This window comes from Sinohyriopsis cumingii, chromosome 12 (assembly GCF_028554795.1).
Source record: "Sinohyriopsis cumingii isolate HCF-2022 chromosome 12, ASM2855479v2, whole genome shotgun sequence".
NCBI classification, from domain to species: domain Eukaryota; kingdom Metazoa; phylum Mollusca; class Bivalvia; order Unionida; family Unionidae; genus Sinohyriopsis; species Sinohyriopsis cumingii.
Genome location: NC_142972.1, coordinates 128,171,500 through 128,243,588, shown reverse-complemented (window position 1 = coordinate 128,243,588; position 72,089 = coordinate 128,171,500). Strand labels below are relative to the sequence as shown.

General features: G+C 39.8%; 1 protein-coding gene across 1 annotated transcript; it reads right to left on the bottom strand.

Moving 5' to 3' along the window:
* Positions 1 to 46,603: 46,603 nt before the first annotated feature.
* LOC149787436 (BTB/POZ domain-containing protein kctd15-like) lies at positions 46,604 to 65,543 on the bottom strand. The gene is made up of 3 exons (XM_089978379.1): positions 65,423 to 65,543; positions 60,196 to 60,450; positions 46,604 to 49,271 (listed from the first exon to the last, which is right to left on the bottom strand). Exons 2-3 carry the CDS (start codon positions 60,360 to 60,362, stop codon positions 48,656 to 48,658), a joined length of 783 nt encoding a protein of 260 aa, XP_089834505.1. The 5' UTR covers positions 60,363 to 60,450; positions 65,423 to 65,543; the 3' UTR covers positions 46,604 to 48,655.
* Between the last annotated feature and the right edge of the window lie 6,546 nt (positions 65,544 to 72,089).

The following is a 72,089-nucleotide window of genomic DNA, read 5'->3' as shown; positions in this document are numbered from 1 at the left end:
GATTCAATCGGACTCTTGCTGAACGGTTATTTGGGTATCAATACGCGAAGGAATTCATCCAAGAAAAACGATCTCGTGAATGGGTTAAAAGGTTGCCAGGCGTAATTGCAGCGTTAAATAACGAGATTACCCGAGCAATCAACATGAAGCCCAATTAAAAAAAAGTATATACCCGGAAGATCAAAAATAGATAGCGTTTCCAAGTCGATTCTCGGCGATGTCACTGTTAGATATCTGTATGAACCAGGAGAGCTTGAAGGCGGTAAAAAAAGAGCTACTGATCCTATTTGGAGTGTTACCACACATAACATATCAACGATAACACGATCAACTGGTAGACCACCGGTCTATAGACTGGATTCAACTGCTCCTCAGCGCGGATTTACTCGCGAGCAACTACAAGTGATACCTGACGATACTCAATTGCCCCCGCGTGGTCTTAACTAGCGCCGTTGCGTCTATTGCACTCAAGACAGGTCAACCTCACATTGTTTTTGACATGACCGAGACTGTTATCGATCCTGTCCACGGTAAATTGGCGAGCGTCTTTATCCGAATAACGCCAGCGCATTACACAATTGCAACTCGCGCAGTGATTATTTTGTTGTTGTCGTAACGCAATTATTAATTCGGCATCAATATCAAAACGCCGCTGTTTTTTTTTATCCTGTTGGCGGTAACCCGAGAGTTTTCTATCAATGACGCTAGCATCAATAATGTCATCGTTGTCACTGGCTTCGTCAATAACAATTCTTCGAAGCTGATTTATCCTCCGTACTCGGGACACTGCAAGATAGACTAGATTTGACCATTCGATGCGATTATCAACTATCCAAACAATTGTATCCGTGATAGTCAATCCTTGCGAGGAATGTATTGTCGTTGCGTATCCTAGCGTCCACGGGGGTTTATCAGCACGTAGCGCGTCCTCGACGACGCTGATATCAACGAGCACAATATCATTCAGCACAAGAATTTGTTTTTTTTATCCCTGACGCTGTCGGGCCCGGGATATCAACTTCAATGTTCTGCCGCCGTGTGTCCGCGGGTCTATAACACAACGGCACTGGACGCGTTGGAAACTTTTCCTTATGCAACGCAAACAACTTCCGCTGAAGTGTGTCTCTGACTATCTTTCTACTCGCTACAATCAAATCGTTTGGTCTCCATGTTTCCCAGAATTCATTTAACGGCGTTTCCGGAATCACCTCGCGGATTATTTCACATTGAACTCTATCCGGCTGTAATCTGATTAATTTTTTAACCTCGCGCAGTTGTTCATCAAGTGCTCGGTAATCAGTATCGGTTTCTTCATAATAGTCCACAAAACCCTTTAACCAATCATGTGGACCCTCGCCGACAAATGGTGGTGGTTGGCCATGATCTCCGCACATTATCACCGCTGTATTCGCGCGCAGCAACCACTCAAGAAACATTTGTAAAACATCTAACGAAACAGTACATATCTCATCCCAGATGATAACCTCAGGAATAAATTTTTCCCCCATTCGATCAGGAGTCCACTCACCGCCGCTGTATCGAAAAAAGCTGTGATAAGTAACGGCGTCGACATTTCGTTGTTTTATCTCTCGCGCTAGTCTATGAGTCGGTGTAAGCACGATTATACTTGCCCGCGTTCGAAATAATTCAATTGCCCGAGTCGTCTTTCCTGACCCGCCACAGCCGCTTAAATAAACTGTTTTATATCTACAAATTGGATCAGAACACGGTGGTGCATTAGACCATTCTGATAGATTATCACCGCGTAAGTAATTATTTTCAACGGTGACATCTGCTGACGGGGAATAATCGCGTCGTATTTCATTTTTAATTCTCCATATACCCCAACTCTCGTCCGGACTAGTAAACTCGGCTATGTTTCCCTTGTACTTTACGTCTGTGTAAAATGAATCAATCGCAACTCTAACCGCGGTGTCGGGAAATCTATTTATCATTGAGAATAAATTGATAGCGGCGTAACCCAGCATAGATGCCCTCAAATGTGGATATGCCGGGCTGTCTCCATCGCTGTAGGTAACAACTGTACCCAACTTTGTTCCATTGGACAAGAAAGCTGTTTTGCAGTTCACGTATCTATTTTTTGCCACTGCGTCCTTGATTACGAAATCATATTCTGCGTCATCTATAATCAGCCGTGAGCAATATCGTTTGTAGTCGCAGTTTTTTCCACCTTGTGTGAACTTACCAATTATTCTTCTACCGAGATCTTTTGCCTCGCAGTTTCGTTGGTTGAATATCTTTTTGGACCATTCGATGATATATTCCTCGTCGGCATCAATGTGTTTTCTGGACTCGTCAATTATGCTATCAAGACGTTCCGGTTCTGGTAACCACACATTGGTTTGTTTCCGATATGATATAATCGCGTCACTGACAATCAACGATACAAGCATGCTACAATCAATCATATACCGTAGCAGCGCTATTGGCAGCCACTTCTTTTCAGCCATGTGTCTACCGATCCAAATATAACTACAGCGATGAAGTCCTGCCGCGAATTTAAATGATACTATGCGAGCGAATCCGGTTAAATCAAAATCAGGCAGTGGTCCATTAATAGCAACACGAGTCATTTCATGTCTGGGGTGTCCAAATCGTTTAAAGTACTCAGCGGCGGATCCATACCCGAGAAAACTCGCTGGATAACAGGCAACCATATCAACGGAAATCATAGCGTCGCGGTTGTATTCAGTGTTCCATAGTCCACCGTGATAGTATTCCAAACAACTGGATTGTACATCCGGTAGAAATTCCTTGCGCGTTGGTCTCCACGCATTTTTCCTTGCTGCAACATGAGCCGCAACCGATGGAATCGTAAAACAATTTGTTAGCAGTTGTTCATCATGCTCTTCAAATTCCATGGCGGTTTTTTTCATCTTGTTGTGAAACGCTTCAGTGCGATATAATTCACCGTTTGGTCTTACAAACTGATCAAAGGTATCCATGTCGTTTTCAGTGCTGCGAAGTAACCACACTGACACAGGGTCGTTTTTACACAAACAAGCAATAGCATCAAATAGTTTCCTCTCCGCGAGAAAACCGCCCTCTTCCAGGAATTCCCCCGGGATATACTTTACTGTTCTATCCCGTGAAATATTGTGACCGCGGGCGTCCACGCGTGTTCGTTATGATCAATAATTTTGATTGGGGCTCCATTTGATTTATACTTTGATTCATATAATACTTCACCGGTTATTGTTGTAACGGTTATTGGAAATCTCAGCGACGTTTCTAATTTCGCTATGTCGCTGATGGTTGCTCCTCGCTCGCGCACTGTCTCCTCCCATTGGTTTATTTTGCTACGTCGTAAATCGGTCAGTTTATTTCCTCGACACGCATTTGTAAAATGCTCTATTACTCGTTCTGCTACACAATTTATCCCCGTTGACTGTTTCATCGGCGCTAGTTTTCCGATATCAGGTTTCTTATTTAACGGGTATATTCCATAGACAACTGCTGTTTCAGGATACGCTCGTTCATAGTATGGTCTGTCAATTCCGGTTAACAGCCCCGGCTTGGAGTCGCGGCTAACAATGACTGATTTCTTGTCGCTGAGAACCGGTTCAAATTTATCACGTATGATCCAATTACCTGATTCCACACGGACAATGAATTTTACTCTGAAGAAATACTTTTTACCGTCAAGTTGTGATATTATCGTTGCTGCGCGGTTGTCGTTCATGGTAGCATTAACAACACCATCAATTCGAAATGTTGACCAACTATGAGATGCACCATCACGCTTGAATTCATTGATACAGTCGCGTATTTTATTCAACAGGGTTCTATCGTTTATTAACGCTTTTGGTGCGTCCTTGAGGACTCTATCGAGATTGAACTTAATATTTTTCCAGGGCTTAATTGCTGCTAATCTTTCGAACTCCTCCATATAATTAAAACAAGTATTTAAATGAAAGAATATAGTATAATGAATCACTGCAAATGGTTGATGATTGCGTCGACAACCCCGTGCAATAAATCATGTAGAGGTGAATTCTGCGGGCATCATTTACAAAGCGTTCGTAATGGTTCTCTTGGCCCCCTACCGTGCTTGGTTTGCCACGTTGGTGTAAGAGGAAAATCACAGTTGTGTATCAATTGTGGCGGCAAACGATACAGAGAGTTAAAACGTTATTACGACAAGCGAATAAAAAACGCCGTCATTGACCCCACCGCTGACTCAGTCATCAAAACTCCTCAGGACTACATTGCAAGGTTTATAATTAAACCAAATAATGAATTAGACAAGTAGTATTATTATACAACTGAACCAAGAATTTCAGCCGCATCCCGTGCTTGTTAATTACGAGGCATCTCGCGACGGCGTTGTTAGAAACTGTAGACTGAAGAAGCCGGTTGGTACCGTAAATAATCAGGGGTATTTGATATTTGGTGCCGGGAAAAAAAACTATCTTGTTCACAGGGTGGTATATGAAACGTTTAACGGATTGATCAACGACGGTCTCGTTATTGATCACATTGATGGATGCCCTCAAAATAACAGACTGTGTAATTTAAGAGCTGTTACACCGAGTCAAAATTCCAAATTTGGAAAAACAGGGAAACACGCAAAAAAAGCAAAAAGCGTCAAATCGTTTGATACAATAACGCACGAAGAAAAAATATTTCAGTCGATGAATGAAGCCGGTAGGTACTTCGATATTTGTAGTAAATCAGTTCGAGATGTTGCAGAGAATATAACTAAAACAGCGATCTCAAAAAAGACGGGTCACAGAATTCGATTTTCGTATATAAATAAATCCTTGTCACCGTGACGAAGTCGCCATGACGAAATACTTCATACTAGATAACACACCTCGGGATTGATACGCAGGGTTCATTTTGTAAAATAATTTTTTTAAAATTTAGAAATAAGATGTTTTATAAGAATATGAATATCGAAGACATCAATAATATATTAACAGAGATTTTAAAATTAAAAAATCAAGGAATTGTATTATCTGATAAGCTTGATAACCAAAAAATATTGTCCGATTATGAAATTATTAATGAGCAATCAAAGAAAGGTCGATATACCTTGCCACGCGAGTATTCTTTTATAAAGCGATTACAATATACGATCAATGAAAACCTGTATGGCAATGACGTAAATGCATTTATGGGACTATTTACTGCCGTTGAGACAGTACGAAAAAAACTCGGACAGGCTTTTGAACGACGCCGGGAGATTTCTAGTAAGATCAAAAACATTAGAAGGATTATAGACGAAAACTCCCTGGAGCCCCCGATGGGACATATCCCCCCCCCCCCCGCCACACTCGGCGGGAAATTAGAAACTACGGAGCAATTGCAATAATGGTAGGCGAATCACTTACTACTCGGCTGGCCAGAGAGCGGCTAGCGGCGCTTAAAAAGTTCATACCGTTACGAGACAGGGTCCGAAAACAACTTCAAACGCGGCAACAACTACAAACTGATTTTGCTGTTGGAAGTGAACAACTCTTTGCTCCGGTAGCTAAAGCGACCAAAGATGTTACGGCGGCAACTGTGCCCGTCCTCGGTGCGCTTGAAAAGATAGCGGCTCAGACCGAACAAACAAAAAAGTCTTTAGAAACACTTCCCGTGGATATAGTAACCACCTCACGGCAACAACAACGAAAAGAACGAGTATTAAAAGAACTACAACAGCGCCAACCACGACCTATTGCACCGCCCCCCGATCCACAAGAACCTTATGTTACAATCGCCGACGAAGAAGAACTAGGCGCCACCGCAAGAGAACCAGAAGAAGAAATACCGGAAGAAATACCGGAAGAAATAGAGATAAAGGAGAATATACCCCGTAATGTACTTAAAAAGAGCACAATAGATAAAATTAGAAATCTCGGCTACGAAGAATTAGTTAATTTTACTGTTACAAATTTTGCTAAGGGCGCACGAGATGAGCATATCAATAGCGGCTACGAGAAAAATATAAGGTCGTTAAAGGACTGGACAAGAATAGTGTATTTGGCAAGTAAACATAAAAATGTATTACCACCGCGTGATAATAATTATATAATATTCCACAATAAAGTAAAAAATGAAGGACCAAAGCACGGAAAAGGATACTCTGTTGGTAAAGACGTTACTTGTCCTGGTAGTGTTCTCAGTGATATATCACGGCTGGAAGTACTAATCGGAGGAAAACGAGCCGGAAATAACTCTCCGGAAATAATCAATGAGGCCGCTGATATTTGCAGACGGTTATTTGCCGGTGGTATCATGGACATTAATGTATATCGAACGCTCATAGACGAACTCGTGGACCACGGTCATTACAGCGATTGATCAATCACTGGTGATCAATCACTAATTGGAAAACACTGGTGTTTTTTATAATAAAGATGATTATACACTACAACCATGATAAACCAGTCAGCGTCTACGTGGTAAACTCACGATTGCCCGTATACCGCGAGTGGTACGGAGACGGTCTCGGTAGCACCATTGCGGGGTTATTTACAAGAATGGCTCCAAAAGTGGCGCCGTTAGCCAAACAATTAGGAATGAAGGCCATTGATGTTATTCGTGATAGGGGTATTAGTGCTATTGGAGATGTTGCCGGAAAGGCGTTTTCTGCCGCACGAGATAAACTAATGTCGTTGGTGAGAAAAAGAAAACAGAAACCACCGGTGATGCCATCAACGACAGTGATGCCTGCAAATGTCAGTAAAGTAATAAATAACGCCGTGGAAGAAAAACTAGAGTCGTTGGTGGCTCAGTCATCCACCGATGCAACAACCAACGCGCTCATGAACGCGATAGCGGGAAGTGGCTTAAAGAACTTACGACGAAAACGACGTTGATGAATTAAACATCAACATGATAAATAATAAAATGTTTGCGCAAACCGCTGATCCCGCGTTTGATATGGACGCCCCAGTGCGCAGGGATGATTCTGTCCGTGATTATCAATTTTATTCCTATCAACCACCACAAGCCAACCTACGATCGCGAATTGAACTTCAAGTCCAAGATACCAGTAAATACTTTTTGCCGTGTGAAGCGTTTATCGAAATTGAGGGAGAACTTGTAACAAATGTTGCCGATAATGCACCATACGCAAATGACGGTCGTGTTCGAGGTGGCTTTGTCAACAACGGCATCATGGCGTTATTTGAGAGTGCTAGATATCTCATTGATGGGCGAGAAATTGAATCAATAGAAAACGATGTTGATGTTGCAACAACGATAATCGGGCTAGCAAGATATTCTGATGATTATACAAGATCGGCGGGCCCATCTATGATGTTCGCAAAGGATACCACTAATAACGCTGATCATATTCAGTACATTAACGTGCTGATGAAAGATACTTCAGTTGCTGACCAGGCTGAAGCAGCCAATCCAGACCGCAAAGCAAAACCAGGCGCTGATTTCACTGTTATAAAAAGTACTAACGATAATTTTAATCTAGGGTTTGCAACACGAGTAGCAACATTACAAGGACAACGCCGACAGTTTTCATGCGCGATTCCACTCCATCACATATTCGGATTTTGTAGAAATGTCAGAAAAGTTATCTATGGGGCTAAGCATACAATTGCGCTAACGCGAAGGGGCGATGATAACAATGCAATATGGCGTGCTGCTGGTGTCGCTGCCGGTAAAGTCGTTTTAACTAAAATAGCATTGTGGATGCCGGTGTTGACTCCATCAGTTACCACGGAAGCACGATTGTTATCATTTATGGAACAGGGAGGAAAATCGTTGTTGAGTTGGCTAGCGGTAACAACTGATGCTAAAGAGGATAATGTCGCTGATACATTTACATGGCACCTGGCATCAAAACAAGGCGTTTCAGCCCCGCGTCATATATTTGTTGCGTTACAGAATAGGGATCGATTGAATAATCAAGAACACAGTCATATGATATTTGATCGATTAGGAGTCAGGGAGGTTTCGCTGAGAATAAACGGACAACAGGAACCATCAGAGGATATACAGCTTAATTACGACAACAACCATGTCGCACGTGTGTACCATCGATTGCTGTCATTTATGGCGCGTGATCAAAACGTCGACACCGGTTTGCAAATATCACAACTTGATTTTAAAAGCCTGTATCCGATTTATTACTTTTCGTTGGAACATCTTGATTTAACGAGACAGTCCGTCGTTGACATACACTTCCGAGCTCGTATAGCCCCGGGTGGTGTTAATTATAGAGCGGTTGCTGTCATTCTCAGCGATAAATCAATGCTGTTGGAAGGTGTTGGTGGACGAATGAGAATCGTTGATGCACCAGTGGAAAACATGTAATTGAAAACATAAACGCGTTTACAATAAAAATGTCGTATAGTGTTGTCGGTGTAGAGTTGACCGATGGTCAAGTCAAGAAATTACGATCAAAGTCGGCTAAACAATGTGGAACCACAATAACGTTAAAGCCGTCACAGATGGCAGGTGGTAATCATAAGATATCGTTGACGGCGCGTCAAATAAAACATTTCAATGATGCGATGAAGAATAAAAAGGGTGTTCAAATAGATTTTTCGGCCGCAGCGATTAAAAACATGGAAAAGACCGGTGGGATATTTCCGTTGTTAGCTGCGATTCCAGCGTTGATTGCCGCGGCGGCCCCAGCAGTGGCGAAGGCGGCTGCGTTAGGAGCCGTTGGTACCGCGGCGGGGATGGCATTGAAGAAGGCAACCGGGAAAGGCTATAAAAAAAACGACCCGTAGCCGGAAAGGGTCTAAGACTACCGGGAACCCCGTATTCATGGTACTCGGGGAAGGGTCTAAGACTACCGGGAACCGTTTAATGACTCCTATGTCTAATTTTGATTTAATAGATGCCGCAAACGCGTTAGCGATAAAAAAACTTCAGAGGTGTTTTTATGAGGGATCAATTACCGACAAAACCAAGGAATATTGAAACCGGTATAATTAACCTCGATAAATCCTCCGGAGCGGGGACTCATTGGGTTGCATACGCAATTGATACGCGTGCGATCGTCTATTTTGATTCATACGGGTTAGCCCCGCCAAACGAGTTCATGCGGTATATCCGGGCGTGTTCAACCCCGGTTTTTTATTCCACGCTGCCAACACAACAATTAAGTGACCCACCGATATGCGGCCGTGAGGTATTGAACGTACTCGCGGCGATTTCATCATCGCGGAAACCACCTCATGTGGTTGTAAACGAATACACTAGTGGGGTCGTAGAGGCCCGGCGGGTTAATTAAAAACACTGTGTTTTTTTACAATAATAATGATTGATATCTGGGGACGACCGGTTTCGGCGCTGAAAGAATCCACGGAAACGCTCGCCACCGATGACATAAAAAAACTAATCGAGGATGAAATCGCTGATACGTTAAATCTAACCAGTGTTGACCCGGGCGAAATAGTTGTATTTCAAGACCGCCAGGGTAAACTGAAATCCAGTAATGTGTCGCTGAATGACGTTTTAATACGACAGCGTGATGCCGCCGAGAACACTATCGTGTTGTATACCCATGACGGACGACTTAAATCAGGTGAATCCATCTTGACGATAAATGGAAAAATAAGTACACTTGGCGACAATTATATAACCATGTCGAATTCGTTAAAAAATTTCTATGATAGATTTAACGCGCAAGCAAATCAGTTCGAGGGGATACAAAAGTCTGTCACCGATATACAACTCACTACTGCTAGTTTTTTTGGAACCCCGACGGTAACCGAACCGAATCTTGTAGGGATAAAAAGTACTATTTCGGAGTTTACAACGCTGTCAGGCCAATTTTACATGTTACGAAAAAATTTTAACAGGGCTGATAACACCATTGATAAATTCTTTGGTAAAAAAAATACCAAACCGGATGAAATTACAATAACTATAAATGATATCACTGCGTATAGACAGGAAATAGAAACAATCAAACCTGATGTTGAAACGATCAAAGCGGGGTTATACGTGCATATACAGGAAATAGGAACAATCAAAACTAATGTTGCAGCGAACAAAAAGAGTGTAGACGCGCATACACAGGAAATAGAAACAATCAAAACTGATGTTGAAACGATCAAAAAGAGTGTAGACGCGCATACACAGGAAATAGAAACAATCAAAAATGATGTTAAAGAGAACAAAATTGCTGTAGACGCGTATGAAGTGTACATAGAAATAATCAACGTTAATGTTGCAGCGAACAAAAGGAGTGTAGACGCGCATACACAGGAAATAGAAACAATCAAAACTGATGTTACAGCGATTAAAGACAGACTACCGGAGGTGACAAAAATAAAAATCCCTCATGAAAACACCATCAACTCAGTATACACAATTCGGCATGGATCATTCACTTGGACTCCTACACAGAATATAGTAAATATCACCGCAACTGTTAAGGGTATTTATCGATTAACACTGGTTTCAATAATGCAGTTTAATATATTATCGTCGAGTTCATCCGGGTTTAACAATACAATATCAACAATTATAAACAAAGACGCAACTGAACCGTTTACAATTAAAGCCGTTGATAAAAATTTAACCGGGGCAAACATTACATGGTATGTGGAATTTGTAGCGGATCTAAGTAATTAAAAACACTAGCTCTTTTAAAATAAAAATGACCACCAAGGTAATTGAATCAGAGGTATCACCGACGTCACATCAATATCAATTCAATACCGTAAAAGAATTCTCCGCGAATTTGAAAACGCTTTCCGAACAATACCGTGTAAAAATAAAAAAATACCGTCGAAAAATAACCACCATCGACGCGGTCGTGAACTCGGTGTCAGGTATAGTAGCCGGTACCGGTGTTATTTTATCCACGGTGACCATGATGGCCCCGATCGCTGTTCCAATCGCTATCTCCGCGGCGACAACAATTGCTGGAGTCGCCAACGCAATCACTAGAAAGATATCATCGTGTTCTCAGAAAAAACTCAACGAGTATACAGTAAAACATCAAATAGTATCCGACGCGTACTCGAAATTATCCGGGTTGATCTCGTTGGCGATAGATAATTCGTTTATATCCGATGTTGAATTCTCCACGATGGTCCAGTTGTATGACTCCGCGATGTCAAAAATCGAGGATTTTCAACTGGAAGCTGGAAACCACGTCGCTGAAACCACTTCAATGGGCTTAAAACATTCTCCTGAAAACAAGCAGGTTGTTAATATTCGGTGTTGAAATTAAACACTAGAAACGACAAATAATAATAATGTCGCTGAACCCCGAAGGGTTTCAATTACTTCAACGGATCGCGGAGAACACCACTCCGGTACAAACAAATATGATATCGATAACATCAACGAAGCCAGAATTTAGTGTAAACTTCCCTTCTCCGATTCCAGTGAAGGAAATAGCGCTGGCAAAATTGCGAGTATATCACAGTTGGCCTAATATCCGAGCGGAAGCATTTAACGGACAACAACCTAATAACTCGCTGGTTTTTGCATGGACAAATAAACCCGATGGGACCCCAGACTGGAATGAGGTTACAGTACCAACTGGGTCATACCAAGTAGAACAAATCAATAAAGAATTTCAACGCAGGATAAAATCGATCACAGGAAAAGAATCAAAAATCGCTATTACGGTTCATGAACCGACGTTATCGTCGACGATTGAAATAAGCACACCGGGGTATATGGTTGATATTTATAACAGTTCAATAAGAACCATACTAGGTTGGCCTGAGAATCCACCTAATGAAATCCCCGCGGACTTGCACACGAATGTGCAATCGTATCATGAAATTATTACCAGTTATCTGGATGATTTGTCTATTATGAAAAGCACGTTATTACCCAGCGAGTTTATGTTTCAAGACAGGAATACCATGCAATGGTATTTTCCGTATAAGGAAACTCCTGAATCGCTCGTCATACTCACAGTTAATTTAAATGATATCGATAATGCTTTTACCGAAATTAATCGTAATTACCAATTGCAACTAGAACAACTACGGAAAACAAAAGCACAAAAACACGTTGAGGTGTTAAATCAACTTATATCAGACATGGAATATATCAATGAACGAATCGTTAAAATAATATCCGATAGCAGCGATGATAATAAACAAAAATTCCTAACCGAGTATAATATCACAGAAGCCGATTTACCCGATTTCAAGTTTCCAGGATACAACGCGCCAGAACTAAGAAAGTCTCTTAATGATTTTCTCGGTCCATCAACTATTCTCAAACACGATAACGGAGATGGTGGTAGGCATATTGCTCCATACAACGTAAATATCGCATCGGTGATAGCAATCAATCTAGTGTGTGATGTTATCGAAGGGAGTTACCAGGTAGATACCAAGCAATCAAATCAAGCTCAACAGGGGTATATCCTTTATTCATTTTCACCAACAGCCCCTCCCGGATTCTTAATCGTTGAGAGCCCAATTAATCCGGTCTATATGCGATGCCATAATCGGTTTTTAACGAGAATTAATTTTAGACTTACCGATCAGTCAAATAACCTAATTGATCTACAAGAGGAGGAGTTAGTGATCACTCTGTTTGTAAGATCATTGTAAATAGCCCCTTAGCAGCAGGGGGGGAAATGACATCGACGCGGTCGTCGCTGTGTTTACCGGACGCTGACGACGCTGGGATCGGCTCGCAGAAAGTGTATTAAACCAGATGACGTCACCGTCGTGTAGGATGGACCGTCGTCGTTTTTTTTTTTACCGGGCGCTGACGACACCGGATCCGCTGAGTGCAGAAAGTATTAATTAAGCAAAATAACGATTGGACAAAATGTCGGATTCGCCCCCCCCCCCCTGCTGCTACGGGAGTCAGAGACGATGCCGTCGTCTTCTTTAGGAATGCCTTCCACAAACACGATGGAATCGCCTTGACTTTCTCGCAAGAGGCTGTACGCCGATTGCCACTCTTTGTAACACCACACGATCCGCTGAGGGGGTCGATCGATCAAATGATGTTTATGTTCGATCAAACGTTTGACGAATTCGGTTTTGCCTGAACCGCTAGGTCCAGCAATGAGCATGTTAAAGGGATGGCGAAGATACAAAGCCTCCCAACTGGCACGATCTAAGTGTTCGTCGATGACTTTGACAGTAGAGGAAGAGGGAGCAGAGACAGCAGAGGTAGCCATAGTGTCTGGAATGTCATTTGTGATATGAAAACAAACAAGACAAGAGTTTATATACTTTTTTTCAGAACACGTTTATTGAATGTTTCAAACATGAATACGAAAGACAAAAAAAATACATAAAAGCCAAAGACTTAAGTACAAGGATAAAAGGCACATGATAACCGTTAACGTGGAATAGACACAAGTGTCTGTACAACATGTTTTGGGTAATGTTCTAACCAGTTCTATAGTAGGGGGTAAGGTCACACAAGTGTCCTCCCGAAAGGGTCTTTCAGGCCTGTCCACGACAGTTTTGTCCTGGGTGACGGGTTCTTCTGGCACCGTCACTAACACAGGTTGAAAAGTCGCAAGGCTCACAATCGCATTCCACTTCAGAAGCCCCATACTTGAATTGTGCCTGTCTAAACTTGTTTTGTGTTTCTCTGAAAGTATTCATCTTGTTCGCTCGGTCTTGGTAGTCACAATGAACTATCGATCTTGCCTAGGGTTCCTTTTTATATACAGACCAATACCGACGTGTCCATACGGTAAGGTGAAATGATTGGGAAGTCGCACTCGCTTCTGGTACACGATTTGATAGACTTTTTCCAAGGGTCGACTGACGATGTGGTGAGTGGGTAAACGTACAATTTTGTTCGGTTGATAGGTGGTCACTTTAAAGTTTGCATCCTCTCCCGATTGCAAGGCTTCTTTCAATACCCCAAAGTTCACCACACGACTGGAACGATAATTCAGAGTCAATCCTTTCACTTTACACGTAGTGTGCAATTCTCCTTGTGGGTCCCGGTATTCGTAGCCGTAATGTTTGGGACCACCACTGACGAAACTTAGAATCTTGTCGTCGGGATGTTCGTCTGTCCAGGCTCCTAAACGGTCTTCTTCGATGTCAGGGTGCTGTTGACTCGGGTGATGGATGTAAATGCAACTGTCCGTGTCAAAGTACAGGACACGTTCCCCTAACAGTTCTAAAGCTTCGTACAATTTTAAGCGAGCATGAGCTGTCACGTAAGCCGCAATGATGACATTTCCAAAAGGGTCGTCTTGTACAAAGTCCAGATCTTCTTCGTAATTGACCAAGATCAAATCGTCTCGAACGACGTCCACGTGTTTCATGTATTTGGTTTTGTCGTGAATCATCTGAAAGTAGCGGGAACGTTCTGTAAAATATTCCGTCTTGGGTAAACACGGTCGTTGTGCCATTTTACCCCACAAGCAATTTAACATCACTTTGGCAAACGACCGCCTGCCTTCGTTTTTCTCGATGTGGTCTAAAGAGATGCCTTCTTGTTCATAGTATTTCTCTTTGAGTGTCTTTTCGTCTTCGGAAGTGTGACACCAGGAAGGATAGCTGCTGGCTTCTTGCTTCAGTTTCAAAAAGGCATCCACGTAGTCTGCGAAAATGCCTTTCTGAGTAGGGTCACCCTTGTGGTATTGTTGTGTCTTGGGAAAGTGGCAAATTTCGTACACTTCTAACAGTTGGTATCCCATGTCCAGAGCTTTGAACAATTCTACGCTGACCCAGGTTCCCGTCAAGGCACGTTCTTCCTGGGTGTGCTGACAAGGTTGGTCTTGGTTGCACGTTTCGGCACAAGTACGGCACAATGGAAACATCAGTTTGCCTTGACAATGGTGAGGTAAGACGGGATGGTATAGGTTCGTGGGAGGCAAATCTTTACACTTGATCAAGCCTTCGTATTGTCGAATGTTTTTCAGGTCGATGTGTTCCGTGAACAATTGTGGATGCTCTGCAGGAAAGGAACAATATTTGCACACGTAAGGATACAGCGAACACACGTCCAAGTATTTGATTTCTTCTCCTTTCTCTTCGTCGGCTTGGTACAGCAAACAGGTGGCATTGGTCCTTCCTCCGTACAAACTATCCCTCGGGTTTAGGAGGTCCATCAGCTTGTAACTTTCCACGGCACGTTTAAACTCGGGATCGGTTTTCATACGGTGATCGTACTCGTGTTCCCACATTTCCACCACTTGGTATCCTTCCTGTTCTAACTTAAGGTGTCGCTGACAAGTGTCCTGGTAAAGTCTTCCATGGTTCGTTGTAAAAACTGATTTTTAGTGCTACGATCAGGGTAACAGACGGGACATTTGTGAAATAAGCAACCGTTAAACTCGTACACGATCTTGGGGTGTTCTAAGTCCCAGCCATCGACCGAATACGTTCCGATGGTCTTTTCGCCTCCTCCGTTGCGGGCATGCTGAATCCATTTGTCTTCCTTGTCGCACAAGTAATGTAACCAACGTAGGGCTTTGACCGAGTATTGACGTTTGACATAGTGGGTCGTTTGAGGACTGATGACAGCCACGGTGTTTTCAGGCATGAATCGTTGTCGATACACTAAGGAACACGCTTTGGCAATGGTGCAAGCTTCTTTCAAAGGATCGACCCCTCCGTGTTCCATGAACAGTTCTCGAAATTTTCCACAGCAACGTCGTAAAATGTCCACGTCGGAACGACAATACTTTAACATTTCTTCCTGAAAGTCGAAGGGGTCCGAGGCATGAGCCTGGTACCAAGCGTAGAAATCTTCTCGTTGTTCGGTACGCATGTTGTCGGGGTCGTAATAGTGAGCCTCAGGCAAATGGGATAGAACGGCATGTTGATTGGCTTCCGTATTGAAAAAGTGAGGAAAATAACCTTTAGCCATTTCTGTCATTCCAAACGTTTTAGGCATTCGACTCAAAGGCATGGCCAAGTAACTCATCGAATCTTTAAACTGCACTTGTCCCACTTGCATGAAAATGATTTTGGCTCCGTTCAAAGTCACTTTAGGACGTTCGGTGCCATGTTCCGTATAGTATCTGAGAAGAAACTGTCCATCGTATCCGGAGAAATTGTGAGCCATCACTGTGGCATGACGATGACAATCTCCGTAACGTTCGATGTCCTCTTGGCTCCATGTCTTGTCGATTTGATCTAAGACCCATTGGGCAAAATCGGCTAACTTGTTCGGTCCTCGATAGATTTTTTCACGCCCTCCGGGAATCTTGCTGCAGTGAGGGCAATGACTGAAGATAGGTTCTTGAATGCACTTCTCGCACGCTCGATGAGCCACGCAGAAATTAGGAATGTGAATGCCAGTCTCTTGCATGCATTCGAAATCGAAAAAGATGAAATTGCCTTTCTTCTTGTGACCGTCCTCTTTCTCTGGTGGGGGTTGGTATTTTTGCACGTAGCATTCGTGTTCCAAGTCGACGATGTGGTGACAAATGTGACATTTTTTCTTTCTTGAACATACGTGTGCCTTGGCATTATTGGTACGTAGGCCTTGTCGACACGTAGGGCACAGTCTCAGCAGTTGACAAGCACATTTCTGCTGTGAACCTTGCGTCTTCAGATGTTGTTGGTAACAGGCAGGGCTGACAAACGTGCGCAGACAAGCAGGACAATGTACTCTTTCTTGTCCTTCGCTCAGACAGGGTGGAGAGGCCAAACATCCTGGGCATTTCCATCCGCAATGTTTGTGTTGCTCTCGATTGTTATAGCCATAGTCACATTTCTCACAGTAATAACTGTATCCCAGGAATCCAGTGATAGTGGTAATGGTATCGAAATGGTCATCGTGATAATAGACATGAATGTATTTTCCGTCCTTAAAGTCTTTCCCTCGAAACAACAGAGGTCCGCGCATTTCTTGAGGGTGCACTTTCAAGGTGTAGAGTGGAGCTAGGACATCTTGCAATTTTTGCATCTCAGGAATGCCACAGGGTGTGTCTTTGGACAGTCCGGCTTGTTGTAACAGGAGTTCTGCTTCGTTTCGTTGTTTGGCTCGGTCGGATCGTTGAATAGTTTTCCAGGCTCTTTTGCATTCTACCGTGTCGTTCTTGTTGGCATAGGTTCGTCCCACAACGATGGCTCGGGCTAAACACATCTGGTCTTGAGAATTGTGAATTTGGACGAGACTCTTTTTGGTGTTGCGAAGGTCGTTCACCAATAACACGTTATTGCGTTGTCCAGTCCCTTGAGGAGGAGAGACGTGGGCCATTTTCAGTGTGGCTTTACCATCGGTGATGTCAAACTGGTCATTAGATTGTTGTACGTGTTGAATCTTGTCCATGACTTTGGAAGGGGTTTGTTCTGCGGGTCTGCTAAACTCGATCCAAACAGGGGATTTCAAGCTGTCGTGATCTATGGATAGTGTCAAGCGATCGTCTTCTTTGGGTTGACATTGTCGCTTGAGTGCGGTGAGCAAAGAATCCCACATCTCGGTGATAAACCCTTCTGCTTTCTCCAATGGTACGTCGGACTTGAAATCTTTAAACTTCACTGTGTAGGTGTAAGCCGTGGTTCTAAATTTTCTAGAGGAGCGCTTTTCCGTCTCTCGAATGGAATAGTACTTTTCAGGGTTGACTAAGGTTGGTGAACTTTGTTTAGAGGGTTCGGATTCTGGTTCACTCATGTCCTCTTCAAAATCACTGGCATGAATTTGTGCCAAGACTTCAGCTCTGGTACGAGGCGATAGATCACGTTTCTGCCTCTTACTTTCTTCTTCTTCTTTCTTCTCGAATGCATAGGATCGTTTCATCTTGAGTGCAAAACGTCAAATGACTAAAGTTTAAACACCATAGACTAATTTATAGTCATGGCAAACCAGCGTATAAAAAAGGGTGTGTGTCTTGTCCTTTCACTATTCATTTCACTCTCAAACCGAGCACAACGATGGAAGAGACTACCCAGATGGAACGTTTCATCAGAGCTTTGCGAGGGGTCATTAGAAAATTCTCTTCAGACCAGCCGACGGACTACTCTCCTTCCTTTCGAGATAAAAGTCAAGATACTTGCTATATCTGTCAGAAGAAAGGGCATTGGTCTTCAGAGTGTCCAGACCGTCAAAAAAGAACAAAAACCGGGGCTAGAAAAGACAAAAGTCAAGATACCTGTTATTATTGTCAAGAAAAAGGACATTGGTCTCCAGATTGCCCAAAAAAGAAACAAGAGGAGTCAGAAGAAAAGAGGGATTCTTCAGAAGAAGAGAGAGATTCTTCAGAGGAAGAAAGCAGCCAGGTGAAGAAAAAGAAACAGGAGAAGAAAAGAAGAAGGGAAGAAAGTGAGGAGGAAGAGGAGGAAAAGACTGTGACGGTGAAGAAATTGAAAAAAAAGAGAGAGTAAAAAAAAGAAACAGAAGAAGTGAATGTAATTTATAAAGTGTTCTGTTGTGAATTGTGAATTGGATTGTAACTATGGAGAAAAGAATACATTAATTATATAAGGTAAGTGTCTTTGAGTTTTGATTTTAAAATAAGAAACTACACTCACGCACTCATACACAGACATGTACTATAAGGGTAAAATGGGTTTTTTTTGTTGATTTTTGAGTTATTGGCAAATTGAAAGGCTATCTCTTTTCGAGAGAAGTGGGTGGCCCTGAAAAGGGCCTTTTTTGGTGTAGGGGTGAGTTTAAGCAATCAACTTTAACTACCTTAAGCCTTTGCCACGTCCGAGGCTACTTCTGATGATGATGATTGGGTTGAAATCACTAAGGATGGTACGATAGGCTTAGTCACAGGGTTGGCGTGTTTAGCTCGGGAAGGTCGTGTTCTCTTCGGTCGTAATAAAGAAGTCTGATACATTTGTTTCAGACTTCTTAACTCCGCTAAAATGTCCAACAGTACTGTAGCCGTTTGATTTTCACCCTCTTGTTTCTTTGCTGCTACTTCTTCTTGTTGTTTTTTTCTTACCTCTTCTTGTTGCTGTTGCTGTTGCTGTAGGAGAAAAGCTTGTTCTGCTTCCTTTTGTCGTTGCATAAATTTCTCCAATTCTTCTTTCTGTCTCTGTCTAAAATTCTCCACTTGCGGTAGTGAAGAATGAGACGAAGGTTCCGGAACAAATTCTTGCGAGGTAAGAAAATCCACAAAATCCCAATGTACCTCTTCTGAAAGTAAGTCCGGGTTCCCTTGGGCGGTCTCCACTGCTGGTGCACCCCAATGGATCGTTTTCTGAGTTTCCGTCATGTTGAATCACTGTCGCATAGATTGACTGCACACAAGCGCTAACGAATCTATATAGACCACATGACGTCACAGACTGCTCTCTTCGGATTGGATGCGGACTGACTGAATTTTGTAACGCGTGTTCGGATTGGTGAATGAACTCAATCCGTTTCAATCCTTCCTCTATCTATAAATAAGCGCAGTTCACTGCATTGATTCACCTGTTCTCGTCGCCTCACGATGTGGACCACAGTTGAATCATCCACCCTTGTGTCTTCAATGATGTTTAGGACGGATATGCTCATGTATGTCCGGTCCAAGTGGACTGTTGTTGATAGGACAGATACTAGTCTATGGATGAGAAGAGTTTACATAGAAAGACAAGGATGCCTCAAGAGGGTACTTGTGTATGGACCTGCAGTTAGAAGGAGTTTAAGAAGAAGAAGATGTGACAGATGCCGTCTATGTTAATATTAATATTAACATAACCCCAAAGGCCCTTTTCAGGGCCACCCACATTTCTCGAAAAGAGATAGCCTTTCGATTGCCTACCCCTTTATAAAAAAATTTTTAAAAAAATAATAAAAAAATCCCATGTTCAATTCCCCTTGTCCCTAAAGTAGTTTTTTTTTTTCTTCTAACATTTTAAATTCCCCTTTGTCCCTAGACAAACCCAAACTCTATTCGCATGTTCAGTTCCCCTTGTCCCTAGACAGACCCAAACTCTATTCCCCATGTTCAATTGCCTTTGTCCCTAGAATCGATATTTTTTTTTTCATTGTTCGAATGCCTTTGTCGCTAAAATCAATATTTCCTTTTTTTCCTTTCTCCAATGTTAAATTCCATTGTCGCTAATCTTACCCAGGGTTTTTTTGCCCATGTTAAATTTCCATTGTCGCTAATCTTACCCAGGGTGGTTAATGTTAAATTTCCATTGTCGCTAATCTTACCCAGGGGGTGTTTTTAATGCTAATTCCCATTGTCGCTAATCTCACCCCTTTCACTACTCACACGAATTAATTTCGCAATGAATTATACAAATGATTACAATCAAAAGTCAATCATTCAATGCAATCACGTTAAGAACAGGATGTAAAATATACCGAAGACTTACTGGATGTAAATTATTTTGGATTTTAAATACAACTTTTAAGTTTATTCACGCTAATTTTTCAATATGAGAAGAAAAAACATTATCGCATAAATAATAAAAACACGACTACAATGACTGATTTTCAGTATATTTCGCAATTTCCACTATAAAAGAACGCTGTTTATTGCATAGTGTGTGTGTGTGTGTGTGTGTGTGTGTGTGTGAGAGAGAGAGAGAGAGAGAGAGAGAGAGAGAGAGATTTGGCTTTTTAATGTTGAGGCAATTTGTTGTGATGTTTAGCACTGGATCGTCATGCCGCAGACATGTGGCATCATATCCCAGCCAGTCACATTATCCTGACTTGGGGCCGACCCAGTCCAAACACTAACTTCTAGATGCTGTGCGCCAAGTGAGGCAGCTGCTAGTACCGTTTCTGTCTTTGGTATGAACTCGAGACTTCCTACATTCGAGGACGCTCTAATCATTTAGGCCAACGGAGCGGTCACTGCATAGTGGAGTGTTTATTACAAAGAAATTTAAACCTTAAAAAACGAAACGCAAATGATGAAAACACTCGAGACCTTAACATTAATACGATTCGTTATTGATTTTGTTATCGTAACAATCACGTTTTGGACTACTTATTGTAAACAACATGAAAGAAGAAGAAGATTACTTTGCCAAAATATACTTGTCCGACAAAATAACCAAATATATGACCAATGCCTCAATGAATCTTTCCTAAAATCCTTTTTCCAAAAATTTAATTTCTTTCATACTTTTTAAGAAAAGGAGGAATGAAAATAAATATGATACTAGAAAGGGTTTTCTTATTTTTATTTTGTGTTTATTTTTGTGGGTTATGTTTTGTTTATGGTGATATATCAAGGATGTAATAATGAATTTTCATGGTTGAAAATAGGTAATATCTAATGTCTTCTTTTTGACAGATAATTTCTCCAAATTCAAAATTCCTCTATTAAGTTAATTTTAAACAAATTATGTTAAATAAATTCGAGAATTACTTGAAACTAAAGGGACAAACTGATTATTGGTAAATTTTCTTGCAGTACGACTTTTCAGAAATGCGGTAAATAATATTTAGTAAACATTAGTCTCATAGGTAAACTGTTATTTTGGTTTACATGTACTAATATTGTTATGCTACTTTTAACTTTCGAGTTTAAGAGTAGAGGGTACAAAGTCGAAGCTTTCCGCATAAATAAAGTTTACTGATAGTATTTAAAAAAAATATGGTAATGTTTGCAGTGCCGCCCTTCTTTCTTCGGCCTTTTCACTGTCAGGCACATCTATAATAAGACGAATGAATGAATGAATGAATGAATGAATGAATGAATGAATTATTTAATATATTTATGTTTAGCGCCACCTCGGTGACCATATCATGCCAAATAAGAGTAAAATTCAAACCATATAAACAATACCGTAATGGCGAACGCGTATAGTGACACATTGTGGCAAGAGGGAAGTAAATATGGCAGTAATCCTACAGAGAAGATCTCTGCAGTGAATAGCCAAAGAAAGTCCTGAAGAAAAATTTAGAGGGAAAACATTATCCGGCTGTCTCCTGCGCTCCTTTCCTTGCTACACAGTAATGAATGTGGTCAACATTCTGCGCACGAGACTTGCCGAGACGTCACATGAGAGTTCAGTTCAAAACAAAGAAGGAAAGAAAAATGTCGTCTGATGAACTCCCTTACTATCGTGATTGAGATAGGTTTGCACAATGTCAACACTATGTAAGGTTTACAATATTTTTGTTGTGTACAAAATTGTGATCTTGGATGAAACCTGACAAATCTATAAAAATCATCCGCAGGACAAAAATAAATCCGTCAAATCTACATAAAATTCGATGCATCTGATTGGTTGAGAGCCAGTAATGAAAGTTCTCTTTGTATGAACCCACGAAGATTATTTATAATGCGAATGAGGAAAAAGCAACCCACGAACCATGCAAGTTTATAAAAACGAAGTGAAATGAAATCGAGGTGGCACTGCTAGTATTGACAAACATTACAAATAGTCGATAATGGCAAGAAATGATGCTAATACACACATTTAAGGTCAAGAAAAGTATAAATTTATATCAGTCAGAAAGAATGTTGTAAGAACAGTTTAGTTATGTACAAGCCTACCGTCTTCTTGACGTCATGTACATTATATAGAGGATATTTGCTTGAAACGAGTGAATAACGGATATATTTCATCGAGTGGATGAAAAACTCAGTATTTTCACAAGTGGCGAAGTCACGAGTGAAAATACTAGAGTTTTTCACCCACGAGATGAAATGTATCCGTTATTCACTCATTTCAAGCAAATATTATTTTTATTTTATGCTCACATACGTTGGTTACCTAAAGTTTGTGACACAGTGAATTAGCAGATTTCTTTCGGTAATGTCAGCTGTTTACCGTACATGTTATGCTGTGCTATGTGTATCTGCGCACAACATTAGTTCCACATCAGATTGATAAAAATTAACTGATATTTCCAGAATAACAAACTACAAGTTTCAAGGATAACAGACAGGGGTTATTTATAAGAAAACAACCACTACATAAGTCATCAATGTATAATTTTTATATATTATTAAAACAGAAAATCAAAGGGAAGTAAGTATGTTCTGACCCAAAAAAGTAGTTCCTGTAGTGGAAAAATAACAATGTTTTCACTACAGTGAAATATCAATATTATTTTAATTAGAAAATCAAGTAATTCACTGCTTAGCATGAATAAAACGTCATAATCTCTATGACATCAACTCTTCCCCATGGTGTAAGATTAAAACACATTCACTTGATGCAACAACAAAAAAAAAGCAGCATGGGAGAAGTTTTTGCCACCTTTCTAGGCTAGAATGATATTTACAATACTCTATGGAGATACAGCCATTGAAGGTCGAGTCTATGGAGCGAAAATAATTTTAACAAATTAATTTTTCTCTTTCTTCGCTAGCCCTGGTTCCGATATATTAACCCTATCTACAACTTGTCGGATCGAGCATATATTTCCGTGCTTCGGGTCTGTGAATTTCACTGGATGCGGCTGCAAGCCACCGCATCCAATCAAAATTATCAAATTGTAACTCTGTGCCTACATGACCGAGAAAATGGGAGCACATAACTTGAATGGATTCATTAATAAGGACATTTCAACTGCCGGTCAGTATTTATACAAATACCTTTCACTCCATTGCTTCTCTCTAGTACGTAGTCATACTTTTGATGTTAAACTCACAAAGTATCCTTCTGAAGTCAATTGCCTCAACCATTTTCGGCCGATACACAATGCTCCGCAGTTACACGCTGTTGGTCAGTTGGCATTACATACTAAGGGAGGCAACTCACGAAATTCAATAGATATCGCTAGGACAAAGCACTAAACTATCTGCTCCATCTGCCAAGGTGTTGATTAGGGTCAACATATCAAAACCTTGGTTACCGAAGATGTGTTTTCTGGATACCCTAACATTTCCAATTACGAAAACGCACTTCAGTAAAAGTCATACAGGTCATGTATTCCCATCTACTCATCTTAAATTAAATATAAATTGCTGTTTTAAAATATAATGCTAATTTTGTTTAACCAAAGTCTATTCAATCGTGATGTACGTTTAATGACATAAATAAACTTAAAGACGAAAATTATTGATTGCTATGAACTATTACGACTGGTGACTTTGGTTAACAAAATTAGCATAATATAAAACAGTCCAGTCTAATTGTCACAAGATAGTAGTGCAAACATGCTGTATGACTTTTACTGATGTGTATTTCGTATTGGAATGTGACATCACAGCGGTTCGACATTCAATCCAAGATTGTATGAATCACACCTTGAGATGGAGCAGTTAGTCGTATGTCCACGCTATTTAAACTGAATTTGCTTTATGCACTTCTCGTCATGTAATCCATGTCCCAAAGGGTAAATGGAGCATTGTGTATGAGGATCTAAATAAAGTGAATTATTGCCATTTAAAGGTATATAAAGTCAAATTCTAAAAAATTACACCCATTACTAAAATAATCGATGTTGAAACACTAAATGACTTGTATACATTTTTTAGATGTCTTGTTTGGCTTGGAATCAGACCGGGCTGTTTTGAAAACGCACAAAATGTAAAAAAATAAATGATATTATTTACAATCACAATGACTGTACATTTTAGAAATATTGAAAAAGAAAGAAAAATAGAATGAAATGTGACTATATGATGAAGCCATTTTAGATAAGCTCAACTGAAGAAAAAAATTGCATCTGTTTCTAGATCCATTTTTATAAAAAGCGGATACGCCTCGAGACCTTAATTATTTTGCTTTCATTATATCGTACGTGCCTGGTTATACGTCCACAAAATTCATAAACGTGTCTCTAATATCACCACCTCTACTCGTCAAATATTATGTATACATATTTTTGATCTATGCTACGTTTATTCTTCGAAAGGAACTGACCGTTACATAATTTTTAAAGTTAAAAAATACGATGCAAACAATAAATCTACCATCAGCTTTTGAAACGCACGACTTTTTGCCTCCATATTTACCAGTTTGTCCTCGCGGCAACTTTTTCTCTAATTTAACGCGCCAGATATGACTGTAGCAATCTCGCTTTGGAGGCAAGCGTCCTCTAGCTGAGCAGGTGAAATCACTTTGCTGTAACTGGCCTCTGGCTAAGAAAGCTGAGTCCGACTATCCATTTAACAAATGGATATATAGACGGAAAAAGGGCGTGTTTACGGTCCAACTGCATCGTAGTCATATCGAAATATACATTCAATAACTGATAAATTGATGTCCAACTTTGCCATGGGCACCCAAACTACAAACAGGTGCGGAAAAAAGATGAAAACTGAAAAATGTCAACTGAATCATGGAGTAAGAACCCAGAGAAAACCCTCTATGAATCACCGACTCGCGGAATGCTACTTGCAAGCTTTCTCGCGTTCGCCCGCCGAGATTCGAACCCACGCTGACAGATATGAGATGTCATTGATTTATAAAGGAGGGTGGCGTAGACCACTCAGCCACCCAAAGCCCCAGTAAAGCTACATTATAGTAATTTTAAAGGCTGGCCAAATCAAATAAATGTCTACACCATTCAGAGTAATTGTGAACTGAGATTTTATTTCATACCTGAAATTGGAATGGAACTCAGGTCCCTTTTATTTAATGAAAAATGTGTTAAAATATTCCGACTTTACTGCACGCCATTTCATGCTTAAATCAATATAGACAAATTTCACTGTGCGCCGTTATTATATTAATGCTAATACAGAAACTTTCATCGCACGAAATTTCATGGTTAGTCCAACATCAACTTTCATTGCACGCCATTTCACATTCAGGCCAATAGAGACAGCTCGTACTCCATTTCCCGCTTATTCCAACATAAACAACTTTTATCGCAGTCCATTTCATATTTAGCCCAATATAGACAATATTGGATTGATATTTACGTTCGATTGAAATACACACCTGTGCTCGTATTGGTGGTATCATCCTGGAGAGGGAGGTAAGTAGTAAGGTGGGGCACATTACGTACAATGGAAATTAGCATTACAGAGACCCCTGGGTAAGATTACGTACAATGGAAATTTAACATGGCGAAAAATCGTGGGTCAGATTACGTACAAGGGGAATTAACATGGGGAATAAATCGTGGGTCACTTTACGTACAAGGGGAATTTAACATGGGGAATAGAGTTTGGGCTTGTTTAGGGACAAGGGGGATTGAATATGGGAATTTTTTTTTTAAAAAAAATTTAAAAAAGGGGTAGGCAATTGAAAAGTCATTCTCTTTTCGAGAAATATGGCTGGCCCTGAAAAGGGCCTTTGGGTTTTTCTTCTTCTTCTTCTTCTAACTTCTTAACTTCTTCCACCATCCTCTTATTTTGTCCATCATTCCTTTCTTCTTCTTCTTTTCTGTTTCCGGCATCCAGTCCGGGTGGCCCATGGCCCGGAACTTCTCTTGGATTTTCATCCAGTTTGCGTTTAGTTTTTCTAGTTCTTCCTTTTTTTTCTATTTTCTTCTTCTTTTCTTTCCTTTGACCACTTTTCTTTGATCTTCTTGACCTCTTCGGTCAGGACATTCCTCATTACTTCTTCCGCTTTCTTGAGCTTGTCTAACCCCCACTTCGCAAAAGACCAATCTGTCCATTCTACAATGTCTTCTAGAAAACACCTTGCACTCGTCACATGAACTATCGCTTCTTTTAACTTACCCACTTTCACATACGGTGGGTTAATTAAACCTCTGATTCTCTTCTCCTCATCCTCTATCATTTCTTTTACAATATTTACGGATAAGTGGAGGCTGGTTACTTGTCTTGAGACGAAGTCTTTTGTCACTGCATACCTCCATTCCTGTTCAACCCTTTCTGCTACACTCCACCATCCAATACCAACTTCCCATAAGATCGTTATATAAAGCTGAAGCTGCTGGCATCTTCTTGTTTGCTTATTCCGTAGAATGGGCTCCAATGGCCAACACTGTTAGTTTTATAGTGAAAGCGCGGACGTGATGGAAAACATCCCCCTAAAACATAAAAGTGATCTTACCTAGATCATGACCAAACATCGCGCGGACGTGAAGGAAAACATCCCCCTACTTTCTCATTTCATATAATAGAACCCTAACTGTACTCTCCACATACGCTAAGAAACAATAAAGAAACCCATAATCTACTATTCACACCAACTTACTTGAACAGTTACTAACACAAACACACAAACACATGCACTCGCACTATAAAAAAGAGTTAGTGTTTATATTCACACTACTCTACCTACACACATTGGCAAATGGATCGTTATTTCTTTTCTAGAGTATTGTTGTAGCCCTGAAAAGGGCTGTTTTTTTTTGTTTGGAACTTCATGGACACCTGGTTAATGGTGGCACCTTCCAGGCCTGGCGCCGCATACACATCTTGTCCCCCAGTTGCTTTTTACTTTTTGGGGGGAGAGAGCAGAGGCAGGATATGTGGCTTCAGAATCCCAATTTTCGCTCTCTGGGATTCTGAAATTTCTTCTTCTCTCCTTTTCCTCCTCTTCTTTGTATCTTCTCTCCTCCTCTTCTTTGTATCTTCTCTCCTCCTCTTCTTTGTTTCTTCTTTCCTCCTCCTCTCTCATCCTTCCCTCTTCCACAATGGCCTCCGCGGCCAGTTCGTTCAACAGGCGCCTGACATATTCCAGATGCACATGAAGTTCCAACAGTTTCGCCAGTCTCGTGTTCATTCTGGTGTTGATCAATCAACAATGGTAGCTGGACTGCCGAACGAGTTTCAATTTATACTGAAAGTGCGGACGTGAAGGAAAACATCCCCCTAAAAACATAGAATTGATCTTACCTAGATCATGACCAGAAAAAAACAACGCGCGGACCTAAAAGAAACACTCACTCACTTTTTTTATACTGCTCATCACTATTCTAAAAAAAATTTTTCATTAATCACTTCAATAGACTATTCACATACGCAAAGCAATAAAATCAAACCCTCCAAATCTACTCTCCCCACACCTCAAACAGCCAAAAAAAACAAACATAATCTTAATCTACTATCCACACCAACGTACGTGAGCACTTACAAACACACAATCTTATACACAAACACATACCCTCACATTTTTTGAAAAAGAGTTAGTGTTTATATTCACACTACTCTACCTACACACATTGGCAAATGGATCGTTATTTCTTTTCTAGAGTATTGGGTAGCCCTGAAAAGGGCTGTTTTTTGTTTGCTATGGCAATCTTTTTTAGTTTCTAATAATGCGATGTCCTCTGAGGATAGACTTTCTGGCAATAGGTCTGCTTCTTCGGAAAGAGAAGAAGAACTCTTTGGTGTCGATACGGCAATCGACAAAGCCTCTGTCAGGTTCAGGTTGTTGCTGCTGCTGCTGTTGTTGTTGTTGCTGCTGTTGCTGCTGTCTCTGAAGTCTGTACTTCTCTGTCCATTCTTCTTTCTCCCTGTTCACTTCTTCTCTGAAGAGCTCTTCTATCAGGTCTTCAGTGACTTTTAACATTCTCACATTCTCTATTTCTTCTGGCTTCGGTATCAGACTGTGTCTGACCCTATGCAAATTCACGTAGGCTTCGTTGAGCTTAGCTAGTTTGGAGCACATCTTCGTAGGAGGATGAGTCGACAATGGATGGTTAGACTGGAAACAACCCCGGTTCTTAAAGTCAAAGCGCGGACGTGAAGGAAAACATCCCTCACACGGTTTTCGAGTCGCAACGTTCAATGAGTGTCATGAGAGGGATAGTAAGAAGTGAAAGAGCATCAATCCAACATTCTTATACCTAAACAAAAGACAAAGGCATTTTTTTTCAAAACACAACATTTTTTATTCAAAAATCACTTAACACTAACCAACAACAACTCTAACATATTTTAAACAATAATCCAACATTATAACATCAAACATTTTTCTTCAAATACAGTCTACTTTAAACAGGGCTGACAACGTTGTGAATGAAATTGTGATTTCCACTGTTGGAAATCATTAGGCCATTGATGGACACTACGTTTCCTAGCTTGAGACAAATGATAAGCATAATGGTCACAGAACCATCGATCTACTTTCACATCGTTTCTAGAAGAATGACGAGGATCAAAATGAGTCACTAAATGTTCTCAGGAATAGCCCAGGCTGCGATGATGCAGAAAATACACACAGTACTGTCCACACACCAAGGAATCTGTGCCTTGTAATTTCACATTATTGAATCGGTTGGTCTGAGCATTTCTTCTCATGAAGTCAATGATATCGTCTTCCAAAGGGGGCAATCCGTACGAATCGAAATATTCCACACATCCTTCTTGAGGAAAGTAAACGGCTACCCAGTGGGTTCCTGGGAGATGACTGTCGTCCGTGTTGATCACGTAAGCTTGATGGTCTTTAGCTTTGCGATGAGGGAGTTCATCTTTAGCACAGACAACAGGATTCCAAGAAGCCGTATACGAACTGTGGTTCAAAAGGTAATAAAGTTCCCAGGTATCCATTGATTTGTGTGTTTTTTCTTCACAGGTAATAATATGTCATCAATTCGATCCTGACTTTTTGCTTGAAAATGTCTGACAAATAACCGTTTCTTCGTTTCGTCTCCTCACTCTGATTCAGGAGAGCTTCGATACGATGGATCTCTTGAATGGTTAATGGTGGACAAGAATGTTCACGCAAGTCTTTATACCACTGGTGCCACACGTCTTCGTCCGAGATGAGACTCCAAGCTTCGTCCAGATACTCGTCCAATTTTTCTTCTTGACTTAACATCAGGCATTTATCGTGTTGAATTTGACTGGGATGATCGTTTTGACATCCATAGCAATTTTTCTTGATCAATTCCGTCATTTTTTCGACCAAGTGTTTGGCAAAACAGGAGACTAAATGGGCTTCTTGTTCTGGCCATCTTGACTTCATCATGATCACTTCTTCTTCTTTCACAGTCTCCTCACATTCCGTGTCTAAAGTTTCTCCACTAGGTAAAGAGGGATAACAGTCTTCCATGGCTTCTAGTAATCTAGAATGACTTCTCTCAAACTGTTGATTTCTATCGTATTATCGAATTCTGCATACAGGATGACGTTCACCGTTACATCAGGCTCTCGGTTTGCAAACTGAATTTCCACACGAATCTGGCCCGATTTTATAGGGTGGAAATGTCCCTCGTCGCTGCCTTGGTCTGGAGTGAAATCAAAAGCCCACAAAGCATAGCCTCCTGCATAATCCTCGTACGTAATGCCGTGACTGGTATTGGTTCCTAACTGGCCAGTGGCTTCGTACAGGGACAAGTACGATCTCAAGTAATTCTTCTTGTCAAAGTTAGGTTCGAATGGTCGGGTACACAAGGTCTTGCCATCGCGACTGACTTCGATCTTGGACACGCAAAAGTGTTGAAAGTAGAAAGGATTTTTTTTGAAGGCTCCGTTGAAGGCTTCATTCTCGACGATACCAACGATCAAACGTTTGGGTAGCTGTCCTTGGAACAGATGATCTTCGATCATGGATCGCTGTCCCTTGGGAATGGTGAAGGTTTTCACTTCCACGCCTCGGATCGGATACTTGGCGGTCGTTCTGCTCAACGTTTGACTGATGTCATTTATCACTTTGGGTAACACTTCCACACGACGCACGTAGAGTTTGGCCTCCTCGATTTTGCTTTTAGGATTGCCAGCAGCAGTATCAGCCAACAAATGGAAAGCGGCACTGCTGCGATTCAGTCTCAAGCGGACATTGACCCCGTTCAGCAAATACTTTTCTTGCAACCACATGTCCAAATGCAAACGATCCATCAGTTCTAAACTCTGTCCACCTAGGATTTTGCTTCGTCTTTCCACAAAGCCGTCATTGTCTTTATCTGTTTCCTCAAACGCCTTTGCTTCGTCAGGTTCCCATAGCACACAAGCATTGAGTTGAGTATTCTTGGCATCTATTCCGTACGTCAAGAGATTTTCCAGGTAGGCACGATAAGGGTAAGTATCCATGCTGCTGCTGACCAGTTTGTTATTCAAGTACAAGTCCACTGAGCTGAACAAGGAATGCATGAAATTGTTGATGGGAACTATATTTCTCAGTGTCTTCTACTTCACCATCATCCTTATCTAGAACTTTGACTTTCAGGTACAAGTAACTGCTGTTCAGATCGATGTAATCTTCGGGCTGTCCCTTGATTTCAAACTCGATGGGAGCAGAATCGGTCAATGAGGAGACGGGGTGAAATTCCACCCATTGGGATTCTTGCATGGTCATCATGGTGGGTGGCATGGCAAACAGATCCAGTTCCGTCTTGGAACAGGCGCAAGATTCTCGGTGCATCATTTTGTTCTGTTCTTTCTCAATAATTGAAAACGTCTAAGTCTCGAACGGTTCTTCTTTTCTTGATCTTTCTCGCTTGAAGTCTGGTGAAAGGGTGTTTTCTTCGTCGTCTCTTTCTGCCTTGTCCTTGCTGAATGCCTGACTCGGTAGCGTGCAGAGCATTTATAGGTGTGTCTCGTCGGCCCAAAATGTCTTTGCCCGTTTGCAGCAAGACATTTTTGCCTGCCCTCATGAAGGCTTCTTTAGGGTTTTGTTTGTCGATGATGACATTTTGGAGAAATTCTTTGCCTTGTGTCAGTGCCGCATCTTTTAAGGCGTGCAATCCGCGTGTCACCATCGGTTTCAACACCGGGGCCACCGAACGAAAGGCCGATTTTAACATATCTCCTAAACCGTGTCCTCGCTGTCGTGCAACCCTTCGGTACACTGGATACATGACTTACGAATCGCGAGAGAACCGTTTTCGAAAATGGAGTTTCACCGTGACTTTTCCTTTGGTGAATGGAATATTTTGTCCCAAATCTCCTTTTATAGTAATGTTGATCGTGTCCAAATACGACTTGCTGACAGGCAAATAGTGAGGATGGACAAATTCGCGGTGGACGTGGTAAGTGTTTCCACCTTCCTCGTCAGCATTCGTGGCAGAATCCACTTTGAAAGGAATGACACGCGGTAACGGCACAGAGGTATGTCCCACCACGTTGTACTCCACCACATCGGAATACACGAACATCAAATTCAGTCCTTGATTCAGTTCTACCGGGGTACGAAATAACTTGCCAAAAGACTCGTTGTCATAAACGATGGGTAATTCGTTTTTCTTCATCATGGTCATTCTCATGTTCATGTCTCCGCCCAACATATCAAACAATTCAGGACAAAATAAGAAAGACAGGATTTTACCCCCCTCAGGAAATTTTATCAGGAAGCGACGAGCTGTTTTGTGGTATTCCAGGGTGAGGACACCTTTTTTGGCATCCTCCAAAGCTCTAAGAAACACGCCATTAAACCTGGTGGCTATGGTGTTCACCAAATGTTGACCACTGAAATAATAGCCTGGGGGAATGAACAAGTGATAGGTGGTGTACTTTTGATTTTGTAAACGGGTTTTCTTGTCATATTTGCCCTGGGTATCCAACCACTGTTGCACTCGCTCGTCATAAACTTCCACATCAAATTTATTTTGATTGGGAAGGACATTGAGGACTTGGGTCGGGTGAATCATTTCCACTAAAGCCACTTCCCAATGGGCTTCGTGATCTAAGGGGATGGCCTGAGGTAATTTGGCCGTGTAACAGCACAACGTGTTGTTGGGAAACACCTCCATGGAACTGTCACTGGGTAAGGTTAAGTAAAATTGGTTTTGGTGACTCATAATTCCAGAGTTCTGTGGCTGTCCGAGGGGTTACTGGACGTCAGAGGCGTGTCTCCGCCCAAAATGGGGTTCTGGTTGTGGTTGTTGTTATTGGAGTGGTGACTGACACTGGCACTGGACACAAGGTTTCCGTGGTTCCCGTTCGAGGAGAATTTCAGGGAGGGATTGGGAAGTAGGTAACCGATGCAACTGCTCAATAATTATTTGTCCACAATTATTTGTCTCCTTGTTGCAAACTCAAATTGGCAATGGCTGCCCCGATGACACAATACACCACGAAGATTTGGCAGAAAAAGACGATTCGCGTTTTAGGCACACGTTCTCCACACCACACCCACAAGGGTTGTTTTTGTAAATCTTGCACAGAAGAACTAGGTGAAGGAGGAGTGGTCGACGTAGCTGCGTCTGTGTCAAAGGGCATGATGGTCACTTCTTTTTATAGTCGATGACTTGCGAAGCGTCGATCCAAGAATCAAAACTGGGTGGATATCCTTTCCAACGTACTTTCACTTCTTTGACACGTCGTTTGCCCACTTTACGGGTTCTGCGTTCGAGAATGCTTTCGATGTCGTACACGTCGTCTTCTTTTTTGGTGACACGTTGTAACTCGGGCAAATAAAACGTTCATTTGAGCACTTCTCCGTTCATGTCTTCCAATTTATAAACGGCAGGATGACGGCCATGCACTCGTCCAGTGACGCGAAACAATTCGGTCGTCCAGTTAGGTAAGTAACCTTTGTCGAAAGTGCGTTTGGTTTTGCCAATGCGCACCCAATCTCCTACGGCCAATTCTCCACTTTTCTTGGGAAAAGCCCTCGTTGGGGATGTACCGAACAGGCGCTCAAACACCAACACTTCGTTCTCGGGAGTCACTTCTTGCGGGGCACGTCCGATGCTTCGATGGTAAGATTGGTTGTACGCTTGCACCAGGTGCGGTAAGATGTCGATGTACTTCAGAGTGTGGTGATGCGTGAAATATTTCCACATGCGTTCTTTCAATGTGCGTTGAAAACGTTCCACGATGCTGGCTTTGGTTTCGGGATTCTCGGTGGTAAAAAAGGAATGTCACGTTTCTTTAATTCTTTTTGGAAAGCTTGGTTCAGAAATTCGGTGCCTTTGTCCGTTTGCCATCGAAGAGGGTGACGACCGCTTTGTTTCAACACCCGTTGCAGCGCTCACACTAACTCGCTACTGGATTTGGAAGTCAAGGGCACGACCCAGGCAAATTTGGAAAAGACGTCGATGACACAAAACAAATATTTGTAGCCACGATTGTAGCTGGCCAAATGAGAGACATCGGCTAAATCGGCTTGCCATTGATGATCGATGCCTTCCACTCGGGTGCGACTTCTGGCAAACTTGCGTCGAATGGGTTTGTGTAAAGTGTAGGTAGCTTGTTCTTGTAACCATCGTTGCACCTGAGGTAAACGGAGACTTTTCAATCGAGTTTTGGCAGCACGATACAATTTTTGAACTCCTGCGTAACCTGCAGGATGCGAGGGATCGTAGTAAATGCTGGCTAAGACTTTTTCCATTTTTTTATTTTTGTGTTGGTTGGTGTGTTAATAAGGCACCCACTCTTGGAAGAGGCTACTCTTTTTCTCTTGGGGTACTTTCTTGGATTGCAATGCTTTGCGTGTGCGACCGGCAATAGGTGTTGAAGAGGAGGAGGATGTCTGAGCGGGGGATATCGGTTCTTGCTTCACTTCTGTCTTAACTTTCTTTTTCTCTTGTGATGAAGAAGGGGTAGCCATCATCTCTTTAATCCATCCAATTCTGGAGGTAGGTGGTGTTGTTAACTTGCGTACTTTTTCTGGTGGAGTTTGAAACCCTTCTTCTCCTTCTTCTTCTTTTCCTTTTTCTGTCTTGGTCACTGGTACTGGTGATACTGGTACTGGTACTGGTACTGGTGATAGTGCTGGACTTTTCATCAAGGTCTTAAAATCTTTCAGAGTGGGTAGAGCTGTTTCGTCTAAAGCTTTCTGGTGAAAGAGTTGCAGTCGTTGCAAGAGTTGACCGTACTTTTGTGATTTTTCTGTTTCGGACAAATCTTGGCGATCCATCAAGGACTGCAATTCGTGTTGTAACTGGGACATCTCGCTCAAATGGGGATTGGGAGGTAAATGCGGGGTGCGTTGTTCTTGCCACCGATGGTATTCCATCCATCGTTTGTAAGGCACTAAAGCTAGTTTTCGTCCTTCCATGGGGTTGTCAGGGGTCGATTCTGAGATCTTGGGACTTCCGAGGACCTTTTTATCTTGCTCCCACCAGTCCTCCCAACATGGTTCCCAAGACTCCTTTCAGTATGGGGCCTAACAAGAGAGGCAAAATGCCTCCACGTTGGACCAACATCTTCTTTTGACGAATGGGAATTTTCTTTCGAACCATTTGGCGAAGAACGTGTCGATGTTTGCTTAAGCATTGTTTCTGGTGTTTGGACAAAGAGATCGTGCCTTTCAAAACGTTCAAACAACATTCGCACACGGTATCGATGACCTCTTTGGAGGCCGATTGAATGAGTTTTTTTCGTAGAGGTGGAGAAGCTTTGGACAGGACAGATAACATGTCCCCATGTTTGACTAAACGTGGTGGTAGTCCTTTTCTTTTCTTTCCTTGGGGTTTTCTGGAGGGTGACATCTTTGGGTCTTCAGGAACACTGAAAAAAACACTGATACCCCGACTTGGTCACAGGTCTTTTTTATACTGGAACGCGTCGCCACGGATTGTCTTTACGTCGTATCAGTTTGAGGACAGGCATGACACGTCGTGCTGGGGTACGCAACGGACTAAATCGAGCCAGTTCTTGCTTGGACAAATCCAGTAAACTTTGTAACATGCCCGATCTTTCATGGACTTTGATTTTGGGAGAAGGTACTTTGTGAGCAGCAGCCACTGCCACTAAATTGGAGGGTCCTGCCACTGGGGAAGTTCTTTTTGGGGTCATCAACGGAGAAGTTCTTGGTGTGATCAACGTCTCCAAGTACTCTTCAGTTCTTGGTGTCTTTAATGGAGAAGTAAATGAACGTGAGGCTGCCGAAGACACAGTCACTGCCGTGGCAGGTCGTGGTTTGCGAGTGTAAGGTTGCGTCCTGGCCGAAGTGCCTCTCTTGCGACTAGTTTTCTTCTGTGGGCTTTTCTTTTTCTGGGGGCTTCTTTGCTTTTTCCGGGGTGGTGTCTGGTCAGAGGAGGGTCCCGCCAGTGGAGAAGTTCTTCTTCTCTTTGGGGACCTGGTCTTTTTCTTTTTCTTCTTGGGGCTTCGTTGGACTTTTGGCTTGGGGATAACTTTGGGGGCATTAAGATCCCATCTTAAGAGTGAGCGAATGATGACTCCTCCTAGAGTACCACTCCCTCCAGGTTTCAAAATGATTTGTTTTTTGGTTTGAGTGTCGATGCGGGGATCGGCCAGTTGGACCAAAGCGACTTTGTTTCGATCGAAAAAGCGTTTGGTTTGATGAGGAATCTGAATGATTCCTTGGAGGATTTGACGTGCCGTCACCGTGAACCATCGTAAGACTTCTTTGAGACTAGCTTCTAAGACACGAGCTCGTGTTTGTGGATTTTTTTCTCGACTGATGCCATACAAGGCACGAATCAATTTGACGGGAAGATGCGACTGAAGGGACGTCATGTTCGCAGTGATAGTGAGACAGACGAAAAAGGGTCTGAGGTTTTGATAGATTTTTTTATGTGGAGTGAAATGAAGTCGAGGACGGAGACGTGTACAGGACAGGCCCTCCCTCTTGGCACCAGTGGTGAAACAAGTGGGTACGAAATCGCAAATCCTCGGGAGTCGTAGGTTTCAAATCGACGAGTAAATAGGCGTGTGGCGTTTGAGTGGCATCGTCGTACGCCTGAGTCAGCCAAGGCGTTCCTAACTGTTTGGCTAAGACTTGCACTTTCGATTTATCTCGAGGGCTTTTAAACAAGACCACGTAATGCGCATTGAGACTGATGGTGCGATGGGCTTTACTTTGTTGAAACAAATTTTGGGTGATGTAAACGACACTGGCATTACGGTGATGCCCTCTGCGCGTGAACCACAGTTTAATTTCTTCTTCGTCTTCTCCTAACATGTCGTCGAAAATGACCAAATGGGTTTGACGGGAGTCAGAGACGATGCCGTCGTCTTCTTAAGGAATGCCTTCCACAAACACGATGGAATCGCCTTGACTTTCTCGCAAGAGGCTGTACGCCGATTGCCACTCTTTGTAACACCACACGATCCGCTGAGGTGGTCGATCGATCAAATGTTTATGTTCGATCAAACGTTTGACGAATTCGGTTTTGCCGGAACCGTTAGGTCCAGCAATGAGCATGTTAAAGGGATGGCGAAGATACAAAGCCTCCCAACTGGCACGATCTAAGTGTTCGTCGATGACTTTGACAGTAGAGGAAGAGGGAGCAGAGACAGCAGAGGTAGCCATTGTGTGAGGAATGTCACTTGTGACACGAAAACAAACAAGACAAGAGTTTATATACTTTCTTCAGAACACGTTTATTGAATGTTTTTTCAAACATGAATACGAAAGACAAAAATACATAAAAGCCAAAGGCTTAAGTACAAGAATAAAAGGCACATGATAACCATTAACGTGGAATAAAAACAAGTGTCTGTACAACCACATGTTTTGGGTAATGTTCTAACCAGTTCTATAGTAGGGGGTAAGGTCACACAAGTGTCCTCCCGAAAGGGTCTTTCAGGCCTGTCCACGACAGTCCTGTCCTGTGTGACGGGTTCTTCTGGCACCGTCACTAACACGGGTTGAAAAGTAACTTTTTTCCTTGAACAACTCTCGTACATACTGGGCCACTTCTTGGGTCCAAGCCTCAAAATCCCATTCTTTCCAGGCACGGACATCTGTCCAATGGGGATGTAAGTCACAAGCTACACACACATCGTCATACACGTCTTGGGTAGCTAAAAGTTGACGAATCTTTTTTTCCCGTAGAGGTCGAGAAGTATCCAGATGAAAACGCAAGGCTTTGAGCAAAAGCAGTTTTTCGTGACCATTTAAGGCCATTGAGGTGGTAAGTACTGATCGTAAAGAGTCCACAAAGAATCGGCTGGTAAACGAAATCCCAGAAAACAAGTCACTAAGACACACACCACTTGTCGTCCCAAATTGAATGGATACAGTTCTTGTAATAATCGATGGTAATGATCCACGGTTTGAATATGGTCGTTGAGTTCCTTCCACGGAATCTGTTCAATCACTTGTGACATAATCTGTGGCATGGCAACTTGATTTTATAGTCTCTTTGTTTCGGAAGCAATAAAGGTAATTTCTAACTAGACATGTTCGTTCTCCAGTAGGGAATTTAAATGTTACATACTGTAACCGAAACGTCAGAGTTTGTCTAGATGTTTCGCCTTTCTCTAAGCAGATTCCATGTAACAAATGTTGGTAATCCTTTAACTCATCTTCCTCAATACGTTGCAGTAAGTGAATCTCGAAGTAACCAATATTAGGAACGTTTAGTTCATCATCATTCACAAACTGAAAGTGTTCAACAAGGTCTGACCACTGAAAAAATTTCTGACGAATCAGTCCTCTTATACCATTCAGGTACCAGTGGTTAAAGATCTGGTGACGTAACGGATGCAATTGTTCTTTACGTTTCACTTGTATTTTGACCAGTTCTCGGTAAATCCTTTCTCTCAACTCCTCAGGCAAGCCCAAAATGTTCTCTTGTAAACTATCCATAAGAATATACACTGTTTTTGGAATCCTTGGGTGGTGGCCAATAGCCTCGTTTACCTTTGTGCCTGATGTAATATCCACTCATAATCAGTCTTCTTATACTTTGGAACAGAGCAAAATTTAAAAAACGGTTGAATCACTTTGAGTTTGCGTTTCACTTGTATTTTAATCAGTTCTCGGTAAATGCGTTCTCTCAACTCCACAGGCAAGGCACGAATGTTCTCTAGCAAAGTATCCATGAATAGGTCATACTAAATCCTCTTTGGTCTGTCACAAGAAATGTACTCTTCGCACAAACATGGTTTTACTTCAGTGTCGAATTTAAATCGTTTAGTTACTAATCTACACATTACAATTCGATCAGAAGTTTCCTCTTTCACTAAGTTGACATTTTATTCAAGATGTTGGTAATTCGTTAACTCTTCCTCTGGAATTCGATGCAGTAAGTTTACAATGATGTAGTAGATAGAATCGTCCATAACAAACCATTCCTTTTTAAAACCAGGGGGTCGTTGATCAATGTCTGTCCAATGGAACACTTTCAATTGAATCAATCCTTGTATAGCCTTTAGGTACCAGTGGTTCAAACACCGGTGACGTAACGGATGCAATTGTTCTTTACGTTTCACTTGTATTTTGACCAGCTCTCGGTAAATGCGTTCTCTCAATTCCACAGGCAAAGCACGAATGTTCTCTTGTAAAGTATCCATGAACAGATTATGGTAAGTTACTTCAATGTCTCGGTCCCACTAAGGGTAAGTAATGACAATTCGGTGACCAGTGAGCATGTTCTACGTAGGCCGAATCTTGCGGTTCCCAGTAATGAAGTGACACACCGCAACTGAAGCACTTGACTTTATCTCCTTCACCCAAGTAGAAAAATCCGGCTCTGGCTAATTCTTCGGGGGTCGGTCCTCCCAGATACTTAGTCCATTCTCCTTTGAACGATTGAAGACGATTTTCAAAGTCGCAGTATTCTGACAAACGCACAAGAAACGAATATTCGTCTTTCACAGGTTCGTTTCGATGAGGGTTGAGTGACATGGGCAGGAGATTGCTCAGGGCTGGATGACATCCGTAGGGGGGTATACGTGAAGGTGAACATTCCCCTTTAAAACGAAACCCAGTAAAATGTCCAAGAGGACAAGCGGCATCACTTTCGCATCCCTCAGGTTTGACACGCACAGCATCCCTTTCCATGATAGGGGTAGTGACACTAAAGTTCCCATGATGCTTTACGGCATCGCTAAGGTCACAACGTACAGCATCGTACCCATCGCAAGGCTCACAATCGCATTCCACTTCCGAAGCCCCACACTTGAATTGTGCCTTTCTAAACAACTTGTTCTGTGTTTCTCTGAAAGTATTCATCTTGTTCGCTCGGTCTTGGTAGTCACAATGAACTATCGATCTTGCCTAGGGTTCCTTTTTTATATACAGACCAATACCGACGTGTCCATACGGTAAGGTGAAATGATTGGGAAGTCGCACTCGCTTCTGGTACACGATTTGATAGACTTTTTCCAAGGGCCGACTGACGATGTGGTGAGTGGGTAAACGTACAATCTTGTTCGGTTGATAGGTGGTCACTTTAAAGTTTCCATCCTCTCCCGATTGCAAGGCTTCTTTCAATACCCCAAAGTTGACAACTCGACTGGTACGATGATTCAGAGTCAGTCCTTTCACTTTGCACGTCGTGTGCACTTCTCCTTGTTTGTCACGGTATTCGTAGCCGTAATTTTTGGGACCGCCACTGACGAAACTTAGAATCTCGGGATGCTCGTCTGTCCAGGCTCCTAAACGGTCTCCTTCGATGTCAGGGTGCTGTTGACTCGGGTGATGGATGTAAATGCAACTGTCGGTGTCAAAGTACAGGACACGTTCTCCTAACAGTTCTAAAGCTTCGTACAATTTTAAGCGAGCATGAGCTGTCACGTAAGCCGCAATGATGACATTTCCAAAAGGGTCGTCTTGTACAAAGTCCAGATCTTCTTCGTAATTGACCAAGATCAAATCGTCTCGAACGACGTCCACGTGTTTCATGTATTTGGTTTTGTCGTGAATCATCTGGAAGTAGCGGGAAGGTTCTGTCAAATATTCCGTCTTGGGTAAACACGGTCGTTGTGCCATTTTACCCCACAAGCAATTTAACATCACTTTGGCAAACGATCGCCTGCCTTCGTTTTTCTCGATGTGGTCTAAAGTGATGCCTTCTTGTTCATAGTATTTCTCTTTGAATTGTATTTGGTCTTCGGGAGTGTGACACCAGGAAGGATAGCCGCTGGCTTCTTGCTTCAGTTTCAAAAAGGCATCCACGTAGTCAGCGAAAATGCCTTTCTGACTGGGATCACCCTTGTGGTATTGCTGTGTCTTGGGAAAGTGGCAAATTTCGTACACTTCTAACAGTTGGTATCCCATGTCCAGAGCATTGAACAATTCTACGCTGACCCAGGTTCCCGTCAAGGCACGTTCTTCCTGGGTGTGCTGACATGGTTGGTCTTGGTTGCACGTTTCGGCACAAGTACGGCACAAGGGAAACATCAGTTTGTCTTGGCAATGGTGAGGTAAGACGGGATGGTATAGGTTCGTGGGAGGCAAAACTTTACACTTGATCAAGCCTTCGTATTGTCGAATGTTTTTCAGGTCGATGTGTTCCGTGAACAATTGCGGGTGCCCTACAGGAAAGCGACAATATTTGCACACGTAGGGATACAGCGAACACACGTCCAAGTATTTGATTTCTTCTCCTTTCTCTTCGTCGGCTTGGTACAGCAAACAGGTGGCATTGGTCCTTCCTCCGTACAAACTATTCCTCGGGTTCAGCGGGTCCATAAACTGGTAACTTTCCACGAGGCGTTTAAACTCGGGATCGGTTTTCATACGGTGATCGTACTCGTGTTCCCACATTTCCACCACTTGGTATCCTTGCTGTTCTAACTTTCGGCGCCGCTGACAAGTGTCCTGGTACAAGTCTTCCATTGTTCGTTGTAAAAACTGATTTTTAGTGCTACGATCAGGGTAACAGACGGGACATCCGTGAAATAAGCAACCGTTAAACTCGTACACGATCTTGGGGTTTTCTAAGTCCCAACCATCGACCGAATACGTTCCGATGGTCTTTTCGCCCCCTCCGTTGCGGGCATGCTGAATCCATTTGTCTTCCTTGTCGCACAAGTAATGTAACCAACGTAGGGCTTTGACCGAGTATTGACGTTTGACATAGTGGGTCGTTTGAGGGCTAATGACAGCCACGGTGTTTTCAGGCATGAATCGTTGTCTGTACACTAAGGAACACGCTTTGGCAATGGTGCAAGCTGCTTTCAAAGGATCGACCCCTCCGTGTTCCATGAACAGTTCTCGAAATTTTCCACAGCAACGTCGTAAAATGTCCACGTCGGAACGACAATACTTTAGCATTTCTTCCTGAAAGTCGAAAGGGTCCGAGGCGTGAGCCTGGTACCAAGCGTAGAAAGCTTCTCGTTGTTCGGTACGTATGTTGTCGGGGTCGTAATAGTGAGCCTCGGGTAAATGGGGTAGAACGGCGTGTTGATTGGCTTCCGTATTGAAAAAGTGTGGAAAGTACCCTTTAGCCATTTCTGTCATTCCAAACGTTTTAGGCATTCGGCTCAAAGGCATCGCCAAATAGCTCATGGAATCTTTAAACTGTACTTGTCCCACTTGCATGAAAATGATTTTGGCTCCGTTCAAAGTCACTTTAGGACGCTCGGTGCCTTGTTCCGTATAGTATCTCAAAAGAAACTGTCCATCGTATCCGGAGAAATTGTGAGCCATCACCGTGGCATGACAATGACAATCTCCGTAACGTTCGATGTCCTCTTGGCTCCATGTCTTGTCGATGGGGTCTAAAACCCATTGGGCAAAATCGGCTAACGTGTTCGGTCCCCGAAAGATTTTTTCACGCCCTCCAGGAATCTTGCTGCAGGGAGGGCAATGACTGAAAATAGGTTCTTGAATGCACTTCTCGCACGCTCGATGAGCCACGCAGAAATTAGGAATGTGAATGCCGGTCTCTTGCATGCATTCGAAATCGAAAAAGATGAAATTGCCTTTCTTCTTGTAACCGTCCTCTTTCTCTGGTGGGGGTTGGTATTTTTGCACGTAGCATTGGTGTTCCAAGTCCACGATGTGGTGACAAATGTGACATTTTTTCTTTCCTCGACATACGTGTGCCTTGGCATTATTGGTAAGTATGCCTTGTCCACAGGTAGGGCAGAATTTCAGGAGTTGACAAGCACATTTCTTCTGTGAACCTTGTGTTTTCAAATGTTGTTGGTAACAGGTAGGGCTGACAAACGTGCGCAGACAAGTTGAACAAGGCACTGGTTCTTCGCTCAGACAGGGTGGAGAGGCCAAACATCCTGGGCATTTCATTCCACAATGCTTGTGTTGCTCTCGATTGTTATAACCATAATCACATTTCTCACAATAATAACTGTATCCCAGGAATCCGGTGATACTGGTAATGGTATCGAAATGGTCATCGTGATAATAAACATGAATGTATTTTCCGTCCTTAAAATCTTGGCCTCGAAACAACAGAGGCCCGCGCATTTCTTGAGGGTGCACTTTCAAGGTGTAGCGTGGAGCTAGGACATCTTCCAATTTTTGCATCTCAGGAATGCCACAGGGTGTGTCTTTGGACAGGCCAGCTTGTTGCAACAGGAGTTCTGCTTCGTTTCGTTGTTTGGCTCGATAGGAACGTTGAATAGTTTTCCAGGTTCTTTTCCATTCTACCGTGTCGTTCTTGTTGGCATAGGTTCGTCCCACCACGATGGCACGGGCTAAACACATCTGGTCATGAGTGTTGTGAATTCGGACGAGACTCTTTTTGGTGCTGCGAAGATCGTCCACCAATAACATCCTTTTGCGTCCAGTCCCTTGAGGAGGAGAGACGTGGGCCATTTTCAGTGTGGCTTTACCATCGGTGATGTCAAACTGGTCATTAGATTGTTGTACGTGTTGAATCTTGTCCATGACTTTGGAAGGGGTTAGTTCTGCGGGTCTGCTAAACTCGATCCAAACAGGGGATTTCAAGCTGTCGTGATCTATGGATAGTGTCAAGCGATCGTCTTCTTTGGGTTGACATTGTCGCTTGAGTGAGGTGAGCAAAGAATCCCACATCTCGGTGATAAACCCTTCTGCTTTCTCCAATGGTACGTCAGCCTTGAAATCTTTAAACTTCACTGTGTAGGTGTAAGCCGTGGTTCTAAATTTTCTAGAGGAGCGCTTTTCCCTCTCTCGAATGGAATAGTATTTTTCAGGGTTGACTAAGGGTGACGAACTTGGTTTAGAGGGTTCGGATTCTGGTTCACTCATGTCCTCTTCAAAATCACTGGCATGAATTTGTGCCAAGATTTCAGCTCTGGTACGAGGCGATAGATCACGTTTCTGCCTCTTACTTTCTTTTTCTATTCGAATGAATAGGATCGTTTCATCTTGAGTGCAAAACGTCAAATGACTCAAGTTTAAACACCATAGACTAATTTATAGTCATGGCAGACCAGCGTATATAAAAGGGTGTGCGTCTTGTCCTTTCACTATTCATTTCACTCTCAAGCCGAGCACAACGATGGAAGAGACTAACCAAATCGAACGTTTCGTCAGAGCTTTGCGAGGGATCATTAGAAAATTCTCTTCAGACCAGCCCACGGACTACTCTCCTTCCTTTCGAGATAAAAGTCAAAATACTTGCTATATCTGTCAGAAGAAAGGGCATTGGTCTTCAGAGTGTCCAGACCGTCAAAAAAGACCAAAAACAGGGGCTAAAAAAGACAAAAGTCAAGATACCTGTTATTATTGTAAAGAAAAAGGACATTGGTCTCCAGATTGCCCAAAAAAGAAACAAGAGGAGTCAGAAGAAAAGAGAAATTCTTCAGAAGAAGAGAGGGATTCTTCGGAAGAAGAGAGGGATTTTTCAGAGGAAGAAAGCAGACAGGTGAAGAAAAGAAACAGGAGAAGAAAAGAAGATGGGAAGAAAGTGAGGAGGAAGAAGAGGAAAAGAGTGTGACGGTGAAGAAATTTAAAAAACAGAGACTAAACAAGGAGAAAGAAGAAGTCAATGAACTTTTTATTAAAGTGTTGTGTTGTGAATTGTGAATTGGATTGTAAATATTTATAAAAGAATAAATTAATGATATAAGGTAAGTGTCTTTGAGTTTTGATTTTAAAATAAGAACGTACACTCACGCACTCATACAAAAACACGTACTATAGGGGTAAAATGGGTTGGTTTTTTTTTTTTTTGAGTTATTGGCAAATTGAAATTGTATTTCTTTTCGAGAAATGTGGGTGACCCTGAAAAGGGCCTTTTTTTCTTTATGGTGCAGGTTTGAGTTCAAGCAATCAACTTTAACTGCCTTAAGCCTTTGCCACGACCAAGGCCTACTTCTGGACTGCGTAATGTTGATGATGATTGGGTTGAAATCACTAAGGGTGATACGGTAGGCTTAGTCACAGGGTTGACGTGTTTAGCACGGGAAGGTCGTATTCTCTTCGGTCGTAATAAAGAAGTCTGATACATTTGTTTCAGACTCCTTAACTCCGCTAAAATGTCCAACAGTACCGTGACCGTTTGATTTTCACCCTCTTGTTTCTTTGCTGCTGCTGCTACTTCTTCTTGCTGTTGTTTTTTTTTTTCTTACCTCTTCTTCTTGCTGCTGTTGCTGTAGGAGAAAGGCTTGTTCCGCTTCCTTTTGTCGTTGTATAAATTTCTCCAATTCTTCTTTCTGTCTCTGTCTAAAATTCTCCACTTGCGGTAATGAAGAAGGTAACGAAGGTTCCGGAACAAATTCTTGCGAGGTAAGAAAATCCACAAAATCCCAATTCACCTCTTCTGAAAGTAAGTCCGGGTTCCCTTGGGCGGTCTCCCCTGTTGGTGCACCCCAATGGATCGTTTTCTGAATTTCCGTCATGTTGAATCACTGTCGCATAGATTGACTGCACACAAGCGCTAGCGAATCTATATAGACCAACTGACGTCACAGACTACTCTCTTCGGATTGGATGCGGGTTGACTGAATTTTGTAACGCGTGTTCGGATTGGTCAACAAACTCAATCCGTTTCAATCCTTCCTCTACCTATAAATAAGCGCAGTTCACTGCATTGATTCACCTGTTCTCGTCGCTTCAAGATGTGGACCGATGTGCAATCTTCTACGCTTGAGTCTTCAATGATGTTCCGGACGGACATACCCATGTATGTCCGATCCAAGTGGACAGTTGTCCACAGGACAGACACCAGTCTGTGGATACGTAGGATCTACGTCGAAAGACAAGGATGCCTCAAAAGAGTCCTGATTTACGGTCCTACAGTGAGACGCAGCCTAAGGACAAGAAGAAGACCAATGCGGTGCCCTTTATGTTAATAGATACATTAACATAAACCCAAAGGCCATTTTCAGGGCCAGCCATATTTCTCGAAAAGAGAATGACTTTTCAATTGCCTACCCCTTTTTTAAATTTAAAAAAAAAATAAAAAAAATCCCATATTCAATCCCCCTTATCCCTAAACAAGCCCAAACTCTATTCCCCATGTTAAATTCCCCTTGTACGTAAAGTGACCCACGATTTATTCCCCATGTTAATTCCCCTTGTACGTAATCTGATCCACGATTTTTCGCCATGTTAAATTTCCATTGTACGTAATCTTACCCAGGAGTCTCTGTAATGCTAATTTCCATTGTACGTAATGTGCCCCACCTTACTACTGAGGTAGAGTGTGTGTGGGGGCGCGCGCGCGCGGTGAGGGAGGATTGTGTTTATAACGTATCATGGACATTTCAGTCCCATTTTAAAATCAAAATTCTACAGAAACGGTTTATTTTTTTATTTTTTTTTTTGTAAAATATATGACATATTTGTTTCTCAAAATAATCTGACAGCAAATTGCTAGATGTTGTTATTAGCTTCAAGAGGAGAATTTCTATACCATACGCATATTTTATTACTCTGATGTACAAAATCAATTGATAATGAAGCAAACATAAAAAAATAAAAGAAATCTTGAACTTTTCGTGTTCTGGTTAGAAAATTTATCAGGTACAATCGTAAGTCAATCTATCTCACCAACGCCAACCCCGCGGACTTGTCACGATCTTTTATATCAAGATTTACTCTGTGTATGTGTGTGTGTGTGTGTGTGTGTGTGTCTGTATGTAACGTACACACATGGCCGTCTAAGTATAACAATATGTAGGAATACAGTGCTCTCTCTCTCTCTCAACAATATAATTCGACACATGTCTCACTTTCGTCTAAAATGAACAGTGTTCTGTTACGATTATATACTACCATTTCACATGAAATAGTCATAACCAATACACCTAGCATATTCTTTTGATATGGCTCTACTTCACAAGAACGCAAAAGCTTATATTTTATGAGAGAGAGAGAGAGAGAGAGAGTCATTACCCGAAAGACCCCTGTGTCGATTTCATTGAGCATCAAACAATGTACGAGAGAGAGAGAGACTGTGGGGATGTTAAGATTATAAAAGTATACTTGCAAGCAAATAATACAAAACTCAAAACTCGAATGTCATTTTAATATTCACAGACAAAGAAATCAATGCAAATGTGTAACACATTACAAAACAAACGAGACTAATAAAATCATACCACTGTATTATGGAGAGGTGAAGCAATAAAATACGGTAAAACGAGTTTACTTGACACGCATATTCTAATGAAGACGCCTAGCAGATTTCGAACAGTGCTAAAATAGCCATGATATACCTAGTTTGCTCAGCATTATTTATAATACGGTATTTAGTTGGTAATGATAAAAGCACGTGACCTACATCATATGACTTTTTAGAGTGACCGATTACCGGAAACAAAATGCTATTGATAGTATGTACTTCTGAAAGAGTGATAGGTGTAAGGAGAAGTTGTTTGCATTTGTAATATGCGCTATGGAGAAAATGTTGGCATACCTCTATATTAACTTTCATGTAATATGGTTGAAATTTCTTTGGATACCGTACTTGTGAATATGCTACATAAACTAAGCACACAGCTAACCAAAAGAAGTGTACTCAATAAATAGCATGAGTTTGTCTAGAGCACACTTTAGCAGTTTTTACAATAGGGGCAACGAATTTGCCATAGTAGACAATACCAGCATCTGAAAGTGCAACGAATGAATCACAAAATATATCTTTCAAAAGGTTAAAGTTATCATCTATGACTCGTTTTAGGTGGGTGGGTGGGGTTTTCTGTTTGGTTTTTTTTGGGGACAGTTTGCATGTTAAGTTCAGAAAGTGAAAAATTACCAATTGGAGCTAGCATATTTTTTTTCGAGATGCAAAGATGCACACATGGTGTAAGGCCAAGGTGTACAATATATAACCCCAAATTACATGCATCAGTCATACACAAAAATAAAGGAATTAAAAGTACTTTTAACAAGTTCTCTTAACAATATCTAAGATATAACAAGGCCTTTTTAAACAGCCAGGATAAGCATCCTGGGAAATTCGTTTTCTTCCAAAGTCTAATGCGCAAATATGAAAATGTAGAGCGCCACCTATGTCATAACAATGTAATTCGGCACGCATGGATTTTACATAAAAGTTCCAGGATTAAAAATCGTCCAAGTTTTTATATATGGAACTAACTGCATCTAATTCAAAGCTACCGATGATACGTGCGAACATTGATACTACTGAGAACAAGATTTCATTTCAAGGACTTTATACTTATTAAAGCAGAAGTTCTATGAACCGATTTATGCCTGAACATTTTAAGAATTCCCAAACATAACAGAATATAAGAACAGTTTCGTTCGAACATCAAATTAATTCTTCAAACAGCGGTGTCTTGAAATGTAAAAAAATTAAATTTCACATACTGTTACACCCTTTGTATTACCTTATAATTAATACTCATACGGCAGTCATCTAAATAACCCAAATACATGGATATGAAATCATAACGAAAGACTTTAAACGAAACAGGAAAGAGGAAAGTGGGTCATGGGCATATAATATCACTTTGTTATATTTGTAATAAATGGACCAAGCCATAACCAAACCAAAAGTGACCAACGCCCTCAAACTTTTTAAGATGGCATAAATTTCACTAAATAGTTCAAAATACTAATATTTTTTTTTACGAATGTTCCATAACTAAAACGTCTGCACTTGACCCTTCATCAAATGGATCACATTTTTTAATTTTTTGTTTACTGAAAATGCCGCATGAGCATGCTACAGTGCATGGGATCACGGTTAGTTTGGCTTGCTGTACGTGTTAATAGTTTAATTTGAAATAAACTTGCATTTACTTGCATGCAGAAAACATTTTCAATCATAATATTTTTATTGGATTAAAATTTAATTGCTTAAATACCTGTAATAATATGACTGCCCAGTTAACACATGTCCTATGACCCTTTGACCTCACTTTTTTCAAATGGCACGTGCGGTTCTTTTAATCTACGATTAAATTATTACATTTATAAATAAGGCCTCTTGTAGCCTTGACAAGTCTCTAAATATTAAAAATGCATGAAAACGACGGATTTACGCTGATCGTGGATTTTAGCATCTACAACTAAAGCAAAGTTGCTATATGTGAATTTTAAATGGATTTGCAATTCTTGCGGATGAAGAGATATTCACTGAATTGTTGTCCCTCCACACCACCACCAGTGGCTGCAATCATTTTGAAGGTGTTGTTAAGAAGTCTCTGGAACACCTGAATTGAATTAAGTTTACAGAATCCGTTTAATGGAAACCTGATCACGTAACGATTGTCAAGATTAAAGCCGGAATTCCGAGAATCTTGCAGAGCGGAACTGAGCTCTGGAAACACTTCTTGTATCAAGTATCTTTCCGCGCTTAGGGAAATCCGCTCGCCAAGATCAGGGCTGACACTTACAGCAATGCAATCAGAAAATTCAGAGGACTCGCTGGGGAAACTCTTTGCTTCCGGTTTTTCCTGTTTGATATTCTTGGACTTGCGAATAATTTCAATCTCTACGATCATATGCTTTAGATCGTAGAACCGGGCTTCATCGTAAAGTTGCTCTAACTCGTCAAAGTCGTCGGGCAAAATGAGTCGTGAAGATCGCAAGTAGTTTAGGATGTACCGGAACAGCTTGCCATCTCTGTCAATGAAGTAGTGTTGCTTCAGTGAATCGAGAACTATCGGAATGTTTCCGTTAAACATTCGCGCCAGCCTGGATTCGGGAAACCTGCAAAATAAAGAAACACGAGAATGGTAGGCAATACAAATGCAAGATATCAGAACATTCCTTTGAAAATGAATTTGATAGAAAAAGATTTTTTAAGCGGGGACAAATTCAACAAAAGTATTTGTTTCCTAACCCACCCCGACCTAATGCATGAAATGTGATTCGTTTGATCATTAACAAATCCAAATAAATAATATAAACTCATTTGCTTTGAAATTAATCAAACAGTCTTTGTCTTTAGACGGATTTGTCTCTAGACAGCCAAGACTTTAGACCGACTAATGTATATTATAATGACCATTAGAACATAGATGATTATTTGTTTTTTTGTATGTATGTATGTATGTATGTATGTTGGGTTTAACGCCATTTTTCAGCACACGATAGGCTATACATTTCGGCCAGTATTAATGGTGGAGGAAGAAACCGGGAAAACCCCGGAAAGAACCACCGACCCACGAGAAGTTACTGACAAGCTTTCTCACATACCCACATTGGCCGAATCCGAGACTCAAACCCACGCAGACAGAGGTGAGATGGAAGTGATCCGTAACGGAGAGCGCTTTAGACCACTCGGGGCCCCCCTATGTATGTATGTATGTATGTATGTATGTATGTATGTATGTATGTATGTATGTATGTATGTATCAATGCATGCATGTATGTATGTATGTATGTATGTATGTATGTATGCATTAGTGCCGTTAAACCAAATGCATACAAAAAACACTCATTAAGGACTATAAATAACTATATTTCACACCTTACTCATCATGTAAGCGTTAGATGCCTCCCGTCGATCTATGCCCACCCACCCCAAAACCCATTCATCACCCGAAACAACAGCAAAGGTAGAAAGTGTATAAATAGCCTGACAACAATAAATTCAGTTTATGCTGCATAGTAGGCCATCCCGTCATCGCATTTTACAATGTTTTCCTTCTCGTCATCGCATTTTACAATGTATTCCTTCTCGTCATCGCATTTTACAATTTATTCCTTCTCGTCATCGCATTTTACAATTGGTTCCTTCCCACCATCGCATTTTACAATTTATTCCTTCCCGCCATCTCATTTTACAATTTATTCCATCCCGCCATCGCATTTTACAATTTATTCCTTCCCCTCATCGCATTTTACAATTTATTCCTTCCCGTCGTCATCGCATTTTACAATCTATTCCTCCCGTTATCGCCGCATTTTACAATCTATTCCTCCCGTCATCGCGTTTTACAATTTATTCCTCCCGTCATCGCGTTTTACAATTTATACTTTCCCGTCATAGCATTTTACCATTTATTCCTTTCCGCCACCTTTCTTTACACATTTTTTTCACGATAAGCCAATGATACCAGCATAATACATTTGAAGAAAGCACGGGTAAGATTTATGAACAGTCTAAAGTATATCTGCTAATTGTGTGACATAATTTTATAAAAATCGTGAGGTGGGTTTATCAGCACACAACGACATCCCGTGGAAAAAAAAAATGGTAAAAGTGTACGGTTTGCATTGTTCACTCTAAGACTGAGACAAGACCATTACATTTTTCGCCACTAATTTCATTCGTTCCCATTCACTAAAATCGAAAGTTATTTTCTGTATGGAAACGTCGTATCAGCACAATCTTTAAATTATCGATCTGTCATAATCTTTGATTTGTTACAACGTATTAAGTTATATTCGTTTAAAATCTTTCAGAGATTTAAGAAATTACAAAAATAGAGTACAAAAGCGAGACATTTTGAAGAATAAGAAAAGAAGTACAACTGTTGGTAATAGGGTTTTTGACACTGTGCATGGATACTTACACGGAAAATACTAATGAAATTTTAATGTATATTTCAGTAGACGTTACATACAGAAATAAGCAATTTGCGTTAAAAAGGCGTTCTTTTCTCCAATCACGTGACGATGCATTCCAGAATATGCAGAAAGACGGTAAAATATTGTTAACATGGTTCGACTCATCAGACAAAAATCATGTATGCATACTGTAAATTACACTCTCCATTCCTTATGTACTTCTCGCACAACAATTTTAAACTTTGTAAATAAATATTAAGACTATCACTGACTAGCCAAATTTAATTTCGGTTGTCATCTTGTTGTTTGGAGGGGTGTGTGTTTTCTGTGTTTTTTCACAAGGTGGTAAGTTGATTGTCATAAAGACAGTAAGCTACATGAATAATAGAAATGGTATACATAAATAAAAATGTACAAAGAGCCAACTGTAAAGCAACATAGAGCCAACTGTAAAGCGACATAGAGCCAACTGTAAAGCAACGTAGAGCCAACAGTAAAGCAGCATATATTTATGTTATATTTAATGTCATGTTTTGAAGGGGAAAAAACAAAGAAAGAAACATAAGCTTATAAATCATAAATGCAACGTTGGTAGAGGTATATTTCGTCACTGGTTTATTCCAAAACTTGTAGACCATTTACGACAATCTGATAAATGTATTGAAACACCAGATCAATCAAAGATTCAGGGAAACGGCGTATGTTCTTCTTCACTCTGCTCCCTTTTTCTTCAGCTTTTTGTCAGATCCATGTTGTTTTGATATCGTCTTTTGATAAAAGAGTACACACATTGACTATTTGCCACTAACTTGTTTGCTGTCGGGAACCTCATAACGCACTGAAAATACGTCTTTAGTCCTTATATGGTATCACTCTTAACTCTCGAACATAGCTTCTTTAAATTTGCTACTTTGTTCTCATTTTGCCGACAGCAGGAACATGGCACTGACGGGGTTAACAACATAGACTATGGCTATTCGCACTGTGAACCCTAAACCCATTTAGATTCTGTAGCTCCAGGCTAAAATAGGGCTTGTTAAATGAGATACCCACGTTGTGCAAACTCCCCTTAGGCATAGATTATAATAACTATTGTATTTTATCGACTGACTAAGCGAACAGGCAGATCGAAACTTTTTTCACCGGTATATGCTCACATTGTCAGAGTTAGACACCATTATGTGTGTGTGTGTGTGTGTGTGATATAAATCTGAGAGAAATTAATCTGCTACAAACCTATTTGATAGTCTGTTTTTAGTTTCTTTTTTTAATACATATTAACTGTAATATTCTAAACAATAGCTATACGATCAAACTCATTGTAGGAGGTTTCACGCTAGCCATTTTGTAAATTAATTGTATTCCTAACATCGCAATGCACTAGGTAATTGGGTATGTTGTTTTATGAGCTAAAACACCTTTTAAACGTTTTTGAAAAAAAGATTTATGTGACTGATCAAGTAAGAATAACGATTGTACTCGGTTTTCTGTGTACAAATGTATTATGTACAAATATACAAATCTAGCCACCCAGCTGAAGTTGATGCTACCATCCAAGGTGTAGAGAGGTGCATTTCTGATGTGAAATCATGGATGACACGTAACAAGCTGTAGATGAATGATGATAAAACTGAGGCCATTCAGATTCTGATCACAACAAAAAGACTTTCTCATTCACATCCTTTACCTCAAACAATAAATATCAGCAACGCCAACATTAAATTCACACAATCAGTACGAAACCTAGGTGTTACTCTGGACAGTACTCTCACATTGCACCAACATGTCATGAACATATGCAAGGCTGCATATCTTGAGCTGAGACGCATCAGCTCAATTCGCAAATATCTTTCAGCTGATGACACTAAAACACTTGTGTGTTCATTAGTACTTTCAAGACTGGACTATTGTAACTCAATTCTGTCAGGTTCATCTCAATATCTACTCCAGAAACTTCAAAAAGCTCAAAACACAGCTGCTCGGATCATACTTAGAGCACCACAATCAGAGCACACCTCCCCGCTGCTCTGTACCCTACACTGGCTATCCATTCGATCCAGAATCAAACACAAAATTTGTTCTCTGTGCTACGTTTCACTGTCGGACTCTAGTCCAACATACCTATCCGACCTCATCCATGTGTACACACCAGCGAGATACTTACGCTCCTCTTCTGACAATCGTATACTCATTATTCCCACTATGAAAACAAAGTCATATGGACAGTGTTATTTTGCATACCAGGGCCCAGCAACGTGGAATGAATTGCCCACTGAACTTAGACACAAAGATCACATTCAAGAGGGCTCTCAAAACTCACTTATTTCGACTGCAAGAACAAACTTAAAGACCTAATAATGTTTCCTACCTGAAATATTCTCAGCATGTTTTTTTTATTTTTTTAATGTTTTCTAATTTCATGGTGTTTGTTTTTGTAATAATATTATTATATGTTTTTTTTTTTATCTATAGGTGTTGTCTAATGTAAAGCGCTGAGAGCTTCTAATGATTAGGCGCTATACAAAGTCTTCATTATTATTATTATTAACGATTATACTCGGTTTTCTGTGTCCAATGTAATAACGATTATACTCGGTTTTCTGTGTCCAATGTAATAACGATTATACTCGGTTTTCTGTGTACAAATGTAATAACGATTATACTAGGTTTTCTGTGTACAAATGTAATAACGATTATACTCGGTTTTCTGTGTAAAAATGTTATCACGATTATACTCAGTTTTCTGATGAAACCGGAGAAATTCATTCAACACTAGAAATTCATGCAACACTTGGGATAAAAAATCTTGACTTGTACTCCGCCGTAACTTTGTACACTCCTCATTCTTTATGCAATACATTCATAATCTAGTCCAATGATGCTAAAATTAGAACAGAATGAACAGTTCTATACAACACGTTATAATTTTGAGAAGAAAAAAAATATTCACGAGATAAAATTCTATGTTCACTTCAATCATGATATCTGTTAGGTAAAAATTAAGATAAATTTGATACTGTTCTGGGTGTAAAATTCTTCCAAATTGAACTTCGCCAATGTTATCTTTCTTCCAAAAGATGGTATTGTAGGTTTAATTATGAATATTTTTTTCTAACTTGTATTTACTTCAAGTCCATGTCATGTTATTAAAATTTCAGCTGTCTTTCCGTTTCTGGTTATTTGACTGGTAACGTAGCAGCTGTTTAAGATCGTCTTTCAATATAGACTATTGAGACTATTTGGAATTAAGATGCATTTCTTTCACTTGCGATCATAGTTCCATACAGTTTCTAAGCTGCTTTAAGCGTATCGTCTGATGTTTTCAGATGTTAGAACTGACGCACGTGCCCTGCGGCATTTCCGCGGAACTCTATAGCAACAGAGTGACGAAAATCGTTAATTTAACATTGCTACCTCAGGCACTGGCAAATATCATTGACTCAGTCGAACTGACATGCCTGTAGGGCATCCGTTCCTCGAGATCGAAATACACTGAATCCTCATTTATAAACTTATATTACGTTCGTTTGTTTTGTGTTTTTTTATATACAAAAATGCTATGCAATATGCTTTTCCTATGCGTAGTCGGAAATTCTGCGATGTATTTTCAAAAACATCTTCTGGCGATGCAAGATTTGCAACCGGCATAATTTTATTAACAAATGTAATTATCTAAAAAAAATGCATTTTCTAAAATTACGCAATTCTAAAAAGCACATGCACTGCGCAAGATTCTAAAACCCGAACTGTATATGTGCTGCTGTTTTCTACTGTATTTTGACTTGAGTTATCAGCTTCCGCAATTAATAAGCTATCGACGACAAATGAAATAAAAATCTAATTGAACAGCCATTCCGACTGGGACTCTTAAGTTATTCAGATGCTTATAGTAATATATTCGTTGTTACTTAATAATCCGAATATAGGACAAAAGGTAACCCATGACAGCATTTTCAGGAAATTCTTTCAAAGTTCACTTCGAAGAATTATAAAGTTCTTAATTTTATGTCGGTCTACTTTTGTGCAAAGGTCACAAAAATCTAACATCCATTAAGTCATGAGCAGTTGTGTATTAATTTTGTTTCTTCATATTCCACATAAATAGACAAAGAAAGGGGCAGATTTACACGAACTTTCTTCCTTTGCCTTTTATGAAGCTTACTTCGAACAGATAGAAAAACATTTATGAATAAATAAACAATGAACTGAACAGCTCCATTAGAGCATTCATCGAAAAGCGTTTCTGGCATTTTCGGATACCCTCGAGCATTACGATGCTTTCCTTCACTTCCACTAGTTATATATGTTGTTTGTGGCAACATAGTTAAATACAGCCAAGTTGCCTGTTGAAATAAATAGACAACGTTTAAATAACAGAACAACCGTGTACATTTAGTTTTATATTTTTTGAGAAATGATGCTAAGGAAAAGTCCTAGCGGTGTGTGGGTGGAGTGTTACTTCCTCTATCCGGTACATAGGGATGTTCCGCCCAAATGTGTACATTTTCTGATCACTGTGGTTCGTCGATAGGTGCTTCTTTTCTTTAATAAATTCTTTTTACATTATTTGGGAAATATTTTTGTTATCGGTACATTAACGGTCCATAACTACGAATCAATGGATTTTTACTTTTAAGTTGGTATCTGACACCAATTAAAATACTGTAGGTAACGTCAGATACATTACACGTCTTCTTTGACATGGACATGTTTATATAACGATTAGTACTGCACGGTGATATATCGGTATCTAGTTTATATAACAATTACTATTGCACGGCGATATATTGGTATCTAGTTTGTATAACGATTAGTAATGAACGGTAATATATTAGTATCTAATTTGCTGATTAGTATATACATAGCTGTATGAATTTAAGTTTGCTTTGGTACATGATTGGATATCCTTTGGAGACCCTAGCTGCAACCCCTATCCAAAATACTACAGAGTCCCCCTCCCTCATCGGGGAAAAAGATTTTTCTCTCTAGGTAAAACAAATCGGCATATAAGGCACGGGGTTATAAAACTGTACATGCCGATAAAATAATTGTAACTCTAACCAAACAGACTAAATATGACAAAGGAAAGAATATAAAATATTGTGGCCTCGGGCAAAACCCACCGATCAGGTACTAGGTGCAAATAAAGCGATCGCTCTCTATAGAATTAAATTGCTAAATTTGAATCCCGGGTATAGCCTAAGGGAGCTTAACATTGTTCTATTCCTGCTGGTCGGATAGGTACTTGACACCTGTCTGCCTCGAAAACGTTCACTGTTGAATTTAATTTACATCAATACCCCCCCCCCCCAAAATTAAAAAAATTAACTTTTCAAGTTTATCGAGAACTCTCTCTCTCTCTCTGTGAGAGACGATATATACATGCATAATACAATGCGTCTAGATAAGTGCATACGCATGTAACTAGGAGCATGTAAGACGTATGTGTGGTTAGACAGATGGAGCAACGGGTGTATTTTGAGTGTCATATCAAGCTATGAACAATTTTTTTTTCTCCAAAAAGTAAAAGCTGACAGTATTAGTCCAATATTTATATTCCATCACTTACACAGTTTATTTTTTCTACAATATGTAATACAATATCAGTATGCGGTATGCATTGGATTCGTAATGAATGTATTTATGTAAAAGGGCTTTTGATTTGTTAGGTAATGTTAAACGTGTCTGGTGTAGTCTACGCAAATGATGAAACCATTGCCAGAATTGTTAAAGCAAGCGTAGCCATTGGCAGGGTACGCAAAGTGTGTGGGAGCACAGAGGGATAAGTCAACAAACAAAACTTAAGGTTTACAAAGCCAGTGTGTTTACTGACGCCATGCCAAGAACACAACAGTGATGAAAAATGTGTGACCTTGACCCCAATCCCGAAAGATGGAGCGGCGCATGTGTTGCGGTACCAAACTTTATAATAATTCATCCAATGTATGAAAAAAAATCCATCAAGATATTTGGGATATAAAAGTGAATCAAACAAAACCTTTAACTAAATTATTAATGCAAATTTTCTATATGAGTGTGACCCATAGATCAAATGGGCGACGAGTGCGCGTTACAGAAAGGCCTTAGCGTTAATGTGATTCACCCTAAGCATGAAGAAAACTCATCTATCGGTTCCAATATAAGCAATACAAAACTTAAAAGCATTAACAAAAAGTTCCTATGATTGTGACTATGACCCCAAGGTCAAAGGGCAAGTGCGTTTGTCAACAAATAAATACTTAGCTTTAAGACTTGTTCCAAGTATGAAGAAGTCCATCAAGGGGTTTATGTAATATAAACAAATGAAAACATTTAAACAAAACCTTATTATAAACATTATACGTCTCTGACCTTGTCAGCAAGAATGAATTGTTTCAGGATCGTAATTATTTATGCCAAGTAAGATGTATTGAGCATGTTGTATAATGAATTGTTTAAGGATCGTCATTATGTATGCCAAGAATGAGGTAGTGACCTTGTTATAGAATTAATTGTTTAAGGGTCGTCATTATGTATGCCAAGAATGAAGTAGTGACTTTGTTATAGAATTAATTGTTTTAGGATCGTCATTATATATGCTAAGTATGATGAAACCTTTGAGACTTTAATAATGTACACATATTAAAAATTGTAACAAAAGACTTAACCGTTGACAATGCAAATGACGTGTTCGGAAAAGCGACTGCTCTATCCCGCTGCCCACTAACACGGGCTCCAAAATAAAATTTGAGTGAAGTACTGAAAGGTAAAAAAAAGATTGCAGTGACCTGTTTTAGTTGCTATTTTGGGTACTCACCTAGATGCATTTACAGAAAAAGTTGTACTGCTATGGGACTAACAATGCAAGAATACTAACCCCATAAAATGGGACTAACAATGCAAGAAGTACCAACCCCATAAAATGGGACTAACAATGCAAGAAGTACTAACCCCATAAAATGGGACTAACAATGCAAAAATGGGACTAACAATGCAAGAAGTACTAACACAATAAAACAACACTGAAAGTACCCCTCCTAAGGATTTTACGTACGAAATTTGAACAAAAATATTATAAACGTAATAAAAGCCATTGGAGACCTTGTCAGGCAGGGTCTCCACAAAATGGAGACAGTCACTTTACCTGACCACAGATCAGATAGGCATCATATGACATCATTACAAAATGCATATAATGTAACCAATATCACACATAATTAACAAGTTCAAGAATAAATACTGGAGTATATACAAAACAGCATCTTCCATACTTATGGGATTTTCTCGACATAGGAACTGGTAACTTTCGGCCATCGCTGTATAATTCAATTGAGACAATCTGAAAACTCGTCATATAAAATGAAACTTTCAACACGAACAATTTGATTCAATGTACAAAACTGGAATTTTCGACGTACAATATTGAACTTTCAACTATCGCTGTGTAGTTACAAAATAAGTCTAAAAGAGCTATATACAAACTGAAATTTTCAAACACTACTGTGTAATTGAACAATACAATTTAAAAACACGACACATGAAATGGAACTTTCAACGCAAACATATTGAGTCAAAGTGTGAAACCTGAATTCTCGACATACAACATTGAAATTGCAAGCACCACTGTCTAATTCAACCAATAAAATCTAAAAGCTCGACACAGAAAATGGAACTTTCAAAAACCTCTATGTAAATCAAAACTCGAAATATGAGATGGAGGTGACAATATCAACAACTGGACTCAGCATCTGAAACTGGAATTCTCGACATGTGATATTAAAATTTAAACTGCAACTTTCTCATTGAACACAGCTCTTGTCCGCTACATCACCCCATAAAACACAACAACAAACAAACAAAAAAGCAACAACAACAAAAAATGTAACTATAAAATAAAAGCTCTTGAATGTTATATATGTATAAAAATGTTCCTATACAAAGGCTCGATATATATTTAGACACTTAAAATACAGTCCACGAGGACAAGATGAAACATTATTAACAATTGCGGTATGCGTTTACCCTTGGGCAACTAAACTCTTAGAATGTTTTTACCCTTGGGCAACTAAACTCATAGTATGCTTTTACCCTTGGGCAATTGAACGTGTAGTCTGTGTAACCTGGATTGGTCTCTTAAGTACATGCATGTATCTAGACTATTATATTGTGTCCATTTCACGAACACTGAGTTAGCAATGTATTCGTCTTCATTTCGGTCATCGTATTTTAGTAATGTATTCCTCTTGATTTCGGTCATCGTATTTTAGTAATGTATTCGTCTTCATTTCGGTCATCATATTTTAGTAATGCATTCGTCTTCATTTCGGTCATCATATTTTAGTAATGCATTCGTCTTCATTTCGGTCATCATATTTTAGTAATGTATTCGTCTTCATTTCGGTCATCATATTTTATTAATGTATTCGTCTTCATTTCGGTCATCATATTTTAGTAATGTATTCGTCTTCATTTCGGTCATCATATTTTAGTAATGCATTCGTCTTCATTTCGGTCATCGTATTTGTTTACCTTATGTACTGCATATCATCCCCAAAGAAGAAAATTTAGAAAACTATTAGATGATTAGTCGTCACATTTTACCTCACTGTCATGGGAGACGAGGAGTTCGATGTGACAAATTGTTTCACGTACCAATGGCTAAATTCACTTTATGATAAAATTCATGACAATAAAGTGGATGTTGGAAGAAGAAGAAAACAAACAGAACCCAATTCATAATTTATTTAGTATGCTGTCGAAGTGTACAAGTATCAAGGAATAATCGATACTTCGACAAAAGTTTACAATCTGGAAAACATTAGAACGAAATTTATTTATGTACAACACCCATTAAAATTATTATGAACCAACCAATACAAGTAAACGTGCAACTTACAGATGACATGGTGAGCTTTTTTTTTCTCCAAAAGACTGAAGTCTATAGAAGGCCCTGAAAATTTAATTAAACAAAATATGTTTCTTGAAAGCAGAAAAGTTGTTTGGAACCTTTACAATGTGATTAAAATCAGATTAATACTGTCTTTCACTTAGAACAGTGGAGATCTGATTTTAATCAGATTGCGAATCTTTGGGACTTTGTGTTGGAGTGAAGATCAGCCATATTCACATGGAGACTTACTTTGTCAAAGTGTCCAACGACGACGTGTAAATGACGCCGCCAACATCGATGTGTACGGGTGCCGTGTAACGCGTGGGCGTTGCGGGGCAGGGAACACCGCCCATCTTAGAGAAATGGCCATTATGCTGCAGTGATGGCGACGATGACGATGACGGGGGAGAGGACATGTTGAGCGGGTGTCCGCCGTCGGGTATTGCCACTTTCAACTCCAGTTCGGAACTTTATCTGGGAAACTATGTATGCTCTCTCGGCAATCTGTTAACATATAAAGTAGTTTGATAACTCATATGAACAACGTTTACGATAATAAACTACAAAAATCGAGGTCAGTAATTAGGGCGTGAATAAAAGTTACTGGATATGTTAAGACAAAGAGGAAGGAGGAGGAGGAAAAGGATAAGGTGCAGGAGTATTTCCCGTCCATGTAAAGTTTTAAGAAGAAAACGTGTAAATTCAGTACATGTCCAAAATAAGTTATTAGTATCAATAACTCTGTAATAGAAAAGAAGTTTTAGCGATAACTTCAACATCTGCAATAAGGAAAATCAAATTTTTCATGCGGCATTAAACCATGCACTAACCGTATTTAGTTATTAAAAGTCAGATTGCACTTGTGGACAGTGAAGGGTCCAAGATATGACCCCACCCCGAGTTCTCCCAATACATATATATATATATATATATGTATGTATGTATGTATGTATGCATATGTGTGTGTGTGTGTATGTAATTACTCTTTAGTATCAGAAGTTGGTTGTGTCGCACTTGTAAAATGACAATGTAAATTTGATAATACAACAGCTATATTTTCTTTAGATTAATTTGTGTCGAGTCCAGCCGATTCCCATTACTTTTAAATCCGCCACTGAAGAAACGTATTCATCAAATACGCATAGTAAAACGTGATTGGTCGAGGGACAGCAAATTTCGGGCAATCGAAAAGATTCCTAAACCTAAATCCATGGACCAAACAGACGTAAAAGTATTATGTTTAATACATACTACACTTTTAAAAAATATTGTTTAAATGAAAAGAAAGACTATCAAGAGTTGTAGAGATAAAACTGTGGAGACGAATTTGAGAAAAACAAAACTATATAAAAAGTATTCAAAGCCCACCCTACGCAGATAAGCGGCGTCCGCTGCAATTTCATTCGGCAGTTATTCATTCGGAATTAGTGTCAGGCGCTTAAATTTTTTTGCCGCAGAAGAGAAGAAAATTGTGAGTTAAACTTTTTTGAAATTTCTCAGACACATTTCTGTATATATTACGACGTATTAATTTATGGACGCTAATTTTCATAGGCCAATCTAATCCCTCTCTTAAAAATAAATTCAGAGGGCTTAAGAACTCGAAAGCTTGCCCAAATTTGAATCTTTTTGGAACTCTGAAACACATTATCCACTTACATTTGTACAAAAGTTGGAACAATAATTGCACCTTCTTTTTTCGCACTGGTTCATTGTCTAGTCTAGTCTGTAGTGTCTTAAATTGTTTTAAAAACTTTATCTGAACGAGACTGGTCTTGTTCATCAACGTAGTATTCAAAAGTCAAATCAGATCGATTATCGTCATGAGGATAATTAAGAAACGAAGTTATCGATATAAATATTATAAATTAAAACATTTGCTTACCGAAGATGACAGTCGGAGTCTATGACAAGCGTGAAGGTAATCCCGTTCTTAACGCGCAGAAACAGTGCTGCCAAATATATTACGGTTTATTGGTCTTCCAAACAGCACTGTACAAGTCTAATATGTGCTTTCTCATGAAATGAGGAGATATATTAAGTTCGGGCCATGTCATCACCCTGGGGCAAGATCCCTCCCTAGGAGGGCATATACATTAACTTCTTGCCCATACGTGGTATCTGCCCCGAAGGCAAATACTGAATTACGGACAACCATTAGGCTTAGGATCCTTGCCTGGAACCATGACAGATGTATATCTTGCATTTGCCCATGGGCATTTACCTCTCCAGTATCTTCCTGAGTGTAAATGTATACTGTAGGCAATTGACAAAACCCTAGGGAAAGAAAGCCGAATTTAATGAAGATGAAACTGTATCCACCCCAGGGCATGCTGTCGCCTACATCAATACAACCTGACTGCGCTGTGTTCAGTTTTGTGATTCAATCACATTCATGTACTATATTTACTATTTATACTTTCTCCTTAGCAGTAGTTAAACCTTTAGAGATGGTGAAGGGGCGTCACAAATGTGAATTGGAGCAGCTGAACACCTCCAATTACACGTTTAAATAAATTTGAAAACGGTTTTTCTTTGGTTGGTGGCAACCTGGTGAACAAAAAAAAAAATATTCGATTTTAAAATATTTTGATACTTTCATGTAATTATATTTCTCATTTGGTATAATAGTTTGCAATTAAGTGATACCAATACATCGCATCGTGCACATTACGTGTACTTTTATTTGTATTAATTTCGTCCACATGTGCAACATGACATAATGACAAAAGATGTGACGCAAAATGTTTCCGAAAAGCATATCTGGACCCAGAAGCATCATTACAGTAGATACTAACGAAGGCTACAGGAATCCAAAATAAAGCTCTTAATTCATTATGATTTAAACGGCTTTTAAAGTTGGATAATCCTCTCCAGTTCGGTAAAACCAAAATCAAGCGTTGCGCGAGACTCCAACAAGGGCAGCCGCCCAAAGCGTTGCTCGTTGCAGACATTGACTCGTGAGTATATACAATTTGTTGGCTAGTTCCCCAAATAAAGAAAATGACAATAAAATCCCAAATGCAAATCAATGAAATACTACTGAAAAAATTGTTAAATTTATGGTATTAATTGTAGGATCAGTAAGCTAACAACCGTCCTAAGCTTGTGTGGAATCTAGATAATATACTGAAATGTATGATGGAAAAGAAACAAGACCTGCTATTTTATCGTAATTAGAAATGTTTGTTTCTACAAAGTTCTGCGATAGTCGGGGAAAATTACACTATTTTGTGGAATTATGCAACCAATAATGTACTAAGCCAACAGCAACAAAGTCGTAAGAACAACAATTACAATCAAATTTTAAATCATTTAGATCTTTAATGATATCTTCCAATGGTAAAGACTGCAAATGTAATATTTGTAAATAATACCCCACCCCACCTGCAAAATGATGATAGCTAATATTTGCGTTAGTGTTTATTGTGCATCATGTACTAATTCAAGTGCTCCGCCCCTTTCTGCATCGTGGCTCGCTTTTAAGTCCCAATCTGGTGCTTCTGTTTTTAATTTCAATTTTTAGACATAATTATATTTGGATGAAAATATCCTAAATTGCGGGTTTAATTTATCAAGATACTAAATGCTTTAATTTAAATCACTGCCTTTTAAAATGCTTGACATGCTCACGTTTTCCATTTATGCACCGTGTTTTGTCCAATTGCATATATGCATTTTGCTGTGTTTTGTCCAATTGCATATATGCATTTTGCTGTGTTTTGTCCAATTGCATATATGCATTTTGCAGTATTTGCATGTCTTGCAAATGAAATGACTTGAATGTTTTATGTAATGTTGGTAAAAAGCTCATTAAAGCCTATGTTGTGTTGTTATGTTGTATTGTTATGTTGTGTTGTTATGTTGTATTGTTTTAAATCACACCGACGTTAGACAAATCTAACCTTAACTATTCATAGGATAATAATAATAATAATAATAATAAAACAACTTCTGCTAATTATAACCATCAACATGCAATCATGCCAAAATAGTCAAGTAAAAAAACAAATGAGGCCAACGTGAAACCCATGTAAAATAATTGCCACATACACCTCAAAATGCAGTACAAAAGATGTCGTGTTTACTTTTCTGTTTCATAAACATTATTAACTGGGAAAAATAACACTGAAATTTAGGGCAAACATATCCATTTAGCACAAGTGAAAACGTTTCAGCTTCGTTACGGCCATATTACACACGTGAACAAATTATCCTTGCATAGTTGGGAATAACCTCGAAGAAGCCCGATTTAGTATAGCCTACTGCAACACAGAACAGTATAGAATATGTATTGTGGGGATATTTTTCAGCATGAAATCATCGAGTTTGTTTTAAATACAGATACTTTTTTTTATATCGCGTCTTAATTTAAATAAAAAGATCGGAGAATTCGAATGGGGTGGGGTGGTTGTAATACTATAAGAAAGAAGCAGCATGCCAAGTCAAACCTAAAGGACCGGACAATATTCTCTCTTAAGTCAAGTGTACAATGAAATACTCAGATTTGAAATTCATTAATTTATGACTTATTTAAAATACAGTTCTGACAATCAATGAAATAAACGTGTTTATGGTTGTTATTGTACGAATATTTACAAACACAAAACTAGTACTGTTTCAGAATTATATTATTCTTTGGGGTTAGAAAAGTTTTATGGACACAGAGTTAGCAGATTACCTCTTCAAATGAAATAATATCCATAAATTATCCGTTCATCTAAAGGATGACGTCGTTTATAAAATTATAGACAATGAAAAAAGTTTATTTAAGGTCGGTTTGCATTTGTACATTAAGAATCTTTTTTCATTGATTGAATCTTTTCTTACTGACATACACAAAATAGCAACAACAACAACAAAGTCATTCAAACTGTTTGAAAACAACAGATCTGAGATGATGCTTTTAACTGGCCAGGCATTGTTGTCAAAGAAAAATATAAATAAACATGGAAATATAGACCTATAGATACATTTAATGTACAAGTCACCCATAGGATGGTGTTGTAAATACAGAGATTATAAACAGACTAGAGATAGCACAACAAACATGTATTTATGTAATATTTTGATTAAAACACGTGGTTATCTAATGTATAACTCTTAAAATCAACACAGGGGCATTTATAATTAGGAAACATCCCGTCCGCTTTAAATCCGCCTAGAGGTAATGAATTCAGTTCACAATCCAGATCTACAAGACTATTAACGAGTGGGTCCGGCAAGTTGTTAGACTGTCCATTTTTAATAAATCTTAAGAATTTATGACTTTTGAATTAAAATGATATCTCATTGTCTAATTCGTCGTATCCGCTATCACAGGCAATAAAACTACCAATACGCCGTGACTGTACCGAGTTAACAGACAACGTCTTCGCAGTTTGCTTCCATGTAAACAACAAATTCAAATTGAGGAAGCTGACGTATGTGATATGAATGAATATATCTCACATTTAAAAGTCCAAATTATACTTACCTCTAAAGAATAAAGTATATCCCCTTTATCCTGGCACTGCTTACTTTAATCTCCAACCTTCTGTAAGGCTCAGTCTCGCTAAACTGAGAATATTGTCGGTAGGCTGGGCACTCCCGGGTATAACCCGAGGGCATGTTTCTTTCGCGCTAGATTCTCGATTTACTAGCGAGGCATGGTGGCTTAATGAAAGCAACTGCCTGCGGGTGTGGAAACCATAGCGACAAATTAACAGCAGATATTGAAGGGGCAAAATAAAGTATATTATTAAAGTTCCCGGCTAACACGACAAAGAATAGGCATGGCGTGTATTGATACATTCGTGACTTAGCACATTAAAAAAGACCTATTGAATTTGAATCAAACTCCTACATTTACAGAAGCACCTCTCTTTCACTGTTTGTCCCCCTTTCGATAAAATGATCGCCTACACAAGAATGCGCCGGCAGATCTGGATATGTGCAATTAGGAGTAATCGGTAGAACAAACAACATAGATCCTGATCTCCAGGCGCATTATACTATAGCAGATAAGGAATCCGTTGTTTGCAGTTTGACTTGACTTACAAGCGAGTATATATGGTACTCCAAGCTGTGTATCTTCAACTAAATTTGGGTTCTATTTTTGAAAACTTAAATTCTAAATTGCAGAATCTATATCGACCTATCGAGCTAGTAATCATTTAACTTGACAATAACCGGATTAAGGCCCTTGTTGGCCCTAGGCCCTTCTCTAACAAAACGACTCGCATTAACATGACTTTGACTCTTTGTATTGTGTAGGCCATAGGCACAGTTGTTACAGTGTCATGTATGTATATATATATATATATATATATATATATATATATATATATATATATATATATATATATATATATATATATTTCTGCAACTCTTAGTACATATCTGTATCTATATTATGGGCAATTTTTGTTCCATGGCTGTAAATTGTACCGATTATCCATAAAGAAGATATTGCATAGCTGACTTTGTACACGGGTATTTATTCTATTTTAAGATACCACATCGCCTGAGGATTGCATAGGATCTAGAAATAGATGCTATCAAGTTTCTAATCATAACCAGTGTGCGGTAATTTCTCATTGACTGGTAGGATCAGGTGGGTTCTTATAAGAATTATGTTATTTCCCATTGGAATGGTTATGTCACGTGAACAAGTATTTTGAAATATTAGATAGGGTAGTAAGATCTGTCACGTGGATTATATTGCGACATATTGTCGCAATACAATTTCTTAAAAGTGAAAACTAAATTGACTGAATAACTGATTGGGTTTTCTCTATCGAAATACTTCTTTAACATTTTTACCTGACAAAGGTGTTTCCATTTCGGCCTCCCATAAGTTTTTATGCTATGATTTAAGTAATTTATTTTATTTTCAATTGTATAAAGCCCATACAATTTCGCCCAAAAGAGATTTCGAGTTATGGGAAAGAGAACAAGAACTTTATCACTAAGCTGAAAACCCCTTTCCTGTATATTTCTGTCATAACTTAATATCATTTGTTACTGAGCCGAGTAAAGATTAGTCCTTGCTACGTCACAATCCTCTGATTAGTATTCTTGACCATCCGCAGAGACATGGTCAAGAATACTAATCTTGAAATCTTGAAAGGAGTTTTGTGTGTGTAGTGGCTATTGCTTCTTGAACTGCTTCCCTAACAGCACACAGCAGCAAATGGACACCTTATCCCGATCATTTCCAGTATCAAACAATATGATAGAATAATTTTTTCCAAAGTTTAATGAAATCTTTCCAAATCTCCTTCACTTTCAGGGTGATATGCAGAAGATTTAAAGTGTCGGATTCCTTATTTATGCAGAACATATTGGAAAATCTCAGACATAAAATTTGACCCTTGATCAGAATGGACAGATTTTCGAAGGCCAACAGGTGCAAATAATTTATCAAAGCTTTACGATGGTTTTAGTTTAAATATTTCTTTTAAAAAGATGCTATTGTAAATCTTGTAGACGCACACATTATTGTCAAAAAGTATTGCTTGCCTGAGTTGGTCTTAGGTAAGGGATCGACACGGTCTACCATTATTCCGCTAAATGGTTCTTCAAGTGCAGGAATATGTTGCAGATGAGCCTTGTGTGTCTTCCGATTAGGTTTTCCTGCCATTTGGCATATGTGACAAGCTCTACTGTACTGCCATCTTGCAGAACTGGAAAATTAGTCAGGATTTCAGATTTTCCAGGTCTTGAAGCTACAGTGGTTCGACTCACTCTAGCAATAAGGTTTTTAAAAAATTAGTATCGAAAAAGAAGATAAAATTTAAGACCGATTTATTCAATATTTTCTCATACTTATTTTGTCAGGGTGATATATAAAGACAGGCCCGGCCCTAGGATGTGCGGGGCTCAAGGCAGCATGTGGGGCCAAAGGCAGCAAACGATGAGAGCGGGGCCCCAAGCCAAAAAATTGCATTGCAGGTTAGCGCGGGGCTCATGACGATTGCCTGGTTAGCCTTGCCCTAGGGCCAGGTCTATATAAAGAGACCTAATCTCTTTAACAATTTACATATTGAGTTTTATGCAAAGAATTATACCTAAAGTTACAAACATACTGTGTTTATTTCCACTATTTAAAGAAGTTAGTTTAATAGATTATTTTTCCTATAAAGACTAAAAATACTTGTAAACAGTATAATGTAGGCAAATTCTGATATGTGAAATAAGTTGTTTCACTTATCTAAACCGAAATTCACAGGAAAATGCTGGTCTGCTTATGTTAGAGCGGGTCATGACAGTGATCTAAGGAAATTGGTATGGTCATTTTACTAAATCTTCTTTTACTGATGTTGTTTGAGCGAGGCTATTTCTTTTGTTTTTCAACATTACGCTTGCACTCGTTGCTTTTGTATTTGTTCTTGCTTTCTATGCATTTCTATCCTTCAAAAGCAACAATTCTATCCATTTTTAGTGAGATCCCCAGGTTCGTAATATGACCTTGACCGTTAATAAGAGCTGGGGGAACCCTCCCCCCCATACTCTTATTAATAGTCAATGTCATTTTACTACAAAGCAAAATGTAATAATTCCTCGATGTAGATTGGTTTCTGCTGCTATCATTGTCAAAAGGGATGAGTGCAAGAAGAACAGTCTGGTTAAGATAGTTTAACTTGTAAAGGATGATTTTAATCAGGTAGTGCAATTTTTTTTAATCGGAAATCACGGAGGTGGATGAAGACTTGTTATTAATACTGTCTAAAGCGTTACCATAGATAAATCTTCACATAATATGATCTTCAAACTGGGAACCAAAAGTTGTCAGCAGAATTTATCAAGGTGTAAACATTCAGATCAGTATCACGTGATCGTGTATATCCAATCTCGTTGCAGAAAATTCTATCAGTTCGTCAGCAACAGAAATGACGCAAAACTGGTATGTGTAAGTAGCCTGCTAAACAAAGCATAGATTGGTGGGTATTTGCAGTAGAATGGCCAGTTCTAACCACCTGGTTTCTGAAAATTTGAAATAAAACACAAAACACTGTGTTTCAAATAACCCAAATTCATAAGTAATGTGAGATATGATCAGTAATAATAAGCTTACCCAAATGACCGGATGTAAGTTTTGTTTGTGCAGATAATTTTATTTGACAATCCTGCATAATTGTAAAAAAAATACGCGAAAAGGTAACGAGCATTTGGATTTACGGGGGTGATCTCAAAATGGTCATGCTCTACCATACAAATTGGTGGTGGTGGTGGTGGTGGTGGGGGGGGCGTGTTAACTAAAATCAGCTGATCGCAAGATAAACAAACTAGCGGAAAGGTACTATCCCCGCCTTCAAGAATTGGTCCCCAACTGAGCGGTTCACAAGAGAAAGAAAAGTTTTGGAAGTTGGGTACCATAAGCTACAGGCCTAGCCCTAGGACGTGAAGGTCCCAAGGCAGCAAAAGCGATGAGTTGGGCCCGAAGAAAAAAAAATCATCGGGGAGTTGATTTCCTGAAATAGGGCCGGCCCTAATAAACCAGTAACAAACGTTACCCAACTGTTCATTTTATAAGCAATATCCAAATCACATTCAGTATTAATTCAATTCAGGGGCCCCGAGTGGCCGAGTGGTTTAAAGTGCTATCCGTCACGGATCACTGCCATCTTACCTCTGTCTGCGTGGGTTCGAGTCTCGGGCTCGGCCAATGTGGATATGTGAGAAAGAGTGCCGGTAGCTTCTCGTGGGTCGGTGGTTCTTTCCGGGGTTTTTCCCGGGTTCTTCCTCCACCATTAATACTGGCCGCCATGTATAGCATATCTTGTGCTGAAAATGGCGTTAAACCCTATAACAGCAACAATTAATTCAATTCAGAACAAAAATACAATGGCATTTCAATTATACATTACACAATGCTTTTTAGATTAACATATAAAAAATCCGAGATATAAAAACGTTCTTGAGGATTTGTTGCCTAGTGCACGACCCACTCTTGCTCGCTCTCTCTGTCTCTGACTGTCTCTCTGTCTGTCTGTCTCTCTCAGCAATTTTTGTCTGGTTTATCGAAACATTGATTTCAAATATCCGTTAATAAAACTTGGATTTGACTTTAATATAAAATTGGCTGACACCAGCAAGCATCTTCATAAACAAAATATATTTTTGTTAAATAAATGTATATTTATTGTAACACTTGAAAATATCTGTCCATTAAACAAAAAACATTTAATATTGCATATTGTCACTTGTAGTCTGTTAAGCACTTTGTTATTTATCATAAAATACGTTTATCAAAACAATGCAGAGTAGTTTATTTATGTACAGATCTAGAGATGGCGCATGTGTTTATATTGAATTAATTCTATATACGCTTTACATATAGTATAGATATAAAATTTCATGATAACCTAATGAAAAATTTGCAAAAAAATGAATGCAAATATATTTCTGTGCATATATTTCTGATTGCTACAAATTGAAAAATAGGCATCAGAATTAACACAGATATATTCCAAATGCTCTTATTTCAAACAGGTCAAGGTCACGGTCATTTATGGATAGCAATACATTTGTTGGGTCTAACAAGCCCCAGTCTGATTTTATTATGGAGAATTATGAACCATTCATATCGAAGGGTTCTATATCACTCGCGGGTGATTCGGCCATCCTATCCCTATTAATATTTTAAGAGACACAGGAGCTTCTCAGAGTTTTTATTGTCAGGTACTTTGCCTTTTTCTGATAAGTCTTCTTCTAATGAGAGTGTTGTCATCAGACTTAGTATCAGGACCCGTAACAGTCAGAATGGTCTCTGTTTTACTCGTCGAGGGCATTCATTTATTACTAGGCAACGACCTAGCTGGAGACATGTTTGTGGTTAATCCACTTGTAACTGACAAGCCTTGCTTGGATCAGAAAGTCAATCCAGTTGAAAACGAATTTCCTGAGTTATTTCCAGCTTGTGCAGTTACCAGAGCTATTGCAAAGAAAGCTCCTGAGAATGATGTTGATAAGGAAAGTATTTATTTAGCTGACACATATATTGGTCAGACTTTTGATGAGGTCACTCTCACTCTTTGTTTGGATCAACCAGAAGTTATTGATTACAGTGATCCTCTTTTAACGACTCAGTCTCTTTATTCTAATCAGGGTGATAAACGACAATCACTTGGCCATTAGTGAAACTGAAGCTACTGAAGTTCCTGTCTGTTATTTCATTAAAAATGGAGTTCTTATGAGAAAATGGAGACCTCCCGAGGTACCTGCTGATGACGAATGAAAAGTGAACTATCAAATTGTAGACAGGAAATACTTAGTCTGGCCCAAGAAACTATATTGGCTGGTCATTTAGGGATTAATCAGACTTATTTCAAAATCTTAACTCACTTCTATTGGCCAGAAATTACAAGTGATGTTAGTAAATACTGTAGCTCTTGTCATACATGTCAAATGGTAGGAAAACCCAATCAGAAGATACCTAGAGCTCATCTACAACATATTCCTGCGTTTGACGAACCACTTAGTAGAATTATGGTAGATTATGTTTATTTAGCTGACACATAAATTGGTCAGGCTTTTGATGAGGTCACTCTCACTCTTTGTTTGGATCAACCAGAAGTTATTGATCACAGTGATCCTCTTTTAACGACTCAAATAGTTCACTGACCATTCGTCATCAGCACGTACCATTATGTGTGTGTCAACAAGGTTTCCAGAGGCAATTCCTTTGGGGAATATTTGGGAAGGCCAAACTGAGTATATATTTGTTATATTTTTCAAAGCTTGTTGTTTTCATCAAAAATGTCAAAAACAAGCCGAAATCAAATTTCAAAAAACAAAGTTGTCTTAAATATTCTATCCAAAATTAAAAATTATCCTTAGGACGAGCTACCCAATTCTTATGTTATGTATTTAGGCTCGAATAAACAGTAACACAAGAAAGAGTGAAAACAACAAGCTTTGAAAAATATAACAAATAATTTATTTCCCTGGAAAAATACTGTAAAATGAAAGAATATGAGAACTTACGGTTTCCAGGGTCAAATCCAAAAATAATACAAGAATAATCCACGAATACATTTTTTGAAGTCATAATATTTAAATGTTCTAGTGATCCCAAGTTCGAATCCCGACGAAGAATCCAAGATGGAAGGTGATGACGTATGATGTAGCCTGTACTGTGTTGACGTCTATAGTTCCTT

Excerpts from the sequence above, each read along its gene's own strand:
- LOC149787436 (XM_089978379.1), bottom strand. The coding sequence starts at position 60,362 with ATGTCCTCTCCCCCGTCATCGTCATCGTCGCCATCACTGCAGCATAAT. Across the intron at positions 49,272-60,195 it reads TCGTTGGACACTTTGACAAA|GTTTCCCGAATCCAGGCTGG; the intron begins GTAAGTCTCCAT and ends TTTATTTTGCAG.